This window comes from Vanellus vanellus (genome assembly GCF_965231255.1).
Source record: "Vanellus vanellus genome assembly, chromosome: 3".
In the NCBI taxonomy this organism is placed as follows: domain Eukaryota; kingdom Metazoa; phylum Chordata; class Aves; order Charadriiformes; family Charadriidae; genus Vanellus; species Vanellus vanellus.
The window spans coordinates 74,653,096-74,725,184 of NC_138907.1; the positions used below are offsets into that span (position 1 = coordinate 74,653,096).

Sequence of the window (72,089 nt, forward strand, 5' to 3'; positions counted from 1 at the left end):
TTACCGGTTTGCTGTGGGAGAAGAGGGCTCCACGCTCGCCTGCTGTTCCCAGAGCGCAGCCCAGCTGTTGTGTTGCTTTCCTGTTCTGAAGACGAAGTGAGAAATTCCCTCCACATGTGCTCCGGCACTTGGATACTCAGGTTTCACTCCCGATCCAGGAGCTGCCCGTAATGAGCTCTCAGTGGGGGACTGGAGAGGAGCTTCCAGCTGTGCCAAGAGTTGTTTCATTTTGTGCCAAAGAAGGAGGGGCAGAAGAAGTCCTGCAAAAAAGCTAAAATGTTGATGGTGCAAAAATTGATCTAAGGGTATTGCAACTGTGAAAAGCAAAAGCAAAGCAGAAGCAGAGGAAGGCACAAGGAAACAGGATGGGAAACTTTTGTCAGAAGCACTGTGCCTGTTTGGAGCCCTACCTCCAGTGCTTCTTCTCGAGGAGAGACGGTGAGCAGGATGAGAAAGTCGGCCAAGTCTTTGCCAACATTGCTGTGGTAAGGCATGACATCCAGGCAGGACAGAAAGACAGAGAGAGTAAGGTGAAAGGCAAACCTTTACCTCCGTTGCCTGGCCAGAATCTGGTGAATATTTGCAAATTTGTGGCACTCTTTGACTACGAGGCTCGCACTGAGGAGGACTTGAGCTTCCAAGCCGGGGATAAGCTTGAAGTGCTGGATGCATCCCACGAGGGCTGGTGGTACGCTAGGCTCCTCCTGCCAACAGGGTCAGTTTATCCTGGCCGCAAGCTCCAGGGCTACGTCCCCGCCAACTACATAGCTGCTGACCAGAGCATCGAAGCTGAGCCGTGAGTAACCCACGTGACGCACACCGCAGCCTCTTTTCTGTGGGGTTAAATGGGTTTGGGACAGGAGGTTACGGCCTTTTCTCTCGCTGTAGTGCCCTGCCACGCTCAACCTCCAGTGGTCCTGCTGGTGATAGTGCTAGTTGGTGTGTGCAAGGAAAAGACACAGTGGTTCCAAGAAAATCAATTACAAAAGGCAGAGTGTTGAGGGTTTGGTTCTGGTTTAAATAATTTCCCTCTCTGGTATACTCTAATCACGTGAGTAAGAAGCATCTAGGGATATCAGGTTGATTACCACTGTGATGGTTCGTTATTTTTATTTGTATAACAGTAAGCGTGTGTCAAGATGCTTCCCAGAGAGTGAGAAAATATGACCCCTGCGCCAAACAGGGTTCAGCTTAACCAGCTGCAAAGTTATAAATTAATCAGAGTTTCAGGACTCTATCTTTACATCTTCTTACAAATGATGGATGAGTTTCTGACAGATGATAGGTTTTTCATGGTTTCCTCTACATTATTTCTTTCTTCTTTAGAGGCAAATCTCTCCTCTCAGGACAAACTTAACTGAAGTACTGCAAAGGGCACAAGAGTGGATATAGCAACGGAATACAAATTGAATTTGTTAATCTTTCACAGAGTTTAATTATGCAGCCCATGCTTTTCTGCCCCTTCAAAACATGTCCAATCTTATTTAATATTCTGAACTAATGCAGAAATCGCACAAAATCAGTTCCTTGGCTCCCTAGTGAGGATGAGTAAGGTCTGAGTCAGCCTGGTATGTGGAGTTACTTATGTGTGTTGCAGTTAGAGGCAGCGTTTGCTGAGATAGGTCTGACTGCAGTTCCAGAGGTATGTTTTGACAAAAATTATCAGTGTGGAAAGAGGCAGCAGAAATGGCATTCATCTCAGAATTAATGATAACTTTAGAGGGATGATGTTGCAGCTTTTTGGTTAAATCTCATTTGGACCTGCAACATCATCTCCGATCTGATCTGCCCACTGTACTGCCAAGGGCTGGGAAAATTGGCTCAGATATGATTATGCCAGTCTTTTATCAGCTGTAGGATTTGTGCTTAGAGGCATCTTAGGGCAACTGTAAGATTCCTTTCTAACCTGAAGACCTTAATTTCCGGAGTCTGACCAGCTGTTTCTGTTTCTGTATTCAGGCAGACAACCCTTTCAATGGTCATGTTCAAAAGAGTTCTTCCAATTGCAGAAATTAATCTGCAGGGAAGGCATTTTCTGAACCGCTAGAGAAATGGTGGTAGTCTCTAATTCAGCTCAGCTTGGCCTTTGCTCTTGTTCAAGAACTAGTTTTATTACAAGTCATTACAAGTCATCTAAGATTTCTGCGTGCTGGTAATACTTTGGAAGTAATTTTGCTCAGTTATACAACAAAGTCTCAGCTCTTAAGGTCCCTTTTATCTTTCTATACCTTCAGCATCAAATGCAGAGTTAACTTTGCCAAAGTGCATTGTTGCATAACCTCTGTTTTTTTTTTTCTTCTTACAGAATCAATTTTATTTTACTTTTTATGTACTTTTCTTCCTTTATTAATAAAGATTAAATTTTTGCAAAAGATTTTTCTTTATAGATTGTTAGCAGAGGAGGAAATGGAGAGCTTTTGCAGCTCAGATGAAGTCATTCCTCCAAGATATTTGACAAACTTTTAGTTTCATACCAAAACTTACCTGGCTAACCATGTTGTGTTTCCTCAGATTTTCCCCCGAAGTCAGTTGGCTTCAGTGACCTTCAACAAAAAATAGGTATTCAAGGCTGCCTGCTGTCAGGCCACACAGATATGCTTTCCTATAACCACAGACTAACTCAGGTTGGAAAGGACCTCTGAAGGACCACTTGTCCCAACCCAAACATGGCCAAAAGAAAGTTATACCTGTTTGCTCAGGGCCATTTCCCATTAAGCTTTTCACCCTTGTGGTGAGGATTTTTTTCCGTTGTATCCAATTGGAATATTCCTTGCTACAGTTTCCTCCAAGACTTCCCTTTCACCCAACATCTACGTTTCACACCTCTGTTAATCAAAGTCAAACAATAAGAGCAACTGTAATGATGTTTTGAAGAACTTACCCTTGTTTTCCCTAAAGTAATAGAATGAGGGTGAAAAAAGTTATTTTAATATCTCTTTAATTAAAATTCAGGGCTTTAATCATATTCTCTGCCTGAACTTTAAATTTAACGTCTTTCATCTTTCAATTTTGATTTTAATTAGCTCTCTCCTTTGGTGTTGGCCAATTGCTCATGGCCATGACATAGACATTTGTGGAAATAGGAAAAGTTTTTATTGCATCCTTCCATCCTTTACACCAGTCCTTTATGATCCCAGCACAGAACTGACAAAGAACAGAAGGCTTACAACCTCTGCCACGTGTTCACCTGCCAAAATGCATATATACCATCCATTTGCAGCGTGTTGTTTATGCTTTGCCAGGCACAGTTGACCAACAGCCTTTGAACTAGTTAAAGGCACATTCCCTAGCACCAGCCAGCTTCCGTATGTCTACAGAGACAATGGGAATTTTAGCTTATTTCTGGACTGATCTCTGTCTTACTAGATCAAGACAAACTGTCTAAACTGTTCTGGGAAACGGACTCGATTCATGGCATGACTCTTAGGAAGCTTGGGAAGAAAACCAAACTGGCCATATTCTTTAGCAGCTGATTTCACCATGAATGTGTATATATATATATATTTTTTTTTTTAAATGACATTAATATGTAGGATGCTCCACAAATTAACTTAAATAAAGAGATAGAGGGACATAAAATATTCTATGCATCATGGAAAGACTTAGAGATGACAGGGCTGCTATGTAAGCTTAGCCAATATGTGCTTGAAAGCTGCATGCAGAGCACTGAAATTTCTTTTGCTAATCATTTGTTTTGCCTGTAGCCTTCAAGATTATTAACAACAAAATATATCTGGGCTTTTTTTTACCATTTTTTTGACATGGTCTGTATTGCAGAGCCAGTTAGAGATCAGTAAATCCATCTGGATCTGTGTTGTCTGTTCTGGCAGATGATAATGTCAAGTAATTGCTTTTTCTCTGCAAGTGCAGCGGCAGACCATTTTGTCTCCTCGCTGAAGTGGCTGTGAATTTTTTCAGGGAGAAAGGCTTTTTTGAACTTTTCCTTGGTAAGAACGAGAATGAAGGAAAGTAAGAAGGAAAGTGAGAAACTTTTCTTCCTTGTCCTCATTTAGATAACAGTTTTTCTTACTGAAAGTCTCTTCGACTCCATCTAGTATGACTGAGGTAGTGCTGATAAGGTGGATCAATAACTGGATGAAAGGGCAGGACGGATGCGCCACACCTCCAGTCTGCAGAAAACAAAAATTAAATACTATTTATAACAAAGGGAATTTTTGTGTATCCTTGGCTATCAGAATGTTCCAGCAGAACTGAGAAAGAATGAGATTTCTTTACTGTGTTGCTTTCCTCAGACCAAAGTTTATTGGTAGAAATGGTATGCTAAAATTGAAGAGAGACTTTGTTTATATTATATTTTGCTAATATATTTATATTATATCATATAACTAACTTATACCAAAAGTCAAATACTTCCTATTTGTGCATGATATCTCAAAAAAGATTTCTTTTCCTTCCTCATTTGGCTTGAGTGATCCCTTCCAGGGTGAATGACTTGGATGAAATCAGTAACATTCTCAGTGAATAGGCGAAGGGGAAAAAATGGTAAATCCATGGTTTGGGTTCTTCCTGCTGCAGCACTGCAGTCTAAATGCGTACCGCATGAGATGAAATATGTCCAAGAAAAGCACACCTGCTACCATGAAGGCTCTTTTGGACAGACTGAGGAAACAAGGACCTTCATTTTTATATTTACCAGTAAAGCATCTTCTCATTGCTGATCTTTTTTAATACCTGCAGTACTCCTTGTATAACAACAACCTGTCAGGGTGGAGGGATTGTGAAGGGATTGTGCCCAGTGTCTCTGGAGACAGGTGTGTTCTCCTGGCCCTTCCCGGGATAGGTGGAACAAGGCAGCCGGGGAGTAGAAGCATTCATCTAGCAAACCGTAGTCGTGCAGCAAACTTTTACTTCATGAGGAAATAAATTTGTTACTGCAAAAATGTTATTTTACTTAATATCTGACCAAAAGCAGACATGGACTATGGTAATGATAAATTAGCAACTGTAAGAACACTTGGTGCTTTTCTTCTCTCGGCATCACAGGTAGCAGTCAACACCACGAGCCAGACAGATTTTTCATTTCTAAGGAAGTTTGAATGAGGTTGTGTTTGCCGCATCCCATGACTTTGGAATGCTCTTCTTTCTGGGTTTAAACACATAAAATTTAGAAAAAGGAAAGCAAAAACTGCCATTTGAGGTATAGTCACATAATTTAACTTGCATGTTCAGCAAAGGGTGATCAGAAAGACAATTCAACTAACACCAAAATCTGAATGAAAAGATATAAATTTCCTTGGCAAGGAGTGTGACCTTCCTGCCTCTGTGCTCTTTCTGTGCCTGTTATTCCGCACTATAAACAGGAACCATAGTAACGAATTCACCTGCCCTTATTTTATTACTGTCAGTTGTTTTAACTAAACAAGGAAACCATGCAGTGCAAATTGTTATGGACAACAAATACAGCCCAGCTGTACAGTTAATTTTAATGAAGCAAAAATAAAAAAAAGCATCCCTCACTGTTGGAGTGACATGAATTCGTTTTTACTAGAGGAAAGGTGGAGTGTAGTTAAAGGGGGCTCTTTCCTGCCGTCCTGGTGGACCTGTTGGCTGTTTATTGGAAGTCAACTTCATTCCATATGTTCACACCAACATTATTGACACAAGACTGCTGTGCTAGGGGAAGTAAATCCACGCAAATTCCTAGTAGATTAGGTCAAAGAAGATCACAGAAATTACTTTTAACTTTTGCCAATTTCAGAAACATTCCTTATTTCAGAGGCATTTCTTATGTAGGTATTTCCCAGCTGGTGGAAACTGAGCCCCAGACCTAATCAATGATACCTCACCAGTCAATTCCACAATGTGCTTTTTAAACAACCCTTTGAAACCAGAAGTGACTTGTCGGTTATTTTTGTCAATCTCCATAATTCCTTCACCTTCTGTAACCTGACTCAGCTTTAACTATTTCATACATTGACTGAATCTGAGTTACTATATGTGAACAATAAAGTGTTCCCTGGGCTGACCTGTTTCAGACTTTCTGCAAAGTCAGGCTGATGGGATTTCTTTGGTTCATGTGGGTCATTTTTCAAAGTAGTATTCACAGCCAAAATGTCTAGAGGGTTTTTTTAAAGTGAAACCTCAGATTCTGCTGAACACCTCAGGAAACGGAATGTAATCCACTGCGGTTTCAGTGCGTGCTCTCTCTCTCTCTCATAATTCCTCTCTATTACGGTACAAACTCCTGCGGACATCACCAGAATCAGCAGTAACCCTTGTACCAAAATGAACTTGTAAAAACTGTTCATTGGTAACACAACTACACAAAGTAGTAGTAGGTTGTTCTCACATTCTTGGAACCTGTTATGTTAAGTATGAATGCTATTCTCATACAGATTTTGGTAGAAAAGGTTTTGTCACCAAAATAGATATTTATTATAAATCATTGAAAAGGCTGTATGTGAACTCATTTGAAATTCCATCTTTTCTTTCAACGAATATACTTTATGCATGTGCTTTCGTGTGTGCATGCACATGTACACACACACACAACATAAAGTTTATGACTGACACTCTTAAGACCATGTAAAACAGCCCTGTGAGACAAGGCGTGTATTGCAAAGCCAGAAGATTATGCTTCTGATGTTTTTTGACCTTGTGTTCATAGCATCTAAAGTACTCAAAGTTTGGAACTTCCATGCGTGTTTTGGAGTGCCTCTCTTGAATTGTAATGATTGAATAATACAAAAACACCAGGAATTTAGTCACTTAACTTCTTTAGTTGCGGCTGAGCGTTCCAGTGCTGTCTTCAAGCAAATCTCAAACTTTGTCTCCATTTCTGCTCATTTCTTAAATATGCAAAGATACACTGAACACAAATCGAGATGGTTTAGAGAACTGTGAAATGCCAGATTTTGTCAAGTGCCAGCAGTATTTGCACATCCGTGTGTATACCCATGTCCAGAAAATGTGTGTCTCCGCTCAGAAAGGTGGAAGGAATTATGGCTTTGTAGATGAGCAGTTCTTACAAACTTGTCTGATTCAGGTCACCTATTTTCTGGCAATGTAGTTTTCTAAATATACAACAATATCTCTTCAAATTCTGAGAAATGAAGAAATTTCTTCCTTCCTTGTCTTTATTTGAAATTAGTGTGTATGTTGTACATTATAATCATTATATACTAGTTGCCATTACCCTGTTGTGAAAGATTTGACAACGAATCATGTGAAGACCAGAAACGATATAGTTAAAACCTGCAAACATAGTCAGTTGTCTTTTCTTATGGCACTTTGAAACCCAGGTGGCCTTTACAGTGCCTTTTAGAAAAACAAAGACCGTATATTGGTCAGAATAACTCAGTAGTCCTGTCTGATGTTTTTTCTTTAGACTCAGTAGCGATAAGCGTTGTGCTTGCTAGCCTAGATTAGTTGGTTTTGAGCAACGTTGTTGGCAAAAGACATTTGCCAGGTATTGTACAACGGTTACTGTTTCCTCAAGAGTTTTCTTTGATGGCTCTCTGCGCAGCACAATACAGAGCTGTGCAGAGCTGAGTGATCTCTGAGCAGGTTTAGAACTGAAAAATAGTAACCAACAGTTCAGCCAGGCTAAGAAGTCCTAAAGCTGGGCTGATTTTAAACAAACTAGGTCAGGAATCTCTGTGAAGAATGATTTTGTAACATGTAAAAACCATTGTTGGTTATAGAAGACTTGGGGGCTCTCTTTGTGTAGGATCATATCTGTACTGAAGAGATTAAGTCATAAAAACATAAGAGACACCCTGCGAGGTCAAACCAATGGCCCCTCTAGCCCCGTTATTCTGTTTCAGAAAGGATTTTATGAAAAGTGCACAGGCCCATCCACTTTCTTTGATCTATTCGCTTTGTACTTCACCAGAGGCTGGAACTGTTGTATAAGCAATGTCAGAGGGTACATCACTGCCATGTCTAATTACGGACCTATTGTCAAGTCTGTTTAGCAAAAGCATAGGTGTTGACACTGCACAATTCTTTATTTCTGTCTGTAGGCAAAGACCAAGCTATTAGGAAAAAAAAGTAAACCAACCCCCCCCAAAAACCCTTTCATCTCTGCAAAAAGTTTTATATCCTTAAACAAGTGTTTGGCTTTTTTATTTTTTTTCCCCGTTTGGTGATTGCTTAGTCATAAGTGACTCAAAAAAACCCATGCTCAAAATAAATAGGCACAAATGGAAATGTTAGTGCTGCACAGGTCCCTATGAAATTCAGGGACGGCTCCTTTACCCACCACACCTATCTTCCCCATCTACCCTAATGCACCCGAGTTAGCCTGGGCTGCAGACCTCAGTGACTTTACCCTCACAGATTTATCCATCAATTCATTTTGCTTCCTACCAAAGATGCAGACTAAACCCAGGATGTGTCCTGTTATTATCGTAGAGACATTACCTTCTAACATAATGCTATAGCAGAGATGCTTTGTGCAAACACTGTAATAAGGATGTAGCTTTCCAGTAGCCTAATTTAGATAACACAAAATTTACCTGCAATTTGATTTTAAAACAGATTAGTAGAGAAAATATGATTAATCAGATTCAGATATTTTTCTGTAATAAAATGTTTTGTTCGTTTTCAAGTTATGCATAACAAAGAAAGAATGTAATTTATTAGGCAATATTTAAAAAAACGAAAAAATATTATCACATATGTACTACTACATGTAAGAGGAAAAAACAATTTTCTGTGATTTTTCAGTAGTACTGTATGGGAAATATTTGAAGACCTTTTTTGTGCTAGAACTTGAAAAATGAGAGATTAAACTTCTTTAGTTAAGAAACTTATTCTTCATCGGAGTTTTCTTAAATGTTGACATTCAGGTTTCCACCCCATAACTGCATAAAAAAACCCATAAGAGTTAAAAGAAATTAAAATGGAAATCTACATCTTTGCAGTTTTCAATTCTCCAGACATGCATAGAATTCATCTGGAAATAGCTTTTCAGAAGTTCAAACAAAATATTGGTCATGAATACATTCCTTTTCTTTATCACTTAAACCAAATAGAAATGCATACCTTTTTTTTTTTTTTTTTGTGCTGATACACTGATCTTAATCAATGAAAACTGGAAAAACAAAGCAGTGAATTAAATAATAAGTGATGGTTTCCTAACGGATTGCACTAATTGGCATTTTCATTGCTTCTATGCAGACTACTCTATTATCTATAATATTTTACATTATAAATTTATCTGCGGTAATGTTGGTATATATTTTCCCTTAGCTTTTTCTCACTAAAGCAGTTATATTTCTAGTTTAATTAATATTTTTTTCTGTATTTATAGCACAAAAGATTTTGCAGCACACCTTTTCAAACCTCCCTGCAAAAGGAGAGAAAAAAAGAAATCTGAGACTCACATGCAGGAATGAATATATACCATGATTTTCAGAAATTATGGGAACTCACAAACCTCAATCTTCCTTTTGAAACTACTGCTCTTTTCAGTTATTGGGAGTCTCTGTAGTCACAGAATCGTAGAATGATTTAAGTTGGAAGGGACCTTAAAGATCATCGAGTTCCAACCCCCTTGCCATGGCCAGGGACACCTCCCACTAGACCAGGTTGCTCAAAGTCCCATCCAGCCTGGCCTTGAACACTTCCAGGGATGGGGCATCCACAACTTCTTTGGGCAATCTGTTCTAGTGCCCCACCACCCTCAGAGTGAAGAATTTCTTCCTGATATTTAATCTAAATCTACCCTCTTCCAGTTTAAAGCCATTACCCCTTCTTCTATCACTACATACCCTTGTAAAAAGTCCCTCCACAGCTTTCTTGCAGGCCCCCTTCAGACACGGGAAGGAAGGATACTATGAGGTCTCCCCAGAGCTTTCTCTTCTCCGGGCTCAACAACCCCAACTCTCTCAGCCTATCTTCATAGGAGAAATGCTCGAGCCCTCTTGTCATATTTGAAGCCCTCCTCTGGACCCTCTCCAACAGGTCCATGTCCTTCTTGTGCTGAGGACTCCAAAGCTGGATGCAGTATTCCAGGTGGAGTCTCACAAGAGAGGGATAGAGGGGCAGAATCACCTCCCTTGACCTGCAGGCCACACTTCTTCTGATGCAGCCCAGGATGCGGTTGGCCTTCTGGGCTGCAAGCATGTGTTGCCGGCTCATGTTGCGCTTCTCAACATGAATATGGAAGGAAATATGGAGGAAGTCTCTGCTCCTCTAAGGGAATGTGGTGAAAGGAGTCATGCACAAGAACATGCAGAGTCAAACCTAAGGGACACATGAGAAGGGAGGTGGTGATGAGGACAAGCCTGCTCAGTTGCACTCACCGATAAGGGAATGCAGGGTATGGGAATGTTTCTTTTTCAGGAAGTATCTGAGGACTTTGTCAATAAGGAAGAGGAGGGAGGCAAACACACAGAGACACCGAACCTGACCGATTAATGCTAACAAAGATGATAATCAGAAATAAACCTTGTCAGCCATACTAATTGATGGGCTATCAAGAAACGACAGGTAAAGTCAGATTTTGCAACTGATAAGGATGCAAACCTGGGGTTCAGGGTGTTGGAGGAAGGTCTGCGGGACTAAATTGTAGAATCATAGAATGGTTTAGGTTGGAAAGGACCTTGAAGATCATTGAGTTCCAACCACCCTGCCATAGGCAGGGACACCTCCCACTAGACCAGGTTGCCCAAGACCACGTCCAGCCTGGCCTTGAACACCTCCAGGGATGAGGCCTCAACAACCTCTCTGGGCAACCTGTTCCAGTGTCTTACCACCCTCAAAGTAAAAAAATTCTTCCTAATGTTTAATCTGAACCTGGCCTGTTCCAGTTTAAAGCTATTCCACCTCGTCCTATTGCTACATGCCCTAGTAAAAAGTCCTTCCCAGCTCTCCTGTAGGCCCCCTTTAGGTACTGGAAGGCCGCAATAAGATCTCCCTGGAGCCTTCTCTTCTCCAGGCTGAAGAGCCCCAACTCTCTCAGCCTCTCCTCATGAGAGGTGCTCTAGCCCTCAGATCATTCTCGTGGGCCTCCTCTGGACATGCTCCAGCAGGTCCATGTCCTTCTTATGCTGGGGACTCCAGAGCTGGATACAGTACTCCAGGTGGGGTCTCACGAGAGTGGAGTAGAGGGGCAGAATCACCTCCTTTGACCTGCTGGTCACACTCCTTCTGATGCAGCCCAGAATACAGAAAAATAAACATATTCTTTGAAGGCACAGGAACAGGTTGCCCAGAGAGGTTGTTGAGGCCCCATCCCTGGAGGTGTTCAAGGCCAGGCTGGATGTGGCCTTGGGCAACCTGGTCTAGTGGGAGGTGTCCCTGCCTATGGCAGGGTGGTTGGAACTCAATGATCTTCAAGGTCCTTTCCAACCTAAACCATTCTATGATTCTATGATTCTATGATTTACTGCTGCTTGAACCTGCAAATAGGAAAGCGGCAGTGACATCCCTCAGCATGGGCAGAGACCCTGTGTCCCCGGGCTGGGCTCCAGCAGCTGAGCAGGAGGTCCCTGGGCCGCAGCAGAGGGAGGAGGCGGCCGCTCCTAAATCCCCCTTAGTGGTGTCCTTTACCTCTACTTCAAAAAGAGAGTCGTGGGTTTCTGTTCCTTTTATTGTATGCTTTTCCCAAACTCCTACAGATTTATGAATGTTTAGAACTGTGTATGTATTCTCAGCCACTGACAAGGTTGAATCGGTATCATTTTTATCCATAGAAAGTCACCTGATGTTTCTTGCTCTTCCAGAATGCCAAATTGATTAGCTTGGAAAGATAATTATTAGGTTTCTGAATACATGCAAGGAAAGAAAAGACAAAATGAGATCTTGTTCTTATTACAGAGCTAAAATGTTTGAAAAATCACCCAGAAACTTCCTTTGATGCTGACACACCTTTCTGATGGGGTGTTGTGATCTCTTAGAAAATAAACCGTGTGTGTGGGTCTTGGACTGATAATACACACACTGATAGGGAGTTTGATGTGCTCCAGCTCTACTTCTGAAAGCCAAAGGTGTCTTTAGTGTGTCACCCTTCCCATCTGTCACCCCGAAAAGGTTACCCTGCAAACCGGAAAACCATTTGGTTAAGAAACTTGTGCCCATGTGAAAGAACCATTCTGTCCTTCAGCTCAGGGTTAGATTGTGCAGTTTCTTTCCAAGTACCCCTGGGGACAGAGTCACCACTGAAAGTTGGCCTGAGAGAGGGCACGAGTCTGCTCAGAGTGCGGCAACAGGCTGAGGAGGTATGCGTCCAAGTGAACGTCCAAGAGACAGCTCTGCACAAAATGGATGGAGAGATCTGCTCTGCCACCACTATCCTGTGCAGGCAAGGGAGGCTTTTTGTTTCCAATTCTATTGTATTACTTCTGTACTGAGGTGAGTTTCCCTGTGAGAAAAGAAAATAATTTCTCAGGAATGATTTTCTCAAGAAAATCAATTGAGTGCTTTTGGAAGCTGTAATGGTTTAAGTGAATGTATGATTGAACATTTTCTTGTCCCTTTGAATTTCCCTTAATGTTAAATCAATTGATGTTATTAGTGTTCTCTGTACCATGTTAACATTAAGGCTACCTCAAGGTTTCAACTTTGTTCCTCGGTTGTTATGAATAGCAGAATTATTGCTATTTTTAGAGTATATTATGGCAGTATATCAGTACTTTTGTTCATGTATGTGTTAACAAATGCATACAGGTACCAGCACTGATGCAAGATTTTGCAACACTGTTTGGAAGACTCTGTACAGCAGAAATAGGTTCTGAGGAACACATTTTAAGTTTTTTTTTTTTTTTTTTTTTTTTTTAAAGAGGTGATTATATGGCTATATTTCTCACACAACATCCCAAAGCAATGCCCATTAAAGCCAATGGTAGCCTTTCATTGACTCCAAAGACAAGTTGTTTTAGAACAAGTTTTAAAGGCAATGAGGTACTTATACAGGTACAAAACCACTACTGGGAACAAACTTTGATGATTGACTTTATTTTCTTGAATTGGAGAAATATCAGGGACTTCTGTAACTAAAACACCACAGAAAAAGTGATATGGTATCACTTTCATCTGCCATTTTTTTTCTCTTCTAGAAGAACTTCAGAGCAGATTAAGTAAAGCAGCATGCAGATAGACAATATTGTGGACAATGAATGGAAATGTTGAAATTAATTATGCAATAGTGAAGTGGGGGCTCATAGGATAATGTTTACTTATGGAGATTTCCTCAAATTAACTCAGACTGTGATTTGCTTACTGGTGTACTATCTTTTATTGCTATTGTGCAGCGAAACTAGTATAGGGTGAGCGATGCTAATTTACTGGGCTTTTGCACTTGGCCTTGTAATATGGTCCCTACAGGAGAAATAGTCACCTCCCAGTCATTACAGAGTGCAAGAGTAGGCAAAAGTGCAATGTTTTGTCATCCTGAAGCAGACTCACAGCAAACTCATTTCCATGTTTCCAGCACAGTCAACTGCTATTATCAACTACTGAAAAATTAATGTGGTGTTATGCATAATCCCTTACAACAGAATCACACAACAGTACAGTTATGGCCTACTGAAGTACTTACTAAAAAGGTTTATACACGACGTGTCATGGATTTTTTAAACTAATGCCCAAGTAATCTATGTGTTTACATTTACAAGGCAGTAAATTTGTTCTAGACTGTAAGAGGAAATGCCTACCTCTGCAGTGGGTTTTACCCACTTTACTTACTCACTATTGAACGTTACCTTATCCAAACAATCCCACCCAGTTACTTACTGTAAAAGTCCCTTTCTTTAGGGCACAGCTTATTATTTCTAACAAAAACAATGGGGTAACACAAAACAAACATATTTCTTAGACCAAAACAGACTTTAGAGGCTCAGAGTCCTTTTTGACACCTCTGCTGCCCTCTTCTCACGAGCTAATAATCTGCTGCAGTTTCCTCAGCTGGGCTCCCCCAGTGGTGTGTTAGTGCAGCCTGGGGCTCCTTCTGGGTCCCAGGTCCATCTGCCTGGGTAGGTGGGTCTTTCACACGTTTGCTACGGTTACATTGCAGTCATTGGGATTGTGCGGAGTAAAGCTACTATTCAGCATTAGAATCAATTTTTCAGCGAGTAGTAAAATTAAAACCTTTTTTTAAAAAGACACTATGCAATACAAGTGTGGCAAATCTGGTCCTTGAGTCTACAGGTATAAAGTTTTGGGGTTTTTTTGGCAATAACCTGCAATTTCGATCTCGCTAAAAAGAAATGGTAGCAAAGGTTCTGCCTAATTTTACTGGTAGCTCATGTATGTTCAGTCCCAGACGAATTTCCTCTGTTGTAACAGCGGTATGTATGTTCTTCAAATTGCTGTATGTAAACACCTATGCCCGATGTATATTCCAGCAAAATAGTGATTATGGTATGTTAGAGACATAGGTTTAAATTACCGCATTTTAAATAAAGTTCCCCTGTTTTGTGGATGAATCTATCACCTATGTCGTAGTGCTCACATTCATGATCAAATAAGTATGGGAAGAGAGAAAGGAAAAGTGGCTCCCTTTTCCTGGAAGAAAGAAGCAGAAACGTTTCTCGAGAGGCCTTCATTTTAGTTTTATGTAAAATCAAAATATTTAACGTGGCCTGAAACAAAATGAAGGGTATTGCTTGGATGTATTTTGTTTTCAGATAACTTAATCTTTTCTGAAGAAAATTAAAAGAAAAAAATGCTTATATTTTGATGGAAACCCCATTCGAAAACAGAAATTAAAATCACCTTTACATTTGAAAATTTTTCATATTGACTACCTCCACAAGTTAAGCTATAATATTAGTTTAGAAAATATACTGAGAAGTGTAACCTAATTTTCTTTCCCTTTTTTTTTGCTTCTATGTCTCTTCCATTATCAACTCTTACATTCTGCCATCTCACCAATAAAACTCTCTCAAGTCTAACATAAATTGAGTATTTATGGAAAAACGCGAACCAGTCAGCTATAATCTGTTGACAAGAACATTAGCAAAGTGTTACCCAAAAGCCAAGAGCAAAATCGGATCTGTTATTTTCCAAAACTGTGTTTCGCATTGTAATGGCTATTTAAAGAAAAACCACACTGTTGATCTGAAATGTGGAAAACACAGTGGAAATTAGAATGTGTTGCTACAGTCAGACTGTCACTTTCAAACATACAGGCAGAATTCTACACACATACATAACATAAACTAATGTTCCTCTGTCGTTTTGATACATCTCTGCTGTTTATATAGTGTAGAAACGAGCCTTTAGTTTTTCACAACTATCCACGTTTTCTGTGTTTTCCCCCATGGAAAGAAAACCAAACTTATTCCACCCACTGTCACTGCAGAAAGAGTCAGAAGGTCCACACCAATGCATGTGGCTAGTCTTCATTTTAGTTTGTGATAAGTTATTCAACAACAAGGATGCGAGCAATACTCATGACTCAGATCTTTACATATGAAGCAAGTTCATGGTGGTTGCGAAAGGTTGTGTGCTGACCTACATAACCACCTCTGAAAACCTGAATTTCTAGTTTCACTTGGAGGAAACTAGTTTCTGATTATGGTAAATAAGTAATCAGAACTGAGCTGTGTCACTATACACGTACATTTTAAATTATTTTTTGTTTCAAATATTGTCCAAGTCAGGTACTTTCTGCCGTGTGTTAAGATTTTAACTGATCTTAACTGATTGTCTGACTCACTTGTAGCTGATGGTAGGTGATGAGCGAGGTTTAAACCAGCACATTTAGTGGTGACCTCTAGTCAATAAACATATGATGCAAATGAATGTTAAAGAATGTTCTCTTGGCAAGCACAAACATAAGCGGTGTGATGAACTAAGAAAGGGAAAGGGAAAAGACCTGTAGAGGGCAATCCTCACAGTGAGATTTAGTCTGTGAAACTGGTTGAAGAGATATTCTGTGAAATTGTTTCCCCAAGTAGGACTGAAATCACTGCCAAAGACACATGCCCTGCGGGAGCAGCATAAGCTGGAAACCAGCGTTTGCTGAGCAGGTGCAGCAGCAGGTTATAGCCCTTGGGCAATAAATGCAGTCCTCAGTTTTGTCTCATCTTTATTTTCTCTTCATCACTGCCTGTTAGCTCTGACTTTCTCCCTTCTCCATCCGCTTCATAACATTCTACGGCCCTCTCTGCTTTGAATTTTTACTGTCCTGTTTTCTCCCTCCCTCCTGCAGTGTCCTATGCATTTCTTTATCATTAGCTTTAAATTCCTCCCTCTTAAATTTTGTCCTTGTCCCGTGCATCATTCAGTATCTGATAATAAATGGCAACGAGAGATATACAGCATTAAAAACAATCCCAGGCAAGCCTGTAGAAGGAAGTAAAGAGGAAGGGCTCTGTTTCCAAAGCACCTGAAACCCAATCTTAGGTTTTCCAGCCTCTGCACAGGGAAAGTCTGCAAGCCCTAGAGTAATCCGTGACATTTGACTATGTAGATTCTTGTGCCATGTTTGGGAAGCCTTGTGTTTTCGAAAACGCTTATGAAATGAATATTTTGCAAGTTTTCATCTTCATGGTTTAGCCTGAGTAGAGATTTTTCGTTTTTTTTGTTTTTTGTTTTTTTTTTTTTTTTTAAAGCCATCACCGAGTTCACTGTAGACTATAAAGGGAAAATTGAAGCAGCCAGTGCTCATCTCCCACGCTCTCCTTCATGCACGCAGTTCATCATTTGTAAAGCACATCTGTTTCTTAACTATGTTATATCTGGAAGGCTTTCATCTTTGCAGTGATATTTCCTCATTTCTTGAAATGTCAGCCCTCAGAGAAATGGTATTACTTCATTAGTCTTATAATTAAGGCAACCTAATATTTTCTATCAGAAGAGCTTATTTAGTTGCTAGTAATTTTTCCAGGCTTTGCGTGATTGGATGTGAATTTCCCAGAGTTGATACCAGGCACAGGCTGCCTCTTTCTCTCCCTAAAAGCAAAACACGTGGCTCAGAACAAGATGAGAAATCCTTTGTGTGTGTACTTTGGAGTAAGGGCTTGATATTTGGTAGGGGAGATTGCTATATTAAAAGTGTGTGCTTTTTTGCTCTCTCAGAAAAATTTGCTTTAAACTAACCAGGGCTATGAAAAGAAAATTGCACTTTATATGTGGTAACTGAACAGATTCATTAGAATGTGACAGCTGCATTCTGTATTTTTGATATTTTGGGAAAACCCAGCAAGTGCTTGGAGCCTTCCTCTCAGCGCCGAGAGGACACGCCGGTGGCGCCCTTGGTAAACTTCTGTCACCGCTTCCGCCCTGATGTTTACCCACAGCGGACTGCAGACCTGGCATGGACTAAAAGCTGGCTCAGCAGCCCTCTTTGTCCCGCATGGATGACGGCAGTGAAGAGTGGCGCACGCAAGCCTGGTCAGGTTTCCCCGTGCTGAGTAAGGGCAGCGATCACAGGGTGGTCATATGATGAAAGCAATTAAATAAGACCCTGGAGGGTCTCTCTGTCTCTCTTCCTCTGTCTCTTTAGCTTTCCGTGCATCCCTCCTTGTCTTCTGTGACGCAGAAGTTAGCAGCTATTGCTCTCTGAATAAACTACTACATACGCTATGATGCTAAATTCCCTGAAAGGTAGGCCCTAGGTGTTTCATATCGGACACCCCAAATTAGTAGAAAATGCTTATAATGATGTCTTACTGCCTTAGTCCCTTTCTGTGGTGTTTCTCCGCTGTAAAAAATATTGTACAAGCAAAAGTGCCACAAAAAGAAATTAATGAATGTTTGTAAAGCATTCGGATATTGTAGTCATGAACACTGTAATAGAAGCTGCTAGCAAATTAGCCATTCATGTAATTTTATAACTTGTATTGAGACCAGAGGCTAAACAATGTACGGTAAATAAACTCTATTTATGCAATGACAAAACAAAATAGAGGGTAACTATTCAGTGAGCAGCATTCATATTAACACTGTAGGAAGCAGTGGATATGGCCATGTAATTAAAGATGGTATCATACTGGATTTTCCTGAAAAAGGCTGAGTGGATGCCATGAAAGCGATACTAATATTGCCATCTCCTAGCTTTGGGGTTCTTGACTTTGCAGTTACAGGTTTCCATGACCGTAGATTTTGAGGCATTCAAAATGTAGAATTTACATACTGTTGAAGCTTTTCTCTATTTGTTTTAGCTATTGCACAAGCTTTCTGCATTCTAGAAGAAACTGGGATATATTTGGTTTCAATTACCTATTTTTCTTTGTCTTCACCCAAGACTTGTGCCCTAATTGCAGTAATTCTTTGCTCTTCTTAGTGTAAAAAATCTTCTGTTCTCCTCATAGCCTAGCACTACAGACACAGTTAACACAATCCAGTTAATCTACTAGAGGGCCAGCTGACCTGTTTGCCATCATAATTTCTTCCTTCATGGAGAGTTCTAGTTGAGAACCACAGGAATCGCAACAAACCCTTGCAGCTGCTGAGTTTTAGTGGTCTCATGATATTTACCCTAACATGAGAAGGTAAATCCCAGTTGCAAGCACTTAAGAAAAATGAGAAGTGAGACGCCCTCATCTTTGGCAGAGGCCAGCCCATGCCTAGGGTTAGGATTAAGAGAGACATGAATCCTAGAGCTCCAGTGTGACTATGGCTGCTGAGGGACTGCCCAAGGAAGATCAAAGCTGCAGAAAGCCTTGTCCTTTAAGTTTTTCACGTGGCCTATGGCTGAGGGGTCTCTGGGTGAGGCTCAAACCAGGTCTACAGTTAGCATCAGGGCTTGGATTAGTTTTAGGGTTAGGAGGGTGACAAACACTAGAGCTCCAGTTTGAATACAGCTGCAAGGGTCAGCCCAAGAAAACTTGAGTCTACAGAAAGACATGACTGCCAAGAAGTGTTTTGTCTAGCCCATGACTGGGGTGGCTTTGACTAAGGCTCAGCATACACCGTGCTTTAGAACTAGGAGTTAGTGTGTTTGGGACTTAGGAGAGTTGAAGCATAAAGCTCCAGTGTAAGATGGGAGCGGGGGGCTGTAAAAGGGCTCCCCAAAGAATGGTAGGCTGACAAAAAATGTTCTCCCTTTGAGCTTTTTGGCTGGGAATCCTTTTGTTTGGTTTAATGGGAGGGAACAGAATGGAAGGGAAGAAAACTTATTTTGCATACTCTTTTTTGGATGGGGATATTTGTGTTTTGTTTTGTTTTTGTTTTTTCTTTTCTGCTGGGGTTTTATCTTCTTCTAGGCATGTTGCCAAGCACTGGAAACTTTGCCAGTGGTATAGCATTGCAGAACTTTGCCTCCCTATCTTTCTTTGGTTTAGTGGTTCTGTCAGCAGCTATGTGGCATGCGATACCTTTGGTCCATCTCTTCCACGTTCCAGATTGTAGTTCCTGCCATATCTTCCTGCTATAATAAAAATAAATGAAGAAGTAGAACTATTTTTATTTTAGTGGATTTTTCTGTAGCAAAGCACAGGGAGACACAAAGCAGAGCCCCGTAAATGGGCCTTTGACATTTAAATGGGCCTTTGACTGATCAGCAGTGCATTACAACCTGGAGGACAGGATTTCTAAGCAAAGGCTCTGATGGAGCCAAGTGACACCATCCACTTCTGTTGAGTTTATGAGTCCGTTTTGATTCAAGCTGGACTGAATGGGGAGGCAGGGGTGAGCATAGGTGACATGATCTCTGTTTCTTAAAAGATTTGCCCTTCAAGAGTAACCACCAGTGTTCGCATTGGTAGATATAACCTTTCCTTTGCTAGAAGAAAGGGATCATACAGTAGGAGTAAAGGTCTTAGCAATGATACTGTCACAGTCAGGGCATATCTCATGCCAAAGCCTGCTATGATACTTGTGTCTGTCAGCTGTTGATCCTGTGGTCAAAAACCTGCCAGTGGAATTGATGACCAACAGAGATGGGAACACTATACTCTGAATAACCGCCACAAACATCACTGGTACTCACCTGCACCTGTAAGGACTGTGTTTGTTACAGACCTACACGAAGGTCATCTTTTCTGTCCCCCAAATCCTCCTCTATATGGTGGCCAGAAGTGACCTGGAAGTAGTGTGGAATCTTTAATGATGGGGTTCCTGAGAGCTTTGAATGATGGTGGAAACAAGGGGTTTTGAGGAAGCTGCTAGAAACAATCCCCCAAAACCAGATCTGTCATCCTACACTGAAGAGGAAGAAAGAATGGGGTGTTGGACGCAGTGCTGGCCAAAAAAGCATGTTCCTGGGTCTCACTGTGCCAAGAGCACTACTGCAGTGCTAAACAGACAGCTCCTGCTAGAAATGGAAACTTCTGCCCAAGTCTGAATGCGCTCGTTTGTGCTGTACATGGTAATCTGCTAATCCGGCACTGATAATTGTGACCCCAAGTGATCTGGCTGTGAGCTGAAGCTTAGAGTGAAACTGTGTATGAATTGTTAATTCAACCTTGTCCTGAACTGTATAGTGCCAATATAGCACACTGAAGTCAGAGAAAAGTTAAGTAATTTAGGCAATGGATGGTGCTTGATGTTTTAGTCCTGTTTTTCCAAGTGTGCTGTTTCAAAACTTCCATCTAACTCAGAGCTATAAAACCCAAATAGATTTACGAAGGACTGGGTGTTGTTTTGGTCTGACCTTCCTATCCCACAGAATAACATCTCATGGTGAGCAATTACTTTGATTCATTATTACTCTTTAAAGTACTTTTTCCTCTAAAATACACACTTTTGGATGAAGTAAATTATTAAGCCTTTTGAAGCGTAAGTTCAATCACTGGAAACTGAAATAAGCCCTTCACGCTTTATAAAATGAATTTGAATTTCCATTTATAATGGAAATAGTACTGTAAATTCAGATGTGCTTTTGTTAAAAAAAGTGAATAACAAATTAAATTATTTGCTTTGAGGTTAAGGGGTTATTTTTTCACAACCGGTATTGCTTTTGGTACCGTATGATTATTATTGCAAACCCAATGAACTAAGAATCCCATATCAAATGCTATTAAAAGTAATCTTCATTATATTTTCCTGAAACATTTTAATCAGATTATATGAAGTCAGGCAAATAAGGTAATATACAATATGTGTCGACTTTTCACTCTGCGTAATAACTGCTGCAGTTACACTTACCTTCTCATATATTGTTGCTCTAATTATCTTATTTTGCAAGTCAGGATCTTTCTAACTGCTAAGTTTATCTGGAGTCAGAACCTACATTTACATATCCTCCATATAAACTTCAATGGTAAATTCATATGGATTTAAATGACGTTTTTCCAACCAAAGAAAAATAAACATATTCTTTGAAGGCACAGGAACAGGTTGCCCAGAGAGGTTGTTGAGGCCCCATCCCTGGAGGTGTTCAAGGCCAGGCTGGATGTGGCCTTGGGCAACCTGGTCTAGTGGGAGGTGTCCCTGCCTATGGCAGGGGGGTTGGGACTCGATGATCTTCAAAGTCCTTTCCAACCTAAACCATTCTATGATTCTATGAAATATTTTGAAGTCAAAGGAACAGATACATATGCCTAAATACAATATGCACTTATGTCAGGTTTTTTTTCTGAAATCATATCCTGTATTGTAGACATGATCTTACATACCCAAGTGTAATACTTGTTTAAATCGTATTTCCTATATCAACCATCAGTTTCCTCTTGTTGCATACATTGTTTTACGGCTCATTTTTTCAGCTTTAGCAATATGAGCTACCAGCAATGTATACTGGGTCATGTAAAGACTATACTTTTGACTATCTGGAACATAAAATTCAACCTTGTTAATTGGAAGCTCTTTTGGCTTTGGTACAAAACAAAATCCTTTCTTAACCCATGAAGAAAGGAGGCACAAAATTAAACACCTTTTTCTATACACTCCTATGAGAATCAGTCACTTTGTAAGTGATATCTTACAATTCAAGGAGAAAAATATCAGGTTTTTTTTTTTTTAATCATACAGTTTATTAGTTTTCAGATGTTATTCTCAGAGCAGTTGTATTTAGAAATTTCAGAAAGGTTCTTATTTAGTTTTTAGGATAGACAAATTTTCTTTGGGACTTGAATAGAGTTGATCTCGTACTCTGGCCTCTCATTCCTTTGATGAGAACCTCAGTCAAGGATTTGAACATTTATTGATTACTTAGTTTTCTACAGTCTAATTAATGAATTAATTTGATTAATTAGTTGAATTAACATGTTTAACTACTTAAAATTATTACTAACAAATTCCAGCTTTCTAATGAGATTCCTTTTCTTGCCAAATATGTATTAAGGCTTATTTTATCCAAATCATCTTCAAGTCAGAGGACAGCAATGCAGTCTAGAATATCTAATTCATTTTCTTTTGTTACCAAAGCATGGTCAGAGTAAGTTAGTGCCGTCTGTATTTGCCTCTTTTTATTTCCTCTTTATTCATACAAAACCATTCTTCATTCCTCGTGCTTGCTCAGCCGAAGTGTCATCCAATGTTCTCATTTATTTCCTCCATTCCTCCTGGTGATTTCAAGCCTTACAGATACAGAAGTAGTTTGTTGATGACTCCTTCTGTACTTTTCACTCGTAATTGACGGATCAGGTCGTTAGCTGAATAAGCAACTTACTTGTGGTGCAATACCGCCATTGATTTCTCTTAAAAGTTTGCATAATAGGTTTAGCTGTGATTAATTTAAAAGGAGTTCTCCTATGAGTATATGGCACATTTCTGATAACTATTTATCACCATTTGCTTCAAATGAAGGGTGGAGCTAATCTTGGAAAGAGCTTTGTATGTTTGTTGGATGGAAGTTGAATGCCGCCCCAGCTGAAAATGCTGACTCATCTCAGTTTTATTTCCATTTAATTTACACTCAGCACAAAGGAGCAAAAGAGCTAAATAGTACCCTCAGGGGGGCAAAGTGAAACTATTGCTTGAAAAAGTCCTTGTAAACTACAGGGTTTAGTGAGAGAGGAAAAATATGTTTTAAAAGGCATAGAAGGGAGTAGATTGTTACAGAACAGTGATGTGGAGATGTTTGCAGTGACTTGAGGGACATACTGGTTTTGTTTGTCTGACAGCAGCAGAGCTGAAAAATTGTCAGTAACTCATTTGAGATACCGACATGGCAGTGGAATGGGGAAGGCTGCGGGGTGGTTTACCTCTTGGAACCTGAGAGCCCTTCTGCTTTTTTGGGGATCTTTCACTTTTAAGATGTCAGGGTGTTACCACATACCTGCACTTCTACATATTTCAAGTGGCATCGATGAGCTTGGCAACAATTTCTGCCACAGCAGCCTTGGTAAAATTTCTTGGTGAATTTTTCCTGGGACAAGGCCAGTCTGTCACTTCTGAACTCTTGTTCTCTAGAAAACAGTAGGACTTCCCATCAGCAGTAAAATCCAGATTTCACTCAAATGTGTAAGCAATATTTTCTAGTAATAAATTTGTTGTGTAGTTCTTGTTGGCTTTTTCTCCCCATGCTATTGGAATTTAATTAGCATAGCACCAATTATCTTTTAGTAAATATGCAGCATGTTTATAAAAAGCTAAATTGTCTTCCTGCTATGTTTCACTGACTGGTAAAATTAATGTTTTTTATTTGTTCAGATGGTTTTTTGGCCCAGTCAAACGAGCAGATGCCGAGAGACAACTGTCATACCCTGGAAACCAGGCAGGAGCCTTCCTAATTCGAGAAAGCGAAAGCCTAAAAGGCGAATACTCACTTTCAGGTACTTTCTAGTTTTTCATCTCAAGCAATGTTTTAAAAATTTCTCAGGTGATCTGGACTATTTCATTTTTGAGAATGATAAAATATGGGCATGAAAATGAAATTAAGTTCATGATAATATTTATTTCCCAGGAGATGTATAAAGAAAACTTGGCAAGAGTCACCTGGGTTTTTACTAACATCTATTTTGTAGGCTTTGTTTATTAATATGCTCAAAACAGAAATTAACTTTCTTACACTTAGTACTTCTAGTGCGCCAGCTGCCTTAAAATAGGAACTATTTTCACAATTAAAATGCAAAAAAATACATTACAGTTGTACACTACTGTTCTGATTGGTACACAAAATAAAAATTAAACCTTGATGGCAGATATATGCAGTTTAAGAAAATGAGATTTCTGCTAGAGCACACCCTTAGGTTTATATTTATTTGTTTTCAGGGGCAAAATGATGGGAAGACTGTCAAAGCTCTATTTAGAATCAGTCGTATTTCATTGGAATGTCAGTTGTAAACATCAGTAAAAAGTTAGATCTATGATGACGGTAGGTTTTGAAATGTATTTAGTGTCTTTTATTTGATCTCAAATACTCTCAAATAAGGACAATTATTTGATAATAATTTTACTTACTCACATATATGTACAGGTCATCTTTTTCATGTCAGAGATATTTGCCGTGTCAGATAATAAATGTGATTGTTTATTGCTTTTTTTTCCGTGAACATTTTCTATCAAACTTGTCATACAAGTGTGAGTCAAGAGTATAAGGTCCCTGAGACAACAGGGCTGTACACCCAAACTTCCTAATGTGCTCTACCCATACAGTTCCATACGCCGGTGAAGCCTCTTGATGTTTGTGAATAAACCGTAAGTTGTCACGTGCAGAATTATGCCTGTAAAAGGAGAGGCGTCTTGTGCTTAACCGGATTCTTTCATATTGACTCCTCTTCTGCCTGGATGTTTATGTGTCAGTCATCCTCTGAGCATTACACAGAAACACATTAAGCAGTTTAATGAACTTTTGACGCATTCTTGGTTTCTTTTTCCAAATCATAAGGAAAGGATATGTACCTGCACCGTCTCGTGGTAATGGGAAGGTTACTTCTTATTGCCAAGACAAAGAAATATGTGTTGCCTGTGGAGTGAAATACAGGGAAGTCTATAAAAGAAATACAGTATTTACAGTTCCGGGAGAGTTCATTCCATAGTCTTCAGTTTGCCCTCAAGGAAGTTCGGTCTTGCCAAGAAGCTCTGATAAGAAAACTAAGATCAGCAAGGAATTAGACTGCTCCCAAACTGTGACTGAACTGACCCCTGCGTGTGCACCCTTTTGTCCAAAGGCCCTATTATAACCGCGAACCTTTCAAAATGCTTTCCCTCTGTATGCCAACTTGTCCCTGTCTTACATCGTTTCAGCTTCCTTCAAGTGTTCTTCGTCAGTGAACTGATTTCATCCAAGGACTGGGCGAGACCGATAACAGTGTGGTGTTGTGCAGGGAACCGTAGATAGGCCTGTATTATCTGCTTAATGCCGGCACTTGAATACATGACGCCTTACTAAAAATCAATGAAAAACCTTGTGCTTGTGCACCTAGGTGTGGAAATACAATTTCTTTTTGTTATTCTCCAGCTGTAGCCTTCTAGGAAAGATTCAAAATCTTAATTCTTCACCCTGCATCCTGAATACTTCTCTACCAGGAAGGCAGCAGGACCTTGTTTAAACTATGAAGTACCGCAGAGAAAAATCCAAGAAAATGAAAATAAATATTAGGCCAGCATTTGTGGTAGGATGAGATCATCCTTTGATGCTGCTGTTTGGTTTTTTGCTTACAAATTGTGGATAGAAACTATTCTATCTGATTTAGTATATTTGATTCAATTATAAAAGCTTGTGGTAGACATTTTTCAGGTTTCTGTACAAGCTTATTTGGGAACAGGAGATTTGATGATGACTGATAACAGCAAGATGTGAAACCATCAGTGTGGATTTCTTCCACGCTGGTTTGTTTGATGAAGGAAGGGAAGAGTGGGGTTGAAGAACACAATACATGTTCCTCCAGCTGCAGGAGCCAGCCTCCTTCAAGCACAAACATGGGTTGTCCTCTGAGCGTGTATATGTGTGTCATCTCAGATTTATGAAACATTTGTGCTCTTTTAGGCAAAACAAGAGAATAAACTCTGAAGCAGTCTGTAGGCAGTGAGTCTTAATGACATGATTTACCGCCGCTGCTACATCTTTTAGCAGCTTCCCAGACTTGAACGTACTTTAGCAACAACATGCTACTTCGTCCTGAAGAATAGTATTTATTTGCTGCTTACTGAATAAGCTTGACTGAATGGTGTCTGTTTGTGTTGTGCAAGCTTTTTTTGCTTCCACCCTAACAGTATACATAATGGTCCAGGCATTCTATGTCCATAATCTCATTACTTATGTCTACTTTTGGGAGAGCTGGTGCATTCTAAAGCAAGTGATGGAGTGGCTTGTACTGTGGGGAGAATTAATTGGAAGGAAAGTTGTTTAGTCCACCAAATGCTATGAAGACAGCAGATTTCCCGACTCTCTCCTCTTTGTTCCATCAGGAGTTATGAGACACTCAAAGCTGAGGCAGAAAAGCAGTGTTTTCTTGAGGAATAGTGATTCAGGAGTATTTCTTTTAGGAGGTCTTGGAGGGCTTCTATTTCCATGGTAGCTGATACACTGATGGGTAGAAGTCACAACCTGATATTTTGGAATATACCCCTCATTTCTGTTTCCAATTTTTTCAGTGCAGAAAGAATAGGCCCCCAAACTCCCACACTCTGTAGAACTAGTTGGGTTTGCTCTACCTGCTATTGCTGCTTTGGTTTTACTCCAGGGTAGATGATAATGACTAGGAGAGTGACAACTGACTTTAAGAATTAAGGTCTTTAAGAAAATACTGTAACTCTCTGCCCACCCTAACATTTAAGTATAATAAAGCTAAAAAGGAAAAGAAGTAGAAAAGGAAGAGAGGTTTTTACCCAAGCACTCATAAACTGATTTTATGACTTTCATGCTTGATTTCGTACTCATATGGGCAATCTATAAGAGACTTAATGATAATGAGGGAGACAAATGGATTTTCTTAGGAGAAAAAAAAAAAAAAGAAAAAGAAATAAACCCTTCCTTTCATTAAAATGACACTTTACACTTCTAACTTGTCTTGATGGGAAAACTAACAATTTTTAAGGTTTAGATGATAAATGACTATTTAAATTAAAACCAAAAAGTCATATTCAGAAAGGTTTTTCTCAACTGTGAATGGTTAAATGGAAAGCACATCAAACCAGATAGGCCACTGAGATGGTTGCTATAATTTTAAAGTGTTTGACATTTTAAAAATAGATTTTCCCATTTTGAAAATGCACATGTTGTCGACAGATTTTTATGTTGATGACTCCAGCATCTGGTGTGAAACGTATTAAATTTTAAACATGTTGGTGCCATCTTAGACATTGCCTCTTTTTAATTAAAAGCCATAATTTAGATGTGCTCAGCTTAATTGAGTGTCATTGCCAATGATAGCAGGAGGCTCTCTACTTCCCCCCTCACTGAATAATGGTATCTGAAAGACTGATTGCATTAAATGACAATGTAAATGGTTTGTGTTTTCTTCCATTTTTTTTCCCCTGCTCCTAAAAAAGATTGTGTGGTTTGCTCTAGGCAAGATGGGCTTTCAGCATAGGAAAAAATAGGTAATAGTTTAAGGCAGCAGACTGATAGGAGTGGCAAAATGATGGCCGTAGCAGGAGAACAATTTTGGAGCAGCCCCTGCACCCATTCTGTGTTGGTGAGGGGGAGCTCTTAATCCACCCTCCTCCCACGCCCACCGTGGGCATGGAGACCAAGCACAGCTCCTGCCAGCAGCACTGCGCTCTCCGTGCTGGGGGAGGACTGCTCATAGGAGACATGTTGGGACACTGGCGGTAATGGCACCTAAGTGTCTCCATGATTCATTTGGTGAAGCTATCGACCCTGTTGATGCCACCATAAGTGGCATCACATCATTTTAGAAGTGGTGGTGTTTTTATCAGGGTAGGTTAATGGTTGGACTTGATGATCTTAAAGGTCCCTTCCAACCTCACTAATTCTATTATTCTATGATTCTATAAAATCGAACTTTGCTGCCCTGGGAAAAGAGTAGTAAATTATTTTGTTCTCATCCTTGGGGTGGCGAAATCTACTCCTGCATGGCCCAGCCTTATGAAGATGGGAAGGAGGGACAGAGGAATGCTTCTGCTAAAGAGAATCTTTGAAGAAATCTAATGGAGAGCGCTGATTCTTTTGGGAGGGGCAAGTCAAGGAGAAAACCACCGCAGTCTTCACCCCTAGTTGCTGTCAAACTGCGTGAAGCTGAAGCCGTGATCCTGTACTGTTAAACAGTCTGGCGTGGTTGTAGGGATGGCTGGACGCACCGAGGAGGTTATGGCTAGCTCCTCCCTGAGTGACACGTGCCCTGTGTTGTGCTGGGCAGAGGAGCCGCACGGTGCTGCAGCTCTGTGAGTGTGTGGTCCAGGACTCCTGCAGCCAGACTCAGCCCTGGGATACAGGGAAACATCCCCCTGTCAGTTACTGCACGAACATCACAAGCAAAGACGGTACCAGTGGAGAAATTTTGTCCAGATTCTCCCCAGGCATCACCCCCTGACCTGTATGCTGCCAATCATAAGGCTTCATACAAGGCTCATTGAAGAAATTATGGCACATTCTTCAAACCAACTCTCACATTAACATTAGCTGCTTCACAAGTAATAATTGTAATGCTGCTAATAAATAAAGCAGGTAGTCAAACTACTATCGCTTGTGATATACAACTGAGACTGGATTAACACAGTCATGCTGTTGGCCTTTTATTCATCATAAATAACAATTCATTTCACCAGATGCACTTTACTGTAAGCTTTGGAAAATTCTTCGCATTTCTAGTCTGTTGTTATTGAATCACTCTTTCCGTCATTTTGCTTCAGCCCCATTTCCAAATGATACATCACAAAAATATATATGCATTTTATAATTAAAAAATACTAATTATGAGGTGTTAAATTAAAAAGAAATGGCATTTGAAAAGTGTGATGTATTTATCTTTATACTGTGGAGTTATATTTACAAGTATTCTTATTTGTGGTCCTCATGCAGAATTTTAAGTTGGTAAATCAGCTCTCAATTATGTATTACCTGTGGCAAATACAAAATCTCCTGTTTTTTTCAGCAGCTCCTATATGCCCTCTGGTGGCCTGGGACGACAATCGCACAGTACAGCAGAAAAATATTCGATCATACTTGATAGTACTTAAGGAAGGAGAGATTTTTCTTTTTAACTTATTCACTTAAATAGGGAGAGAAACTATAATTTATATCAGATTCGTTAGTCGCATGCAACTCACAATTTTCTATATTTTTTTCTACATACAATATGTATTCTTCTGTTAGTGTAACAAAAGTGATTGCCAAAATTCATGCAGTGTTACAATATCAAGGATGTATCAGCTATAATATCTCCGGGGGGAGCAATAAGACTTTTTGAGATAATTAGATTTTCTAATGTAACAGACAGGCTGCTTCTAAGATTGAAAAATGTTTCCTTTAAATTATTTAATTAAGAGTAGCCACTAGTCAACACGACTAAATTGAATATGTTCACTTGAATTGTGGCTACTAAAAGGTATGGTGGGGGTAAACAGAAGAAGGCCTTTCCCCTATGCTTCCCTTTTGCTTTTCAGACTTTCATCTCGTGCAAGGGCCCCGAGAATGGCACAGTAATGGTAATCTCCCAAATTGATGGGTGTGGAAGGAGCCCCTTGGCCTACTGGAAAGGTGTAATGTTGGGTGATGAGGACCAGGATGGCAACTGGACCATTCCTCTCCCCTTGAGAGCTCTCTCCTCGCTCACTGTGGAAAAGCACTGTGTTGTTTCATTAACTGCAGAGTGGGATATCACTCTGATATGAGCTAAATCTGTTACCCTTCATTATGGAACATAGGCTCTCCATTGCCCATTGGAAATGCACAGTGATGTCTCAGTCATGGAGTGTCATGTTAAATGACACCCTACATGAAAGACTACATCCTTTTTCAGCTCTTCAGAACTGCCCTCTCTGCTGACGCTCAGCCCACCATTGCTACTGCTGATATTCCTTCATAGAAGAGATCTCTAAGCCAGTGGTCTCCAAACCTTTTTGATTGTGCACCTCTACCAGTAAAAAGATTTTTGAGTCTTCACCCCGATATATGTTTATTTATTTATTTATTTGTTAATTATATACGTGTACTACTGTACTGATAGATTATATACAGTATAGAACATACCCCAAAAGAAGAAATTTAAAAAGGATGAGATAAAGATGAAATAAACAGTATTTTTAAAATATTTATTTTATTTTATTTATTAATGGTAAAAAAATTACATTTTTTCCCATGACCCAAGGGATCATCTTGCACTCTCCCTGGGTTGCATAATCTCTGCTTGGTAGACCACTACTCTTAAAGTCAGATATGACTGAGGTCCATCAGAAATGTCAATTACAAGCCTAATATTCCTTAGATAACATACTAGGTGAGTGTCAGTGCATTTTTTTGTTCCCCTCTGGCCTGCTGCTGGTCCAGGTCTAGCTCCAGCATGCAGTGGCCCAGCCTTCTTTCTGACACCTCCAAAGAGTGCTCTGATGGGCACAAATAAAGACGCTTTGGGTGTCATTACATGCAGGTAAATAACCTACAGGAGGTGAGGGGGGAAAGGTCTTGTTGACTGGGAAAGAATAGATGAGAATAAAACCCATTTCAATGGAAAAGGAGTCATCAGCTACTCAAACCAGAGCATTATTGGCCTGATTTTTACATATTCCAAAGACGCACAAAACTCAATAAAACCCATGGAAGATGTGATCACTTTCCAGAGAAAGGAAGATATCTGGGATATACCTGGGGTATGTCAGAGGGTATATCTGTTTGCTCTAAAATGCCTGCCAGCCCAGCAGCTGCTATTTGGAACATTGATAAATGAAATATTAAAAACTGATTAAATGATTACTGTGAATTAGATGCTCCTGGCTGGTTTTGGTGTCTTAAAAGATTGAAAATATGAGCTGCCTCACAGATGTCTTTATGTGTTTTTGTGTCAGTTCTTATGGTGCAAGCAAGAATCTCTGAACCTGAATGGTTAAAGACCAATAGATTATAAATGTTAAGCTGTCTAAACAGTGGGCTTTGGTTGAAAGAGATTTTGTATAGTTGTAACCTTTGAAATGAAAAGAATTTATTTTAAGGTCCTCATAAATACATTTAGGAAAATTATGACAGTTTGGCTGTAAGCTATGTTGTGTCATTGCTGTAATTCTTGGAAACTTAACATATTTAAACCTTCTCAGTTTTTGATGGCGTATCTGTGAAGCACTACAGGATCAGAAAGCTGGATGCAGGAGGCTTTTTCCTAAGCAGAAGGAAAACTTTCAAAACTCTGCATGAGTTTGTTGACTATTACAGTAAGAACAGTGATGGCCTCTGCGTGGTGCTCGGAAAGCCATGCCTAAAGGTAAGAGTGGATGCTACGTTGTGCAACGTATTTTTTGTAAGTTAACTCATCAGATATCAGTCAGAAGGTGTTAACCCCATATCTGCTCCTATCATTTAAAGATGTTGATGATCTGCTTATTTTCAGGAAGTTCTGGGTAGTGCTACAATTTCATTCTTGAAGCTGACGTGTTAATAGTAAAATGCCATGCAATTTTTAACAAATCATTATGTGGCTGGAGGAGAAAATATGCCAAATCATGATTTATGAATACCTTTTTATAAATGTATATGGAGATAAAATCTCCAGCTTCATAACTCTAGCTGTCCATAAATAATTACTGAGACAATACCACAAGGTTCAGGCAAGCAATGCATCACTGTTCAAAAAGCTTGCTAGAGGGATGATTTCTAATTTTTACTTTTAATGGCAGGTTATTTTCTTTAGTGTATTTCTCATTTCTAACAGAAAGTACCCAGGATGTGGGCTGTAATTTATGTTACAGCTTACTTTATCATGTGTATGTATGCTAAGGAAGCATTATTTATATCAGTTGCGACTTTACATGACATAGTTAACAGACTTGTATATACTGTTGAAAAAATATCAGAAGTTTCAATTACAGTATTATTTATTTTCTTTTACCAGGTACAAATTCCTACTACTTTTGATTTGTCGTATAAAACGGTCGATCAGTGGGAGATAGACCGACAATCTCTGAAATTGTTGAAAAAATTAGGATCTGGTCAGTTTGGTGAGGTATGGGAAGGACTGTGGAATAATACCACCCCTGTGGCAATCAAAACATTAAAACCAGGTATGTGAATTACTCTTAAATGCTAATAACGTGAAATGTTAGCAAGGGTGCTCCTTTACTTTTTAAATGCTACTGAAAAGAGAGCCATTCTTAAAATCCATGCATTTAAACATGAAAGTCAGTAAAGCTCAAGGTCCAGATAGTCTTTGGCGTTTTGAATTACAATTTTATGCAGTTTTCTGTTTCTGTTATGAGCTGAACTCATTCAACATCTGTATTACATAAAAAGTCAACACTACCAAGGCCATCTCTTTTGTACGATATTGCTTGTATGGAATTGAATGACTACATTTCATCTATAGGTGAAGTAATCAATTTACTACTGGTTAGTCATCTGTAGAATTTCTTCTAGTGATTAGATGCTATATTATAACGATTCCTTTGGTAATATAGAATATGTACTATGTTAAGTTTGTATTTAAGAAGTGGTTTAATCTTAATATTGATTAAATACAATTTCTCAAAGTTTTTGATACACAACATTAATATCCAATATTTGCATATAATATAGGCTTATTACTAATACAGCCTTTAACATTTTTCTTAATTATTTCTCATTAACTTTAAATAATTTGTGCTTTTTAAATTGATAGCATAAAATATCTGCCAGCAGATGGCAAGAACCACATAGATAAGAAAGGTAGCTTGGATGATGATATACATGTTTTTTAAAAAGAGATAACAATATAATGAGTTGGCATTAATTGAAAAAGATTGTGTTGGGCATTAATGATCATGTTTCAGGAAGCAGAACATATTCTGATCTTTGATTCAGAAGAACAACTAAATGTGCTTGATCTCTGCTTGAATGGCCTCCTGAACAGAGAGGAATTTAAGCATGTATTTGAGGGCTATCTTGTATCAGGATATTGGTTGTGTTTTGGGACTTGCAAATTGAAAGCAAATAAGCACCTTTTTTTTTCTCTGCTTAACTGAAATTAGAAAAACTGCTTAGACTAAAGGCCTTCTATAATTCATGTGAAAGACAACATACTTTTTTTCAGAGAACTGATGCATCTCCCTAGTGACCCAGTAAACACAGAAATCATCTTGAAATCTCTTTGTCCGTTTCTCTTTCCTAAGACAGTATCCACTAAGCCTATACCTTTTGTGATAGGGATCCATATGCTTATTTTTATTGACTTCTGAAACTACAAGTCTCAAACCAGTCTTCTTCTCCTGGTGTCTGACCTGAATCATTCTGCATTACCTCTTGTCTTATACATCATGCCTAAAGAGTACCTATTATTTTCTTCCTCGTCACAGCAGTGATGTAAATACTGGAAAACTATTATCAACTTCATCTTTGATATCTTCTTTAGGTTAAACAGCTGAACCATATTCTTCGTGTAGCTCAGATGTTTTAGATGTCCCATTGTTTTCAGAATATCTTTACTGGGCTGTTTGAGGTGGTACCCATATTTTTTTCCAAGTATAATGCTAAAAGGAAGAACAAGTCTAGGTGTGTAAAGAGAGGGATTTGCTTCACATTTCTGATGTGCTCGATCTCTGTTTAAACAGTCCGGTATGATGCTTGCCTTTCTTCATACGACAAGAACCTGGTATTTCCATCTGTGTTTACTATCCTTTAGTGATTTGATGCGATATCTGGACAAGTCTGTTCTATTGCAGAAGACTGAAGGGTTATTCCTAAAGTGTGAAATCTCTTAAACAATATTTAAAGAAAGAAACTAATGAAACTGAAATGAAGAACGAGAGTGAGCTATCTTAAATTTTTGTGACGTTAGATTTGCTTTTAGTAATTGTCTTTCCTCTTTAAGAAAATACATGGCAATTAGCACTCTAGGAAAAGATTTGTTTCTTGTCAGACAAAATAATTAGAATTTGAACAAATTGCAGTGCAGCATTTCTACTTGTTTTCTTTAGTGGGAAAGTGAAGCTGACATTTATCTCGTGTTCCATATGCAAAAATGGGAAGGTATCTTAATCATTATTGCATCTTCTTCTCTTAATAACCCATTTCAAAACTCGAATTCAGCTTTTCCTTCTGTATAATGGGAACAGTATATATTATCAGTTCCCTATGAAACAAACTTCTATTTTAATAATGGATTCAGCTAGACCTGACAAGACGACGCAGAAATACATGAAACGCTAGTGGCAATTTCCAGCTGAAACTTACCTTCTTTTTTTTTTTTCTTTTCTCTTTTTTTTTTTTTTTTTTTCTTTTTGATGCTGGTCAGTTGAATGACTGCTACTAATACTCTACCTGAAGAAAGGGAAGAGTTAATTAATTTTATATTGTTAAAGTTTTATATCTGAATCAGATTTTAATATGTTTAAGGCCAAACTGATCTGTGGAGATCCATTCTTTGAGTGCTGTTCAATTCATTATCCTTTTAATGTTTTGCTGGTAAAACATATGGAGAACATAATACTTCTAGAGCAACAGGAGCAGGAAAAGAGGATTTTTTTTTGTTTCTATGGGTGTCCTAAGAATGCACTTACAGAAGAATATAAAACAATAAAAAATGATCACATAAACTTCTTCAATAGGTTAGTTAGCTAAAAATTAAATCTTACACTGAAATAAACATAATATTCACCGCAAATCTGTTATTACATATGGACTAGCACAGTGCAGAGGAAGAAACACCTTCACCTGTGATACTTTTTGTAGTATCATAGTTCAGCTGGGAAAAAGGCCTTGATTAATCAATATTTTTTCCATCTCTGTCTTTTTCCACTCTACTCTGCCTCCTGTTGAGGTCAACAGTAGTAGTCTCATTGATTTCACAGTGGGTTATATTGAGTTAGGGCAGACAGAAGCCCCACCTGGATGTGATGCCTGGACAGTGGAGAATTTGTGATCTAATACTGTGATAGAGAAGTCGTGCATTGTACTTAGTGATGCTCAGAATGAAGACTTTGACTCTCAGTCTTGATAAATGAGATAGATAGGTAATACTGGATCTCTTATCAATGTGCTTTGTGAACTATCTCATTCTACAAAAACAGTTCAAACAGTCTCAAATGGAAGCATTTAACCTTGTAGTATACTTCTCTAGGGAATTATCCTCTTCCACACAATGTTTTTCACCACTTGGAGTGCCTTCATTTAACCAATTAGCACATTGGTTTTCCATAGCTTGTTCTCATCGTTACTCATGAGGACTAACATTTCAATAATTAAAGAAAAACCCCAATACTCTTGCCCTAATCTGAGTAATAAAATCTTTGCATGGTACTAATAAAATTATAGAAAAGGCTAGGTCTGGTAATTTCATTCATTGTAATATAAAAATGATAAATGAATGGAAAACAGTAGTTCACGAATAATCAAGAAATGCATCGTGTTATATGTTGATGATTGAAGCTTCCGATATTCACATAGGCAATATTTCAGGCTTCAGGTGTGACATATTTAAAACCATCTTCTCCTGTTGCTTGGCTCAAATATCTAAATCAGTTGTCTTTACGTTGGGGGAGTGGGGTGTATTTTAAAGCAAAGTCTTTTTGCTAAGCTACTTTACACTGTAGACCCACTGGAAAAGAAAGTCATCAGAACAACAGAAGAGTGTGTTAACCTGTAAGTGATCTGGCAAATATAGGGGACTGAGATAGAGAGGGTTCTGTTAAAATGGCTTTACCGCCAGAGAAATTGTGACATGGAACCATGCTCTCATTTCCAAGCAGAAGCAGGTTAATCAAGCAAAGTAATCACATAATAAACAATACAGAAGAACATAATGCAATCAGTACGTCATAGATTTATTGGCCTGAAGGCCAGAAGGGATTTCTGCTAGTTTGAGTTTTTCTGTTGAGCGTTATTTTGCAGTGAACATCTGTCCTAGTACATGTATAGTCTGAACACTTTGCTGTTAAACACCACTACATTTCACTCCTCTGCTGAGATAGAGTATTTATATTTAATCAAAACACAGCTTGTTCTTCACTAGGTCATAACTAGAAGTCTTCTAGTCCTGAGATGGAGGCACAGAGAGAAGTTGCCTCTGCTATTTTTGACAGTTTTATCAATAGTATCTCACTACGCCTGTAAGAATTTGAGCCTAATTTCTCATCTGGATTTACCTGATGTCTTTTCTTTAACTCTTGTTATGTCTTCTTGTAATAAAATGAAAGCCTTCTCTTATGCATCATTTTTTCTTTCCGTCCTGGAGGTAGATACAGAGCAAAGTAAACCAATTTTCTATTGTCTTTAGAAAGGCTAAATATAATTTCTTGTTATATGGTACTCTTCTCATTTCTCAAATAGTTTTTCTGGATTTACACTAATTTCTAGCTATTGCTGCTAAAAGGCTTAAAATGATTGTTTTTAGGTAGATGACCTTCCAACCTGTAGGAAAAATGAAACTCCCAGAATTCTGGTGAGATGGCAGCGATGGATATTTCCCAGAGCCAATTCTCACTCGATGCAAATGTGTGATTCCTGACTTGTGAATAATTAGGGTGTTCAGAAATCTGTTTCCATTCCAATTTGCAGCAAGACCCAATTTTTCAGATATTGCACGCAAACTGGAAATTTCACAAGTGTTTCTTTCAGAAACATTGATGCGTAGCATACTAGCTACATCTTTCCTATTTTTAGGCATCTAACATCTCAGATGTATCAGGCTTTTTTATTAATTAGTAGGAAGAAATAGGCACTTACAAGTCAGATAAATCATACTATAGATTAGAAATGTACATTACAATGAGAGAATAACATGCTATTAAAGCATGTTTCTTTCCCTTGATTGCAAAGTTTGGACAACTAACTCAGATCTAGGTGCCTGAATAATTGCCTGAATAACAGTTGGCACCTGCTAGGTGCCTGAATAACAGTTGGAGGAGGTGAATGCAGCTACCAGCAGTGTTCTGTAATCCCACAGAAATTACAACAGTTACAAAACTGAGGAAAATGTCAAGTGGTGGAGCCTCTGAGGTCTTGAACTGGTTAGCCTGGGAGCCCTCTGATCAAGAACTGTAGAGGGATTGGGGTTCCTGAGGAGGCTATGCTCCTATGTCCCTCTTCTGATGAACCTTGTGGGGTGTCATTTCACCCCCTGCGTTTATGGTTGCGGAGTATCTAGCTTGACCAGCTTCAGAGTTTGGGGGTTGCAACCACTGGCTATGGACAACAGGGCTCAACACACAGCCCTTATGGACCATAAGGGAGATTTTGCAGGAAAAAGAACTCAACCAGAGGTGTTTTCAGATTTAATAATCCATCCTTTGTCAATGAATTCCTGTTTCTGCTGGCAGTTTGTTGTCCATCTCCAAACATCAGAAGATGAAATCTATTGATCCAGAACCACTTTTCCCCTGACTCTTTAGAGACTTTTTCAGAGGCAGTGGTGGATTATGAAGACCTTCAAAATGTCAGAATGAGTAGTCTGGGATCTTTATATTTATATAAGATTTCTATTAACCTTGCAGGAAGAGTCACAAGACATAATTAAACTACAGTCTTTTGGTAAAAGTAGTACCAAGTATTATCTTTAATATCTTTCATTAATAAAGCAATATTTAGAACTTTTTGTTATCCTAAACTTTATTTGCAAGTGCAAGACAGGCAGTCATTATGTGAAAAATCATAAATCTTGATCCTTTAATTAATAACAGCTTTCTGTGTCATCTCAGTACTTCCTGGTGTTATATATTTAGAGATTGCACTGTAGTATTTTGTCCCCCTGCACAGTACCCTCCATTGCAGAGAATACAGATGGTTGTCATGTTCATCCATCTCCTACTCTTGTTTCCCTTTTCCCTTCTCTCTCCTTCATCTGTTCTCCTTCTCCCCTCATTATTTCTGGCAATTTTAGTTCACCCTCTTATTGTTCCTCCCACAAATATCCAGGGGATAAGGGCACAGGAAGGGGAGACCCCAGCACTGGTAAGACAGCCTATCAATCAGCCACGGTTGCTGCTACATCCTCTCTTCAATAATCATAAATGTCCGAAGATTTGAGTTTCCTTCTTCCTTGATCTTCTATTCAATTGTTCATACTGTGCTTCCTGCCACCTCCAAAGTAGTACCTGGTCGAGATGAAAACTGTCAGTGTCGTGGTTTGGGCTGGACCAGCCACTGAGATGAACGACAGATGCTCCCCCCACATCTCTCTCCAAGAAGAGCGGGGAGAGAGAGGAAGATACTTATGAATTTAGAAGGAGCTAAACTACTTTAATGCAAATGTTAATAATAAAAATAAAAATAAAATAATGAAATATATACAAAACTGTATCAAGCTCCCAGGATGACGATCATGTCACTGGCTGGCAGGGGAGAAGTCCCAGACCGGACGAGAACTGGATTTCAGATCTGGATTCAGGAATGCAGGGATCAGGATCAAAGGCAGACAAACAGACAGGGTCCTCCTCGGTCAACCATCAAAAGGCTGACCCTATGATCCCTCAGCTTTTATACTGAGCATGAGGCAGATGGGATGGAATACCCCCTTGGTCAGTTTTGGGTCACCTGTCCTGTCCACTCTTCCCCACAGGTGGGACCCCGCTACACTTTTCCACTTCTGACCCTCCTATGGGGCAAGTAACAAAGTTCACTGCCCGTGGCTGTTATAGCAATAAGTATAAGCAGGAGCTTCTCTGCATACTGTCCCTTGGCATCAGCTATAAACATAGGTCTTATCACTCTGTTAATTTCAGTAGTTAGAAGAGGCTTAGCTGCAAAGTAAAATTGCTGAACAGAAAATTGGTTCTGTTTTACCTCAAACAGGACAGTCAGTGGAGAAGGAGGTTCTTTTTTCCTTTTTTTTTTTCTTTATGCTGCAAAAAAGCTGTAGAGTTCCTGCTTCCCTACTTTGTCTGTTTGGTGCTCCCCAGGATGTCCAGGATGGATTTCCTTCTCTACTTGCCCTCTGATTATGAAGCCTTTTTTTAATACTCTCCTATTTGCTATCCCAAATTAATGTTTACATTAAAAATAGTACTCCTTCAGAGGAGAATCCCATGACTGCATTTTCAGATGTCTATAAAACCTCTTGTCTTGTGCAGTGACCCTAATATCAAAGGAAACATAAGTTCCTAACTTTATAGGGGCATGACTGAGTACACAATTACTTTAGGCATCAAGTCATAAAATTGAGCAGTGTGGGTTTGTTACTGTGTCCACTGCTCTACAAAGCCCAAAATTCCATGGGGAATATACAGGTGCGTAAACACGAACCATCCATCCTGTGTTGAAGAATGGATGCCGTTGCTTCATTGCGTGAACCAATGGCAGGCTTCTTCAAGCTTCTGGCAGTGAGTTGCTAAAATGTTTCAGCAGTGCATGAAAGACATTCCAGCTGGGTTTAAAAGTTGGGTGTACATTAGTATTTCTAAGCCACAGTGATTAAAATGTATGGCTCCTAGGCTAGAAGGCAGAGGAAGAACTATAGATTTTGTTGAAACTATCTGTTGATCACTGTGACTATAAACAAAAAGCAATAGTAATGCAATGCCTTCATTCAGGTAATCCTCTTATTTGTGCACTGGTGTTTTAGTCCACTTTGGAGACATCTGTGACATTTTACCAGCCAAAAAAATAGTGATGGATGTGTGAATGAAAAAACAATACACAAGAACATCTTTGCCTTAAGGAACATCTCTGACTTTAGAGTTGTTGACCCACAATCATCAAAGAGGTGTAGGAATCAGATAAGAAAATGGTCTAGAAGCCAGCAATTGCTGTTTCTGTTCTTGGTCTTGCTATAGGTCCCTGAACATGTCATTTAACATTTCTATTTTTATTTTCTCACTGAGGCATTGTTTTTTTCTATTTAAGTGGAAATCATTGCAGCAGGGATTTGCACTTTGTCCTATGCTGAGTGTGATGGATTCTCTAGAACCTATTGTCTGGGCTAGCTTGCTTCTCCAACTGTCAGCATGCAAAGCAGACATCTATCATCACCAATTAATTGTATCTGAAAAAGTTCCTTATGCCTGTTCAAGTTGACAGATGCATTTGTCATTATCACATTGTAAAGCATCTCTCAAGCTTCTCTCTTTGCAGGGAAGCTGCACAAGCATGATTTTTTTTTAGGAGGCTTTCTCAAAATAATTTCTGGGTTGGTACTGTCAGCAGAGGTTTTAATAATATTTTCAGTTCTTCAATATGTCATCTCTTTAGTGCATATGCAGTGTGAAAAGCTTTGCACTCAGGAAATTCTCCCAATTTCCCTCAACAAAGAAATTCTTTTATTCTATTTAGTTCAATACATAACCTTACACAAACTTGTAAGTTCACTTTTGTATGGTGAGGAGCTGCTTGAGGATTGTCACATACCTATGTCATTCTCCTCTTGCTGTGAATAGTTTACACTCAGTCTCTTGTGTTACCAAGAACTTGTACTTTTTAATGTTATTTCTTTATTACGTATAAACTTTTTCAAAATATCACAGTATATGCTCAATGTACTCTGTACATAAGTTCATTTTGTCTAAATTTATTCAGAAGACAACGTTGCTGTGAAGTACAAGGTTGCTTTGAAGTCATTTGGGAAGGCTCATTGCAAGTGGCAAACAAAAGGTCTCTGGAGGGGCTTATCAAATATTTAAGGACCATTTACATTTGGGCCAGTGGAAACTCCATAAAAATAACTGACCTTTCTCTTTAACTCATTTCCAAATTGCCAGTGTTTATCTTACAATGTGAAGCTTCCTCAATTCTAGAACAAAATGTTTTCAGAAAGAAAGTAACAGAACTGATATACCCGCTTTAAGCAGGATTAAATTAGTGGTGATTTCTGGCAAAGCAGTACATCACAGAACACATCAAAGGAACATATTCCAAAGTTTTGTTCTTAATAAGGACTTTGACATTTACAAAAACATTTGTCATTCAAAAACCAAAACTTATCAAACCCATAATTTTTTCAGGTACTGATCAATCTACTCCCAAACTGGTGTCTTACACAAGGGGTACTTGTTTCAGTGAAGGCTTCTGTTAACTAGCTGGTTTTTTGATCAAGTGGTTTCTAGTTACAGTACTGTGCTCTTCATACTGTGTTTACCACTTATAGCTGAAAACATACTTCATTAAAAACACATGGAATTCAATTAGAAACTGAAAAAAACCCACACTTGTTTGCAACTCCATGTGGCATATATTTTTATATTTCGTTTCTATAAACTTTCTCAAAGAAACGTACTGTAACTGCCACTATTGTGGCAGGCTTTATCTAATTTGTAACAAGTATGTTCACTTGCTTTTAGAGGCAGTTTTTACTTTGCTTACGTAGTTGCTAAAACCTAATGTTAGACAAAATGCTGATAAACACACATTTTAATTTTTTTAGTTAGCATCCAATCCACTTATTAACCACACTGTAAGAGCTACGGGGCTCTGGGGTGTTTTGGTCACTATCTGCTACTTGTGCTATTTTAAGATATAAACTAAATAAAACTGAAGGTTACTTATGCTCTTTAAAATATGCAGGAAATACTTATTGATCTTTGTCACTGGTTTGTTATCATTATTATTAATTACTTTTACAGTGTAAAGGAGTAATTGCTGCTATTCAGCTAATAGAATACTTGCCTCCTGATCAATTTATTGGAAGTTGTCGTATGTGAAAAACATGTTGTTTGGTTTCAGTTTGTTGGAAGAAGTTTATAGCATGATTAAACTGAGAGATTCCTTGTAGGCAAACTTTGATGATGGGAACAAATCAGACTGTCATTTTCTATGGTGTGAAGAAATCCTGTATAATGATCCATAGAGGGCAGGTGATTTGGTAGACCCCAAGTTAGCAAATACTTTATACTTTTTAGGATCAACATGTCAAATTTTGGCACTGATGTTAAATCACTAGTCATGCTTATGCATTTACCTTTGAAAGCAGAATACCTCACACCATGCAGCTTCTCTGTAGACTGTAGTATGATTTCCACGACAAATAAGTATATCTTGAAAAGAATAAGCAAATAGACCATAAAATTAAGTCAGTATCAAAGTGAGTCCAAACCATTTAAAGATACCCCTAGGCTTTTTTTTTTTTTTTTTAATTTGAGATTGGTGGAAAGTTCAAATAAAGTTGTGAAGATTGTGCTGTTCTAAACAGGAAAAGGACATAGAGTTAGCATTACAGATATTTGTTTTTTTCCACCTGACTGTCATAATATCTGCTTTATCCAGACCAAGTATGAGTCATTTACTTTTCATGCAGGCCCCCGCTTTCCTCTGACAGTGACAAAAGGAAATGGGTATAGCCTGTACCTGTTGAGATGTATTATTGGCTGCTATCCATTTATTGATGGCATGGAAATCCATTGCCTTTCACCATCGCTCCTAATGGCATTGTATAAAATATTGTAAAATTGGGCCCTGTGGGATTGCCAAGGAAGGTATGAGGACTCCGAAGAGAGATGTACCTGTCCCTTGCAATAGTCTTTGCTCTCAGAAGTTGCAATTTCAAGTGGCTGTTTTTTCATAAAGTCTACATCAGAAGCATTTCTGAGTCATTCCTCTCGCATTGATGTACTCATTGCTGTGTTTTGGGAAATAGGTTGGAGCACTTCTCAAGAGCAGCATTCAAGGCAGGTGTAGAACAGATTTTCTGATGGAGTTTTATTGCTGAGCCATTTAGCATCCTCCCAGCATTTCACTTCATTTAAACAACCATGTTTGGAACAGAGCCAAACTCCCAAATGAACCTCGTTGGTTACCTAAATGTTAAAAAACCATAAAATAAAGACTTTTATTCTTGCAGCCTTAGCTTCTCAAATGACTCAGTCTGCTTACACTAAGAAAAGAGTTTTTTTTTAAACATGGCGTAGAGCAGACTAGACTTGGGTAGATTTTTTCCTCCCCAGCCTTCACTGTAATCTTTTCTTAGTGAAACTATTCTGATTTGGGAGGCAGGAAACATTTGAGTAGGCGGATAATTTCACATTTGTAACAAGTATTGTGTAGTAGATGTTATTCACCATCTTCCTCAAACATCTGAGAATATCTGAACACTACTGGATCATCCACAGACAAAGCTTTTCTTCCTTATTTGTGCATGTATTTTTCTAATCAGTCCCCTATTCAGAATGTATGAGCTCTAATCTTAAATTTGCCACTGACTTTAGCTCCCTGTGCCATTTCTGTATTGTTTCTTTGACATGGTTTATGCATTGACTCACTGTGTATACGAATAGGACTAGAGGTGTTATGACCCTATGCAACACTTAAAAAGTTGGGATCATTAGCTGTTAAGATACTTCTACATTTAAGAGAGTGCAAAATTACTGTTACATCTGTGCATACATTGGTATTTCTAATAAGGTTGTTCCAGATCACTATGATAATATTTGTGTATATATATTTGTATGTTATGTGAACGTTAGAAATAGTTATTTGTATTTATGTATATAAAATGCACACATCTACTCCTTACGTGCTAAAGTGATTTCAATGCTTTCAGACTTTGATTGCTGAAGCAGAAAAAAGAGCACAACAAATTCTAATTGCAGTGCTATTTTTCTGTCCAAAGTTTTATGTTCATTACCTAGGCCCTCTTACCTCAGTTCCTGGCCATTTCATTAACCAGTCGTAACATAATTGTTTGCTTAAATTATATCAGTTAAAATTCTAGCTTCAATTTTTTCTACTGGGGGGGGGGGGGGGGGGGGGGGCTGCAGGAGGTTAATTTTAGCCTTTATATTTCTGGTGGCTGGAACACATATGTTCTCTGTCCCCGCACAACTGGCATATTTCGCTCATTAACTGTTTATTTCAGCTGCACTGTCTGTTTTCTGTGGGAACAGTGAAGATTTGAGATGCTAATGTACTTTGAAAGACAGAAAACAATCTCAGTTATTCCCTTAAGACTGCCAGGCTGGTAGGAAGGCCTTTAATAACCTGAGCTTATGTTTTGTTATACGCTGTTGTTTCAGGTTCAATGGATCCAAAGGACTTTCTGAGGGAAGCACAAATAATGAAGAACTTGAGACATCCAAAGCTTATACAGCTTTATGCTGTCTGTACTTTGGAGGACCCAATTTATATTATTACTGAGCTGATGAGATATGGAAGTCTTCTAGAATACCTTCAAAGTAAGCAAATGACTATAAACTAATTTCAAGGGGTGCCACAGCTGTCAGTTTAGTAAATACACTAACATAAAAGATAGAAGAAAAACACTCTGGTTTAATATAAAAGCTACATTATTTTTCACATGTAGGGATGAGAAAAGAGGAAAGAAAGAGGTATATGAATTTTTGACATGCCGAAGTCTTTGAGAAGCGGGAGAGAATAACATTCACAGTTTGATTCTTGCCTTATAATGACCCACATTTTTCCACACATTTCTATGAGTAGATGGGAACGTACACCGACAGAATAAAAATACAAGCATGCAGAAGGATAGGTCATCACATTTGACATGAAATAGAGGCACTTCCACAAAATGTACTTAACAGCTTTGAAATCTATTACCAAGCAGGGATAGCCTTTCACTGTGAATTTGTCCCTTGCCTATCGCATCAGGGCTTTTATCTCAGCAGCACTTCAAAGTGCTCTTTTGAAGGCAAATAATAATTAAAAATAAAGTTGTACAGCCTGGAACAGACTAGCATAATGATTGCACTTTCAGTTCACCCCTGCTATAGAGAAATGCTTGATTCTAGTGTTGTTACCTATTTTCAGTTTAGCAGATGTCTCGGAGATGCTAAATGTCTCCAAAGCTGTAATGATCTCTTGAAGACAAAACATTTGCTGTGATTGTCTTGCTAAATCTCTTCTCTGTATCCAGTCCTTAAGGCAAAGCCCTGTGAAACAACACAGACAGCATTTACCATGACACACGCCTTCCCCCATCTTCTCTGTGGAACCATTTTTTATGTGAGGCTCAGTCAAGGGATGATTACAGCTGAAGAAATCTCTGGTAGAGGGACAGCTCCACCAGGCACCACCCAGAGAGATACTGCAAGACCCTTGGGCCAGATCATCTAAAGTTCTGCAGGCATTTAGTGGCCAGAGCTAGGGAGGCACAAATTTCCTTTAAATTCTCATCTTTGGTGCCTTTGTGTGCCAATTGCTGCTTATCTGATTGAAAGATCCTGGCGCATCGGGCAATGGTTGCCATGCATGGAAACATTTATTGCACCGGAGAAGCAGCTCTGACAAAGCCGGGGTGAGTCCCAGCTACTGCAGAGGTGAAAACTGGCCTCTTTGTGCACGGAGTACAACACATCCAGGACACAGCAGTGTGCCAGCACACGCACAGCAGCTGCCCTTCCCAGGCAGCCCATGTGTGCAGCCTGATCTTTCCCTAAGCACTCGTTCCTGTAGCCCTGCATCGAGGAGGCGGCGGAAAGTCGGTTGTTTTCCAGGCAGCCGTCAAGATAACCATACAAATGGCCAGTTGGAACCCAGCCTAGCGGTATCTCTCCTTGTCTGATGGCCTATGCACAGGGGCATAAACAGAACTAAGAGGCGGAAGGCAGAGATCCAGGTGCTTTGATAGGTATTGGTCAGAGAAAAGTCATTGCTGACAGTGTAATAAGAAAAGAGGTCTGAAGCTTGTGTAGGGCTCTGTGACTGGAAGTGATCTCTATCGGCTGGCGGCCACTGCACAGCTCCTGATAAGCATTCTTGAGACACAGCCACTGCACGAACACGGTAAATATTTCCAAAAGGCTGCTGCCTCTGTGTGCACTATGGGCAAATATGGCAAACTAGAACAGAGGGAAAGTCCAGAGGTTTCTTTGTTTAAATTTCCCCTCCTAGAAATGCATGGTATGCTTTTCCAGCTTTAAAAGTCCCTAATTTTTCATGCATAGTGACTATCGCATTCCGCCATAACAACAGCTACTTAATAATGATGGGCACGTGAATTCCCTGTGCACCCTGTGAATGTACTTTGGGATACTTCTTGATGAACACTGGTATGCAGAGTTATTGAGCTGCCACCGGTATGAGAAAAATGCAACTGAAAACTTCTCTTTGTTATTGGATATGAATGAAATTGTCGTAAATGTATGAGTGTTTTTATCAATTCTGATAGACCTGTGGCTTGTTCTGGCAGGGACGCACTCTTGAAGTTCGGTGAATTATTACGGAGGCAATGCTCTCAACTGGGGAAAGCGCTGATTATTTATTTATTTATTTATTTATTGTCAAGCATCTGTCAATGAGAATATTTGGCTGTCTTTCCTATATGAGGTATCATGATTGATTGCTTAGAACAAGGTGCAGACCCTAAGCCTTCTGTAATATTTTTTCTAATAAATTTTTCATATAAGGGTGATAGTATTGTCAAAAAATATTAGTAAAAAAGGACATGGAGGTGCTACATTTTCTTTATAGGATTAAAAAAAAATCCATGGGAAGTTTTTATAAATTCACCAGTAGTGCTTGGTTTTGAGTGTGGAAGTTATATTAACTTTGGCTTTTTGTTGTAGTTTTTCCTTCTTTAAAAGACTTTAAAACAAACTAAAGCACAGGTATACCCATCTGAATACAGATGGAAACTCTTCTGACCTGCTCTCAACCAGCCAGATGGGAGCTGGCTCTGGTCTGGAAACCGTAGTTGTACTAATGCAGTATTGTGCTTGAACTTGCATGATTTGGCTGGCCCAACCTGGGATTTTGGAGTTAGAGTCATAAATCTTTATGAGACAACCATACATGATTTTCACGTCAGATCCCAAAGAGACTCATGCTGCTTCTTGGTGCACAGTTTGCGGCTCCTGATCAGCTCAGGCTCCTCCTTAGATCTTTCCTTTCTTTAGCTCCAGAACAGCAGCAGTGCAGAACCAGCCCCCAGAGAGAAACCCTCCAAGAAATACTGCAGCAGCCAGGGCAATGGTGGCCTCTTCCCCTCCCTCAGCCCACATGCGAAAGCCAGTAGGTCAGCCTGGTCTGGGGTCCCAAACAGGACCCAGACTGGAAGAAACAGTCTTTGGGCTGCACCTCCACCATTAGATGTGGATCTCATCCTTGTCCTTCAACACAATGTACCTGTGTGTCCAGCAGGGAATAAGGCAAGGGAGGGTTTAGCAGCTCTAACTCCGGTTCTGCACTGAAGCAGCTCTTTAAACACAAGGCTTATGAGTCATGCTTTCTTGCCATGACATTGCTGTGTTCTGCCTCTTGGAGCAAGCTTGTTTCAGGCCAGCCCGGAGCATGGGCAGAACAATGACAAACCTGTGCTCAAGTCTGTCTGTTTTCACCAGGAGGTAGTTCACAGCCTGTGCCGATGAAAGAGCAGTGTGAAAGGGAACATGGAGAGAGGGATTTTAAACTGAGTCACACAAGCTAGTTTCCAAACCCCAAGTACTCATGCAAGGTACTTGTATGTATTTAGTTATTTTCTGATTGAATACAACAGAAGCATTGTTTCCGGATTTATATCTTTATCCAGCAAACTGAATAATAAATGTTGATGTCAGACAGTTATCAGAACTGCAAAACTTCAGAGTGTTATATTATTCTGTGGCCTGATGATGGATTTTCTTGATAGTTAGGCCATAGATTTTCATATAGCCTGATTTTTCTCCCTCTCTTTTAAAGGTCAAGGCAGCTACTAAACATATGTGTGGGAGAGGAAAAGGCCTTCCGAGTCAACAATAGAAGTAAATAATCTTAGTGCCTGATTATCATGACAATGAGTTTAGCCTCAAAAAAGGAAGTAGGACAATACACATACGGGCAAATGTAATCATTTAAAATTCATTTCTTTTACCAATTCATCTCAGAACATTCAGATGAGCAGGAAATTCAAGGCCTGGAGATTGCAGAATAGATTATTAAACAAAGGAATTTCACGCTCTTCATAAGGAGTGATTGCTAGGTTAGGTCAGATAAAAGGCCAGAACTGGAGCAAGCTATGCAAAACAATGCTAGGACACACTTTCAGTACAAGTAAATTCAAATTAGGCAACAGAAGACTTCTAGCTACACGTTTTATTTCTTCAACACAGAAGCAGTAAGGAAAAGTCACAATCCTCAGTGAGAGGGGAGAACTACCAATAAACGTAGCAGCAAACACTCAGCTTTTTGATACTGTTAAGATTCTGAAATAGAAAATTGAAACTGTTTTGAGTATTAGGGGCTGCAGAGGTAGACGGTATGCTTCAGTGCTGAGGTGTTTGGGTCTGGGTGACAGTGATGCTTGAATATAACACTGATTTGGTTTACCTAGATTACCTTGGGGTGTATATTTTTGCTATGAGGTGTCAGCTGTCCCCCAAATGCCACAAAGACCCTGAATTTGAATTTTAATGGGTGATATCCCAATGACTTTTTTTGGGGGGCACCTGTCTTACTATTTTTGCCTGCGTTTTTTTCATGGCCTAAGGCTCTTTCCTTGATTTGTGAAGGCAAGTTGCTCTGCTCAAAGTTCTTCTACTACTTTGTTTGAACAGCCGGTCTTTGATTGCCAAATCTCTATTTCTGGGACTTGCTGATCTTACAGTGGGGGAATGGCACGCACATTGCTTCAGAAAGTTCTACAAGAGAAGCAGGCAGCTTGAAAGCAGCTCAAGGAGTCCTGCTGTGGACTAGCAGCAACAGAGATAACAGCGTGAAGCAGTCAAGTGGACTGGAAAGTGAAAATGAGAGTTACACTTGACAGCAGATGGTATATTTCCTAGTAAGAATCATTGCAGAGCAGGCAACGAGGCTAATTTTGTGCTTTTCCATCTTTAGTCAGCTTTGGCTACACCCAGTGAGTACTGACATTAACTCTTAGTCACAGTTTAGAACGGGTTATGGACTTGTCAGAAAGGCAAACATCTGCATCGCTATTAGTAGATACATGCTGTTTTCCTTGGACTTTGTCAGCAGCTCCTTCCAGGCCTAGATCAGCTGCTGCATTTATAGTCCACTCTTTTAGAGGAGATGGGACAGGCATTGTTACTCAGTTGTCGTGAAATTGGCTGTATGACTTTAAGTAGCGTCATTCTCTAACCTCTTTAGTCAGGCTGTTACTTTATTGGATTGCACGGTTTTGTTGATTTGTGGTGGCTATTTGAACCAGTCAGCTGTTACGTAATTTATGTCTGAACGCCGTAAATATTATGTTATCCTTGTCGTCTTCTTTTTAAACAGAAGATGCAGGCTCCCAAATCTTCCTGCAACATCAAGTAGACATGGCTGCTCAGGTGGCTTCTGGGATGGCTTACCTCGAATCCCAGAACTATATTCATCGGGATCTGGCAGCCAGGAATGTTCTTGTTGGTGAACACAGCGTTTACAAAGTGGCAGACTTCGGACTTGCCAGAGTTTTTAAGGTGGGTTGTGAGAGGGTGAATTGGCTCTACTTTAATTCTGGGGAGCAAGGTAGAGGAGGTCAACTAAAGGACAAACTGTAGTCTCTGAATTGCTGGGTTCAGGCAAAAGACATGCCCAGGGAGAGAAGGACCCCTAACATGTATCCTCTGCCTGCATTGTCCCAGGCAAGGTTAGAAGCTGGTCTGTGCCTTTGCGTCAGCCTGAAGACAGCATCCCAGTGTCTGCCTCCCACTCAGCCACCGAGGAAGGAGCCCGGCAAGCAATACCCTCTGCTGCACAACCTTTATCCGCCACACTAGTGTCTGCCACATGGAGAGAGATCACAGGCATGATGGCAAAATTATATTTCTGATCCTGTAAGGGGAGGCATATAAAAATGTATCGACAGCTATTTTCTCCTTGCTTGCTTCCCCACTGCCTCCATGATGTTTGTGAGTGCAGGTAGTAATCATAAAAGGACCTTATTCCTCTCCCCGACTAACAGCAGAGTTCATAAAGTGAGCTCTCAGAGCTTTAAATCTGATGCAGTTTCAAAAGTCCTTTGCCATTGCACTGTTCTTTTGTTTTTCTCTTGCCCTTGAGGATGTGGAATGCCGAGTAATGCTGACCAAGATCACCCTAGGAAAGAGCTGTGGTTTAGAAATGAGATTTCCTACCTCTGAAAATGATTTGATCAGAGTTGGAAAGATTTGATTTGCCATATTTTATAGATTTCAATATGTAATCCACAATTTCTGAGGTTTTACTATTGTTTTTATTGATTTATGGTCTTGCACTGAGAAGGAAAAACAGAGAAAAAAGCCCTCTGCTTCTCGTTTGTTTTTCTCCATTCAAGCAGCAGAAATTGAAGATCATAACAGAGTCGGATTTATTACACACTGAAATACAGAATAATGGCTTGACAATGGCATCAAGAGACTTGGAAGTGCTTTTTGCTTAATTTTGATTCTTCTAGTTATGCATAAATTCAGATTGCACATTTTTTAACATGAAAAAAATATATTTTTAAATGAACAATGCTTACAATGGATATTTCTCCTCTGTCCTCACTAGAGAGGGTAATAATTTACAGCTGTTGACATTTCTTGTTAAAACTGAACTTTACTAAAATACTCTGTCATAGAGTCATCTTGGCAGATGTTCTTAGGAATATTCTGTCTCTTAAGCCAAAGCAGCAACACGTTCACATGCAGAGATCCCAGAGGAGTAGGTGTGAGAAATGAAATCTGTATTTCTATATGTGTTAATTAGCATAGTGAAATCATTTTTTGTTTCTAGAAATGAGTATTATGGTCAAGACGCCAACTGTATCAGTATGTAGATACAAAACACTATCAACCAGTCTTTTCAAAACTATAGGGCATTACAGCTGGGAACCGTACATTCTGTATTAAAAACAATCAAACATACAAAATCTTGTACACATTTGCCTGGATTTGCATGTGAAAAACCTGACCGAGGCTTAGATGTGACTGTTGTACATTAAATTGCATTTAGGAATTAAAGAGAGGATGAATGTTCACAAAGTTTAGATGTCTGTGCTATAAAACTGTAAGGACGCAATTCTACAAATTTGCAAGTAAATGATTTTTCTTTTTCTATGTGTCTTTCATCTTCACTTTACATGAATTAATAGGACCCACTGTAAGCTAATACGTTAATTTGAATCACTTGGAGTTTGTGCTTTGGTCCCTGAAACCTGCATAAGTGATTGTTATCAAAGTCAATGGCTCTTCAACACCGCAATAAATCACAGAAGAAAGGTTCCGAAATTCATTAGGTCTTGCTCTCGCCTGCTCTGTTTACTGAAGACCAAGCGTGGAGCCGTTTGGTCTCTAGCGTCAGCAGGATGCTTACACTGCCACTCCTGACAGACTTTTGAAATCTTGCATGCCAGGTCCAGAATTCACAGTAGCAGGTCATAATTAATCATGAGCCACTCCAACACTGCGTGCTCACTTGAAATGATAAATGCTTTAGAACAGCCTCCGATGAACAGTAGCATTTCTCAACGGTGAAGTCCAATTCAACAATAGACTTCAGAAAGCGCGTGCTTTAATACCATGAAAGGCAAGTGCTTGGCTAAAAGAGGATAAGATTAAGCACATGCTTAACTTAGGTGCTAAAGTGCTTTGCTGAAGCAGATCTGAAATCAGGCTTGCTTTGTTTTTCACCCATGACAGGTAGAAAACGAAAACATATATGAAGCTAGGTATGAAACAAAACTCCCAGTGAAATGGACAGCCCCAGAGGCAATCCGCTACAACAAATTCAGCGTTAAGTCAGATGTCTGGTCATTCGGAATACTCATGTTTGAAATAATCACCTATGGGAAGATGCCTTACGCTGGTAAGTGCTTTTACCTAAAGAAGATTTCTAATGTTTTCTTGCTTTAAGAAAGACACAACAAAAAAGTTGATTGCCTGTATAATGGGCACGTTAAAGGGTTAAAACTGTAAATACAGAAAGAAGGCTGTTCAGAAGAGGTCCATTTAGTGGCTCAGACCTTCTGGCTGCCCCAGGCTCCCTGGAAGCTTTCCAAAGGCCGTGATTAGCAGCCATTCAAGCTTCCTCTCGCTGGAGTCAACCCGCATTGCACAGACACCTAAGCCAACTGGCTGTTGCGCTCCAGCATCAGATCAATGATGCCAATTCTTGGAATGTGGAAAAAAGGGAAGGTTTTTCTGTCCCCCATCCTGCTCTTGTTTTTTTTTTTTTTTTAATTTATTTTTATTTTTAAAATTTTTGTTTTGAGCATATCTCGTGGAAGAACAGATTATTATGTGTGAATTGCTGCACAGGCACTTCAGGAAGAAGGTGTCTGAAAAATGAATCAGGGTGTTTTTACCCTGTTCTCTCATATTTGACTATTGCAGCGGAAAGTCTTCATAAAGAGAAGGATCACAAGAATTACTAATAAAATATCACCAACCTCAAAAGTAGATTTAATGGTATGAGAGCAGCTATTATTCCTAGCACTGTGAGAAATGCTCGAGGAACTTTGGCTCCAATAATGCAAGATATCAGTGAGATGATTGACTGTGATTCATTTTGTGCTGGTGAGGAGAACACAAGGAAAGGACTAAAGCAAAAAAAAAAGTTTTGCTGCATCCGTACAGGCCTGAGGGATGGTGTGTTCTCCATAAACTACATTTCACAGGGTCCCAAACTGGTATTTCCTGTAAAAGGAAAAATTGATTTTGCTTTTTGATTCCCCCCCTCACCTCCAGTGAAAACGCTCTGAAAAAAAAACCCACAAAGAACACCAAAGCCAAAAATCCTCAGCTCTTTCTAAAATAAACTATAGGTGTGTGCATATGCACACCTCCTTCCCCCCCCCCCCCCAATCAACTATTCAAGTATAAGTAACACCGTGATTCTCAGTATTGTCTGCAAATACGTTCAGCGTTATCCCTTTGCAAAGGCACAGTTTACCTGTAACTTTACAGTAGAAAATGTCCTTTTGCCATGGCTATTTGCTTACTTGGTATTTCTTTCAGCAGTTTGTCCTCAGTAATCAGCTAGGAGAAGAGGTTATGTTGATACATGGTGGCAGTGGGTAACGTACAGAGAAAACACCATTTGGAGATCTAGGGCAAAAAAGTAAAGATTATGCAATTCAGGATTTAATTTGAAGAGCAGAAAATGAAAAGGGAATGGGACGATAGTCTTAATATATAAAGGCACAGAAAAGGTAGGGGAATGGTTTCTTCTCCGTGACTCGTGGTGGCAGATAGGCGGGATGCCATCCCACAGCTGCACCAGAAGAAACTTAGGGCTGACATTAGGGAAAACTTTCTAAATGTGAGGAAAATTCAGCAGCAGGACAGATTTTCTTAGGAGATTTTGGAGTCAGCAAGACTAGAGGGATTTAGGAACAATTTAAGTGAAACAGATGTCAGAAAAATTTCGGCAAAGCCCAGGTGGCGGAGGAAAAGCCTCGCACCTAGACGAACCCATTTGCTGTGGCTCTCAGGTGGGGTGAGGGCCTGGGAACTGCTGGAGGTGGGTTTTAACTGCTGGTTTGGGATCCTCCAGTGACTCCTGTTGCAGTGGAAGGGGACATGTTGAGGTCAGCCCTGTCCTCGTGTGCCTCACGGGGAGACATCCCGTTGCCTTGCCTGGTTAAGAGAAAGGGACATGCAGCATCACTAAGTAGCTCCTGAGTAGTCTGACGAACTCCTTCCTTTCGGCTTGTTTGCAGGTATTGCAGGGCACCAGGTGATCCAGATGCTGGACAATGGATACAGGCTTCCTCAGCCGGACACCTGCCCAGCGCCGTTCTACCAGCTGATGCTGCAGTGCTGGAACGCGGAGGCAGGCGGGCGGCCCACCTTCGAGGCCCTCTGTGAGCAGCTGGAGTGCTACTTTGAGATCAACTCCACTTCCTATGCCCCGGCTCTGCATGTGGTGAAATGAACCCCCACAGCAGGGGCTGAGAGACAGGCAGCAGCCAACATGGCTGAAGGCGAGGGGGCTGTGAAATCAGGCTAACCTCCCACGTGGAGATTATTAGGGGGTGCTGAGGGATTCTGGTACATTTTCATCCCCGTGCTGGTACTCAAAGACACCTAAAATTTTTGCTGCTGGCAAGTGTCTTGCAAGACTAAGCATCAGGAAAGCTGGAGGGGTGTGGGCATCTAAAAAAATAAAACGTATTTTATTTATTTTTTAAATAGCAAATTGCAAGAATGAACAAATGGAATGGGTGTTGCTCAATAACCATTGTAACATTTTGCCATTTCTTTATGGGAATAATTATTTGCTGTTCCTTAGATTTTTGATTCCTACCAGGTTCTTCTCATGAAGGAATGTGATGGCTCTGCACAGCAGGATCTGTGCTTCGAGAGCCCTCTCATTGTAAAAAAAAAAATAATAAAATAATCCCATGACTGTGATGATGGCAGAATCCAGATTAATTGCCTTGCTTAGACTTGAAGTACATGTGCTTTTGCTATATCAGAAAATAAAACAGATGTTCATGGGAGAAAATGAATTATTTTGTTTTGTGGATGCAAAGAGTGATCTTTTTAGTTTGTCTACTGTTCCTCTTTTACAAGAATAAACACAATTATTATTATTAATTCTTGAAGCTGTTTGTTCTTAATATTGTTAAATAGTGCTATGGAACCGATGGGTTATTGTCCATTGAAGTGTAAGAATTTGTTTTGTAGTTCTTCATTTTAGGAATACTGGAGGAAAAGATATTTTAACATGAACTCAAGACTTCCTTAGCCATTTAGAGTGACACGTCCTCCTATTCTGCTGGACCCTTTCCACGGACCCTCTCCAACCACGACCCTCTCCAACAGGACAAGGCCCAGGGTAGGTATTTTGCAGAGGAACATGTTTCCATCTTGTCCAGATGTAACTTAATACAGGAGATTTAAATAATAGATTATCCTTTTTTTTTTCTGTTGTTCCATAAGGAAAAAGATCCCAGGTGCTTCTGCTAGCAGTCTCTACAGCTACAGATTTTAGATTTTTTTTCCATTTTGTCTAATTAACTACAATATCAGTTCTGCTAAAACCTGATATCGCTGTGACAGTTTTATGTTCTCAGTTGTGAAGCTTAGAGAACCAAGTTTCAATTATTTACCTATGATTCTTCAGTTAATTATTTAGCAACATAAATCAGGAATTAAGACCTGTACTGTGTTAACATAATGTGAGCTCAGTACAAGTCTGCTACTCTTTTCCTCTAATATCAAAAAGGGTATAAATAAATGAAAAGATTCATTACTTTAAAGGCTGGGCAGCTTTTATTACATCTTTTTCATTTTCTTCTCTTCATACTTCAGATCCATTCATCTCAGTGCCTTGCTTCTAATTTTTAATTTCCTTTTCTCCTCCTCTACTTTTGGAAGGCAGTACACCTTTTTTTTTTTTTTTCTTTTGTACACATCTCTTATGTACTCACTATTTGACACTCCTTTCCTTATTTATTGTTTTTCTCCTCTTTCTGTCTCACTAAGACTCTTTCTAGTGTTCTGTCTCTGTTCACCTTAATTTTCTGTGCCGTGTTTCTCCCTACTAACTCCCTTTATACTAATTACATTTGCAAAGCACAATACAGCGATAATTAATTAGCTGTCATAGCATCCATGTGATTTTGGAAAGTAATCATCCACTCTGAAAGAAGAAGAGGTTAAAAGGCTTTACCAAACCCAACCTGATAAGAATTGGCATGGAAGGAACTGGGAGACTCCTGGGCAGAGTCTTGTGCTGTAAAGCCATCCCTGTTTGTTTTGAGAGTCACGCTGGCTACTGGCTCATGGCCCCAACAAGATGTTATTTATGATTATCAAACCTCCATCAATCTATGCGTCTCTCATCTGGCTCAGAGCTGTGTTTTACACTGCCACACTGTGAGGTTAGCAAATCCCACAGAGTAGGTTTATGTAATAAGAATGGGAATGCTGTTATTCAGAAAGATCTCTGCGTCAAGCACTATTTCTAAGATGATTTTTCAGACCAAAAACATTAAGAATGTTGCAAATAAACGTTCAGTTTGCCTAACTCAAAAGAACTGTTGATAAAAGACATACAATCTTAAAAAGCACGCAGTTCACAAGAGTCTATGTTTCCCCCCACCCCCCCAAAGATGGGTTACCAGGAAAAAGAAATTGACAGCAGGGAAATAGCAAAGTTTTCAGAATTCCAGATTATACCACCTCTTCAAAGCTGCTTTGTGCTGGCCTCTGCCCTCAGGTGGAAGTCAGCTGGATCTCGTAGGGCTCCTCTGAAGTGACACCAGTAATTCTGAAGAAAGCAGAGCTGTACAATAACTTTCTAGAACAACATATAAGAAATAGAAGGTCTGTTCATCCAGCTAATTTGGATACCTTGTCTCTTTAATTTCTCTTATAGTCAAAGGAGAGAGAGAAGCTCCTTGAGATGGTTAGAGTGCACCAAAATTGCATTTCTCCTCTGAAGCACCCCTGACGGGCTGCTTTCTGTTGGCTGCTGGTATCCAGAAGAGACGAGACTCTAGGCTGAGGGCTGTGTGTAATAACCCACAGGTTGTAAACTGAAATTAGCTGTTTCAAGCTCCCTCTACCAAGTGTGGCCTCATGAACCACCTTTAGCTGAAAGAAGCAGAAGCTGCAAGTGAGCTGCGCCCTGCTGAGCTGTGTGAGGAGCCTCCAGGTGATGCGGCCTGGCACACTGGGCTGCTGCCAGCAGGCATGTTCCCCTGCTGCTGCACCCTGCCATTTTATCTCCTGTGCTTTCTCTTTGCATGCTTGCACAGCCGCAGCTGGTTAATGGAGGTTGGATCCATCTCCTGCCTCTAGCGTGTGCTGGCCCAGGGTGGGAGACAAGCAGCAGCACTGGCTGAAAGCAGGAGGTAGGTTCACTTTGGTGCATCTCATCATAGGCGCTGCATCAAATAAATCAGTTTATTTTGTGTTCATCTTTGAGCCAGCCTGTGCATATTTGGCCTCCCCAAGGCGATGTACTGTAGGTGAAGAGGTGCAGTCAAGTCTTTGTCTTCCAAGCCTGAGCACCCCATTGGTGTGTCTCCTGTGACCAGTGCACCCTCTTTTCTTAGCAGAAGTGGAAAGCAAGGCGAAGAAGGAAGACAGGTACGTTATGGGGCCAGGACATTCATTTTTTTCTTGCACTGGGTTGCTCTGAGAAAGTTTGGTGCCTGATAGAATGCCTTTGCTACCATAACCATCCAGCTGAGGCCGATCTTGGAAACCACAGATCACAGAATCTCCTAGATTGGAAAAGACCTGTAAGATCATCTAGTCCAATCATTAACCTAACAAAGTGACAAGCCCACCACTAAACCATGTCCATGAGCACTATATCTACATGACCCTTAAATACCTCCAGGACTGGGGACTACGCCACTGCCCTGAGTAACACGTTCCAATGCCTGATGACCCTCTCAGTAAATAATTTCTTCCTAATAGCCAATCTAAACTTCCCTTGTCACAACTTGAAGCCATTTCCTCTTGTTCTATCACCTGTTACTTGACAGAACAGGTCGACCCCCACCTCTCTGCAACCTTCGTTCAAATAGTTGTAGACATTGATAAGGTCTCCCCTGAGCCTCTTTTCCTCCAGGCTAAACAACCCCAGTTCCCTCAGCCGTTCCTCATAAGACATGTGCTCCAGACCCCTCACCGGTTTTGTTGCCCTGTGCTGCTATGAGATCCAGTGATTCCTCTTTCTGGCTTAAATCCATGTATTTGCACTTGCCACCTTATTTTGCCTGTCTGTAAACTGCTGTTATACTAGGGAAATGCTGCCACTCTAATATGAGCTCTAATTTTGGATCTCTTTTTCCCTGGGCTGGCAGGGGAACAAAGGAGAGAAAAATCAGCGATGCAATGGAGTCAGCAAAGCTCTGCAAATAAAGAGTAAAGTGGAAAATTAATCATTTGTTTTCAGCTCTTTCTCTCCATGTTTTTGCAGTCAAATGGATCTATTACTGAGAAGGACTGGAGGAAGAAGGCAGCAAAGGGTGATAAACCTTCACAGAGTTCAATTTTCTTACAGGCAATGCAACAAGTAAAAATATACCTTTCCAAGTCCAATTCCATTTTATAATAATTTTCTTTCTATGACAGATAACAATTATAGTCAGAAGTGTTTGCTATGACTTGATTTAAATTAAACATCAAGGTTATCATTTCCAGTTATAGTGCACCGCTAGATGGATTTAACTTATCTCTTTCTGTTCTTGAGGCCTTTTATGTTCAAGGTTCTGCTAAAGCTATCTATTGCACTTGTTTTTACCTGATAGATCACGGAGGGAAAATAATGGATTCAGTTATGAGAAACAGTAATAGATTTTTTTGAACTGACATAAATTTCTATGTTTAGATAGAATAAAAGGATCAGGAAGAGATAAGTTGAATTTTCTACAATAGACCGATCCTTGTGAGATTCACTTCACATAAATTGTACTGAGACATCTTTTATGTAATGTTTTATTTATGTAATTCAGTTATTCTTTGAGAACTAAATCATTTTATGTGGTCTTACAAAAGATAACTTAAAAAAGTCCAACCAGAAAGAAAGAACCTCTATTTTTCTTAAACTCTCCATTCTTCAGGAAGTTAAGGAGCAATGCAATTATTTTGAACTGTAAGTATTAGGGAGTCCCTAGTGTTTATTTTTGACTCCTGTTGGAGAACCTTTGCTCACTTTATCTGCATTCAAGAACATTTGCAGGGATACTAAACGTGATAAGGCAACAGGGAACCTTGTATGACTTGTTCTGCTTTCTTTTTTTTTGTTTATTGTATCTCATACACACTCTCTGAATGACTTGACTACAAGCAGCAATTTTCTTTGTGTGGATTTGTTACTTATAGCATGCAAGAAACGTAACCAGCAGAGTGCATAATTTTATTGTGGTTCAGACTCAACAAACTGTCAGTGCATAGAAATGGAGTACTTGACTCATTCAAATGATTGCTCCTTATGCTCTCTTATGTGCTTCTGTTTCACTCCTTTAAAAAGTGCTGTAGTATCATATCCACTCAGTGCTCCCATGGTCACTGCAAACTCACTGGTCAGAGATTTGTAGTGTATGGATTTTGGAGCAGATAAAAATGCTGCATGTAAGAGTCGTGCCACAGTGATCAAAGAGATACAGATACATATTTCTGTGGAAAGCTCTGTGGCTTCCATCCTGTTCCATCAACATCTGGGGCAGATGTGTTCTCCAGCATGTGACAGAAACCTGTCTCAGACCCCTGTTGGAAAAGTTTGCCCAGAAGAACTTGGCATGTACTCGAACAAAATACTGAACTGGGATCTATGAAAAAGACTTCTTTCTATCCACGCTTACTATTAGCAGGTCCATGTAATTTATTTTTTTCAGTCTCAGGTTTCTCAGGAATGACTTAATACAAAAGAAAAAAATCAATATGAGAAATGACACGTATAAGCAAGCTGGGGCAATCACTGAAAAGTACTTTGGCATTTTAATCTTCACAGCTACATTGTGCTGAAGAATTCAGTCCTGTCTGAAGACATTTGAAGAGTTCAGTATCCCAGAAATGAATTTTAGCCAATTCCTGGATCTAAATATCACTAGAATTGAAAGACATGATAAAAAATTGTACCTTAGTTCCCACCACTATTTTCAACAAAATAAACGCTGCTAAAATCAGGTGGATAAGTGACAAGGCAGGTATACAACAACTTATTTATTTCTTTACCAATATTGTTACAGGAGGATTAGAACCCCCACAGAGTAAAAAGACTTTTTAGTTAAGCTGAGAGATAAAAGTTTTTTCTGTTCCTTTTCTAAGGTTAAAAAAAAAAGTCGAGACTTGATGATTATTCCTAAAGCTACCCTTAAAAAAAAAAAAAAAGAAGAAGAATTGGAGGAAGTGTTTATCATACTTTTACAATTGTTCGTGTCTTTAGAAAAGGCAATGGTAAAATATTTCAGAGCAAACAGAAAGTTGCTGCTGAATTTGAAAAAACACACTTTGGAATAGCTGGTTGTACTATTTACACTATTAAAGAAAAGAAAAGCATATTGCATTGAATTCTTTTCTCTAATTACTTTGACATAAATATCTGAGTATACTGATTGGATGTCTGTGTTTTAATATACTAGAGAATTCAAGTATATATACAGCAATATCAAAGAAGTTTTATTTTTATTTCCCGTCTCTGTAGCTGGATAGTTATATCTCTCTGCTTAGAAGAATGTCTAAACATGGTAAAGTTTTTGTTGGTGGTCATGCATGGTTTTCAGCATTGTTTTTTCTTTCACTATTTTTTTCTATTCTTGATATTTAAAAAAAAAATACTCAGCTATTTTTATACTGTGATTAGTGTACTTACATTTGCAAATAGAAAAACCTGTTCTTATTCCAAAGTGCTCCATTACACTGCCAAATATTTAAAATGATCAAAAATAGAACACAGTGCATTCGGTGTTTTTTTTCTATGAGGCAGCTACTTAAAAATAACTGTCCTCTCAGTGCCATCACCAGTGTGTCAGTTCCACATCTCTCTCAGAAGCCAAAAGAATGAAAACTGAACTTGCATGTTCTTTTAGAACTCCTTGGCTCTGGATTACTTTGCACCAGAATCAAAAGTTTCAAAAATGTATATTTCACCGTTCCTTTTACCTCATCTTCTAAATGTAGGCACCAGTTCTCCAAAGTCAGCAATGTCATCTGAAGCCACATTCTTATCACAATACTTCGATAATAACAGTCTCTCCCCTCCAGTTGTTCCACCATCAGTGTTGCCTGTCTCCTTAGCGAGCTGGCTCTCATCCATACTCTCATCCCTGCCAGATACCAGATCAGTTATGGAAAGGGAGACAGACATTAACAAGTTAGAAGCCCCACAGGTCTTCTCTGATTTATTTAACTGTTGCTCTGCCACGCACACATACACTGAATTAAGATAATAAGATAGACTCCTATTGCAGTTGACACACCACTTTTGGAGCTAATGAAAAATGACTCATTACAATCTTTGGGACCCCTCAACTATGAATGAATAACATTACTATAGTCAGATTAATAAGGTACTGGAATTTGGAAGAAACGAGGTATGAGAGCTGCTACATCACAAACTTCACAACAACCTTCCTTGAAAGAGAAACACAGTCCTCTTTCTGGTGGAAGGGGTGGTGGAAAGAGACATTCATTGATGGTAGAGCACAAGAGGTTGTGGTGCTTCCCTAAAGTCCTGACATCAGGGACTTAATATTGATCTGTCATTTTCCTGTGAGACTAGAAACAGAAAATGGACCAGACTTTTAGTGGAGGAAAAATCAGTGATACAGGGCATGTCTGTAGTGTAAGGTGTTAGCAAAGTATAAATCTGCAACCGTGGCTGGGTCAGAAGACAGGCTGTTATGTTCTTTTTCTACATATGGTGTGACTACATGAGGGCCTGGCCCCTGGGAAATCTGCCTCAAAAAACAAACACACATTGGAGACCAAAACTGAGAGGAAATCTCATCACTGTCAGTTGTCTTCAAGAAAACCTCTGCCTTTGCTTACAATCCTGGAAAGCAAACATTGGTGGCAAAATTTAAGTATTTGTTTGTACACTATGGATGTGGGTAGGAACACCCCAAGCAGCGTCAGGCTGTCCCGCTGTGGTGGCTGCTGTCGTCTGGCTAGGGGCGTTTGAAAACAGCAGTTCCTAATTGGGATCATTCTGACTTTTGATTTGGAGGAGACCTCTGATTTCTGAAATGCCACTGGTGTGCATTGGAGCTCACACACAACCAAGGCAATGTTCTTGCCTTGGAAATTCTGCAGGGAGAGGCTTTGTTTCAGCAAGTGTTTATACCCTGCTCAGCTCTTTTCTTGTGATTTGAGAGATTTTGGAAGACTTCAGGTTGCAGTAGCAGAAGGCCCATAGACTTTCTACATTAGCGGAAGTAGATGAAGGACTTCAGTAAGTTAACACAATTTCTCAGGAGAGTATAACTAAGAGATGAGGAATGAAGCAGAGAATTCAGAACAATAAACTTTTTTTTTGGTTTTGATCAATTATTCATTTACATTTTTAGGTTTGTATGGGTGTTTCATTTTACCTTTTCCATTTTGGAGTTTATTAAACTTTTTGGCCTCACAGGAAAACCGCATCCTAACCCAAGCCATCTTGCTAATTTTAATTTAGCTTGGAAAGGGTAAATTTTAGTGTCAAACAGACTGAATTAGCCAAAAGTTGGAAGCATTCCTATGTCAAACTCATTTCTCATCATGCTTGTAGCCTTAGCCCTTTATAGCCCTCTAAGACTACAGATTGCTATGTAGGGTCAGTGGTAGGATGAAACAGCTTCAGGTTGACCCGATAGCTCTCCCGATCCTGGCACCACAGTGGTACATGGTCATATCACTGCATGCCTGACTCCTGAAAACACTTCAGGAGCATGCAATGTAGCTGTGATTTCCCTCTAATCAATTCTCACGCTAATAAAAGGAGTGTATTTGCTAATCCCTGCCTTATACAGTGATAAGAGATTTCACTATACTTGTGGTTTCTGGAGGTCTGATAAGTGAATATCACATCCTCTTATAGGTCCCAAAACTCTAAAATCATTTTGTGAAGATTTTATTATTCACTCTTGAGATAAGAGATGTGGCTCCAGCAATCATCACGTGAAATGATTCTTAAGGACAGAGATAAAACATCCAGAGTATTAGAAAATAACCATAATTTCTTTCTTTAATTCTTCATATAACTAAATTATGAGTTATAATGAGATATTACCCAAGATTTATTTAGGATGGATTTTTGAACTTTATGGCAGGAAACATACTTACAGTTATACATTGGCCCTTCTTTAGCCTGATCTGTGGAATAACTGTATTCTCAACAGTGAATTCTTAATGTACTTTACAGCAATATAATTTAAATATAGTGCAAGTGTCAAATATTGATTTGGAGTTAACTTATGACTGATATCTAAATCATAATGATGCTGTTTCTTAAGCCTAAAAACATCTGACCCCTTAATTTATTATCTTTTATATTTTATGAGTAAAATTAATCTTCAGTCTTTCTAAAATTAAAATTTACAATTGCATACTCTCAACGTGCATACATTTCTGTGGGTATGAAGGCAGTAAAAAAAACCTTCCGGTACTTCACATAGCCTTTTTCAAATTAGGAAGTAGCAATTTTCTTTATGGTATTTCCACACTTCAGAAAGGTGTGACTTCAGTCTGCGTGAATGTAACAGAGAAAGCTTTACATTACAAGATAACTTGGGTGCCACTATCAAATAGTTGTAGGAAACCAGAATCTATTACCAGCCTCATGGAGAAAGCTGCAGAAACATAGCATGGAGCTAGTCTCTGCAGTTTCGTGACGTTTTGGCCTCACTGTTAGCAACCCCTGAACTAACTGGCAAAGATATATCAGGTAGGCTGGCATAAGTTTCGACAACTGCAATGAAGATATCTCCGCTGTACTTTTGAGAAACTGATAAGGAAAAGGCTAAATCACCTAGTCGTGCAAGTTCAGTATTTTGGTTTCCAAAGAGAAAGATGAAAGTTTAATAAACAGCCTCCTGAGTGGCATTTTGGGCTAGCTTTTAAGATGCCATTGTTTCTTAGCCACCATAAGTAACTCAGAGTTCTGTACCTCACAAATGTTCAGCTGAAAGCTTTTGCCCTGTGTGCCTGCAGATGCACTGTTCCTGGGCTCAGTTAAGAGATTAGGAATGGCTTGTAGAGACTTCAGGCTCACTTTTGACTTGCAGCGGAAAGCACTGAAAATTATTTGTCTGTCTTAAGTGGATGAAGGTGAGATAAAAAGACAGGGAGGGAGAGGGAGAATGCCTATGGGGATAAAGTGTTCTGGTCTAAAGACCAGCACTGCAGTCAAGAAGTTATGACAGCTAAAGACCTGGAGTCGTCCTCTGGATGTTTCCAAGACAACAAGGCCAAAAGGTTGAGTCTTCTTGTGACACCATGTGAGTCCAGTAGAATTTAGACGTCATTTGTTGATCTAGAAAAAAATAATTCAAAGAAACCCACCAAGCTTGTTTTCAAAGAAACAAATGCCTTTGGCTGTTTGACTACATTTCCTTGTACGGCATAGGAGATAGTGGTACTGGTATAAACTTTACAAAAGGCTTTTTTAAAGTTTGCGTGGTGAATGAGGTCAGCAAGGCTTAGGTTCACCAGTCTCTGTAGTGAGTGAAGTGATGTGCCCTGTGTGACATTAGAAACAGCCGCCTCTGTCTCCCCATTTTGAACAACCAGACCAGACCCCCTGGCACAGGGCAGAGCTGGGGGGCAGACCCGTATCTCTGGGCACCTAATAGCTTATGCTGACCACTTGGTTTCTACCACAACGAATAGGAAGCTACAAATTAGTACAATTCAAGGTTTCATACCTACATTTGGAAAATGTGATGAAGCAGCTCATTCCTTTAGAGTAGTTGGTCATAAACCCAAAATGCCAAGATCAGATGGCTTGTCCTCTGTACACACCAATGGCAGGCCTGCAGAAACGCCGGGCAGAAGCAGGACAGCTACTGGGAACTGCGGCCTTTGCACGGAGGGTTGGCTGGTCTGGGCAAATCCCTCCGAGGGAGGCATTTGCTTTCTAGGGAGGGCTGGTAGTTGGAGGAGGGCACAGTTTCCCCGTCAGTGGCCGCTGCCAGGGGGTTTACAGCCCGACCCCCACCCCTGGGCCTCCCCTGCACTTTTCTATTGCTCTGTGTTTCAGCTTAAAGAAGGGACACTCCATCATCCAGCAGTCCTGCAGCCTTTCCTGGTTATATTTTATTTTCTTTTTGGGGGGTGGGGGTGGGGTGGGGTGGTGGTGGTAGTGTTTTTTGTATGTGTGTGGTTTGGTTTTGTTTTTAAATTTGCTTCAGCAAAGCTGTAAATGGTTTAAGTTAGAGAACAGCCTGGGAGGCAATGTAAGACCCTGGGTGGAGACCCCTGCGTGGTAAAACTCCCTCTTCACCCCATATTTCACTAAAACATCTTTCAGTTATGATGCTAAGCACCATATTGACAAGCAGGTGTTTGCTCAACCTGATTTTACCTGCTGTGATCCTTGTAGCTGTTATTGGAAAGCCCTGCTATTCTTGAACTTGAATTCAACCTTTAACATTTCTGAGAGAATTTCCTTTCCCATCTTTCCAGACAGGGCCAGGGGTGGATGATGGAGGATGAATACTGGATGCAAAGGCAGATACTTGCTAACATTTGCTTATTTGATTCCTCCTCCCTCTCTTTCATGGAAGCTTACCGAAGTCCAAGAAAAAAGTAGAGCAGAAACACACTGGCATAAATTATTCAAGGACGTTTCTGTTTCTACAAAGAAGCCATGAGGAGTCTGCCTATAAAACATTAACATGACATTTTTGAATTGTGATGGGTGGGTTGGGAGAAGAAAGCTTAAGAATGAGCAGAACACTGTTCTAAGGAAACAGAGACATTATTTAAAACTACAAACAAGCCTGCTTTATCACTGAGTTACACACGGGCTTCCAGTGATTATGAGTTTGGGAAAAAGGGAGATGGGGGTGGAGGAAGGAATATTAAAATCTTAGAGAGTCTTGCCAATAGGTTGCAACAGATCTGTTCGGTGCTGCTATGGGAAATCAGAAAGAGGGACAGAGTCTGGCTGGGTTTCTTTTCTATTCCACTCCTTTGGTTAAAACTGGGGAGTGATCCTCTTGCACTACTTAAAATGTTGAAAACCCCTTTTGCTTCCAATTGACAATTTGGAATCTTAACTCAGTTGTGATCTGCATGATTTCCCTGGAGACTCCGAAGTACAAAAGGTGCAAAGAAGGTATAATTTTTTATTTAACTTCAGTAGAGAGTAACAATACAATGACACCAAATTCTATCATTTGATAGAGCATTTTTTGAATTGGGAAGCCCTACGGCAATGTCAGATGCCCTCTGTTTAATGACATCCCTGTATCTTAGAACTAAAATACTATTTCGGACAGATTGAAGACAGGTTTCTAGGTGAATAAAACATCTCCCAGGACTAGAGACAGCGAACAATGTCTTACGTTGAATGGAGCAACTATGTAGAATTTATGAATTTGTTACTGTATTTTTTGGCTTTGTACCTTTAGTTCAATGTTTCAAATCTTTGACTCCTATGATTTAGCCCTGTGGCCTTTCTCTTTTTCCCCATAGGTGATATAAGTTTTCTTTTCCTAATGCATGGTTTTCTGCAAAAGCAAGGTCTGCTACCTATATAGAAGCTAAGGATAAAAGTGATGCTCACAAAAGGCTACCCTACAGAAGTAGATTTTCTTCTTCTCTTTTTCTTTCTATATATAATTTGTATATAGCACTATTTCATTTCCCAGCTGAATTTCTTTCTTAACTGTTTTTTTCTCTCTTGGGTTGATTTCTTTTCTCCTCTCTGTCCTGCAGCATATGATTTTCTTTTTGTCTGCTTACGCTCCTTTTTCTCCAGATATACAATGTCAATAATATCTGAGTCAAATTTTTAACAAACAAATACATTTGAAATGAAGCAAATTTATCCTGCCCACTTTGCCTAGGTAGCACAGGCAAATGACACTATTGCATAGATAGCCAAACGTAAGAGTCAGAACTACGTCCTTGATTGAGTTTTCATCAAGTAGAAGCCTCTAAAATAGAAATACCGTGTATGATGTAGATCTGTTTTATAGAATCATAGAATGGTTTAGGTTGGAAGGGACCTTCAGGATCATCTAGTTCCAACCCATCTGCCATGGCCAAGGACACCTCCCACTAGACCAGGTTGCTCAAAGCCCCATCCAACCTGGTCTTGAACACTTCCAGGCATGGGGCATCCACAACTTCTCTGGGCAACCTGTTCCAGTTTCTCACCACCCTCATAGTGAAAAGTTTCTTCCTGATGTCTATTCTAAATCTGCCCTCTTCTAGTTTGAAGTTATTACCCCTTGTTATATCACTACATGCCCTTGTAAAAAGTCCCTCTCCGGCCTTCTTGTAGGCCCCCTTCAGACACTGGAAAGCTGCTATAAGGTCTCCCCAGAGTCTTCTCTTCTCCAGGCTGAACAGCCCCAACTCTCTCAGCCTCTCCTCATGAGAGGTGCTCCAGCCCTCTGATCATCTTTGTGGCCCTCCTCTGGGCTCGCTCCAACAGGTCGATGTCCTTCTTGTGTTGGGGGCTCCACAGCTTGATGCAATATTCCAGGTGGAGTCTCACAAGAGAGGGGTAGTGGGGCAAAATCATGTGCCTTGACCTGCTGGCCACACTTCTTCTGATGCAGCCCAGGATGCAGCTGGCCTTCTGTAAGCACACATTGCTGGTTCATGTTGAGCTTCTCATCAACCAAAACCCCAAAGTCTTTAATCTCTTGTTATCAAATGTGTGGCAGAAACGCCTGGGTTATGCGTTAAAAAAATCCCCCCAAAGGAGACTTTTGACTTCCAGACCTGCTCACAGTATGAAGGGGTAAATTTGGGCCACTGAATGTCATTCCTGAGAAGGAAGGTCAGGCAGTCCCCTGCGGACAGGACCCCATTCCCACTTAGGTAGGCCCATGATCTCCTGTAAAAACAGATATCCTTGTTTGGGGACCATGGGTTATTAATTCAAAGGAATCCAAGGACTCTATCTACCAGCCCACATAATTTTGAGCAGAGAAATATTCTCTGGTGTTTACTGCTTGTGTTTGTAACAGATTAGAAGATACTGTTCAGGCTATGTGTTTTTTTTTCAATGCGGTTTTGTTTCTTTCATATCCTCCAAGGTATCGGCTTCTGCAGCCATCCACACATGCAGGTGATGGCTGAAAGCACCGCTCAGCAGGTCACGCTGGCACGGTGTAGCATTTGCTGTGCAGCTTCGTGCCAAAACTCTGTTGCCAGAGCACTCCAACTGTTCACTCTCCATTTTTGTCTTGGCTTAAGGAACAGCCACCTCCTGCCACGTCTGCTACTACAGAGCAGAAACTGGATTCTCACCACTGTCACAGTTCACCAGCCAACTCCTACTACTTCTACCAACTGCAGAACGGGCATGAGCAATCACATTTATTCAGTGTGCTTGCTTCCCACATGTTAGCCCAGACGTGCCTTTGGCTTGCCAATCACTTGCTCCTGTGCCATTAGAATAATATATGTAACACTCCTCTGCCTTTTGGATGGAGGCGAGGCTGACTAGATCTCACCTGTAAACCACGTGCTTGGCTTGACAAGCCAGAAAGCTTCATTCTCTGAATTAAAAATTCAAAGTCAAAGTGCTAAGACAAAATCCCCTTTGTACACTAAGTTTGGCGTGATGCTTGGAGCTGGTGGGCTGAGTAGCCATGTGGGAAATCTGTGAGAGGCTTCAGGCGTTTCCTTCCCCAAGGACTGGATGCGAAAGAAATCGCAGCTCTAATGTGCTGAGTCTTTGGCATGAGCGAGCCAGGCAAAGCAGCGAATGATTCTTCACTCCCAGCTGCTGGTTGATTGATGGGAACTGAATTGGTGATAACTCTGGAGGGAGATGTTTGCCCTGTCTTCCATCTGGAGCTGCTGTGTTATGACTCGCGGAGACGGCTATTGAACAGGCTGGGCTGGCAGACCTACTCCGGCAAGTCAGACTGGAGGCTGGGGAAATAAGCGAGTTATACAGGGGTGCTTGGAGCCAATGGAGTTTGATGTATCTAATGCTGATAGCTTTCATAAAAACACAAAGTGCTGGCAAATTGTGGAGAGTAAAGGGAAAACAGAGTGTCTCTCTGTCTTTAAGACAAGGAAACTATTGCAGATGGCATCTTGCATTTCTCAAAACTGCTGCCTCCTCAGGGCCATGTTCTGCCCTTGGATCTGCTTGATGCATCGCTGTAAAATGCTTTAATTTAGCATGTAAGGGGGTGCCAGCTGCCACAGTTTAAATTACAGCCAGATACTATCTTGTCTTTCCTTGAGCCCAGTGTCCTTCTGTGCCTGAGTCTTACTGTAAGGTTCTGAACCAAATGGGTCATTGCAACACAATGGGCAAGACAAATGGTGATGTGCTGCTACCAGAACAGGAAATTCTTAAAACTGCTTTCATTAATGGGTATTAAGTAGTGTTTCTTCACCTGCAGCAGGTGCAATATTAATAACTTGCTTCATTTTTTGTAGCCCAGGAAAAACATAAAACTCTCCAGAAAATTCAGGAGAAAAGAAAGTATAGGCATACATTGTGCTATATGGTACAATGAAAAGGGATATCACATGCCAAAAATTATAACTGAGGGGTGATATCTGGGGCAAATATGCATGTTGCAAAGTATTTGGAAAACATCATTCAGTTTCTATGGCTTTCTAACTATACTGCAAAAAAAAAAAAAAAGTGTTTCCAGATCATAATATTGAAGAAAATATTAGGAAAGTTGCCCAGAGCATGGCACCTTTATGCTTAAAAGATACTGAAACTGGTCTATGTACAAAATTTCTACTGCAGTTCTGGGTAGAAAAATGGAGAAAAAAAGTCTTTTAACTCTATTCACAGAGACAAATCCCCACATACAGATGACTGGAGGTGAGAGGATAGTTGTTAGTCAGAGCTAGTCAGTTGCTTCAGTTCTGAGCAAATTATCCATCCATAAAATATTTAAAAAAAGTAACAATTTAATGCCTGGTTTTGGCTATTTTAGCCAAAAGTGGGGTTTGTTGGTTTGTTTGTGGGGTTTTGTTTTGATTTCTTTTTTTTTTTTGGGGGGGTGGTGTTTAGTTTTGGTTTATTTTACTTTGTAACCTACAAATGAATGTCTGAAGAATAACAATTTTCACAAAGTTTTCTATGTGTTAAAGTAATTTCACTTTCTGTAATGATTGCTTTTACTGTTTAATAGGTTCAATAGATACCTATATAGCACTGGAAAAACAATGTTCCTTTTAAAATTTTCTATAATCCTTTAATTATTTCTTCTGTTTAACTCAATCTTTAATTTCAAACTCTCATTTTACTGCCTATTATTTTTTTCTTTTTTTCACCTACAATTTAGAATGTGGTTTAAATATGTAATTATATGTAGTCATTCAAACCAGACAAATACATGCAAGTTCACTCCTTTTGTACCCAATTTTCTTTGTAACACTTTGTATGAGTTACCTTTTTTGTGAAAAAAGAAAAAAAAAAAAGAAAAAAAAAAGATATCTTCCTGGAAAAACACTTGCACTGTAACTAATTTTCATTTCATAGAATAGAATGTCCTTTAAAAATAAAAATAAATGAAAGGCCACATGTTGGAGGCAAAGGAAGTACTTAATTGAAAGCTCTTCTAATCGAAAGGTTTATAACCTTTGGTATCTATCCAGAAGTCCCACCTCTAAGCTCTTTTGCATTCAAAGCAAAGTGCCTAGCGCACAGAGAAGTAACACGCTGGGGGAAATGATTGCTGCTCATTTCTTGTCTCTTTAATGTTGTTGGAATTCCTCAACTGGCTGTGAAGTATTCTGTCCTTCGTGGTGCCCTTGAATAAACATAAAAAGACATTTTCTCATCTATGGTAGGCATAAGTTTGCTGAGCAGGTTGTAGATAAACCTGAAGAGTTTAGTAGGCTTTTCAAGTTGAGAATCTCTCAAGTGACTTTTTCCTTCCTCCAGTTGCAGCTTTCCTGGACTGGAAAACTGTAACACCAATAGGATTTAATATATCTTAATTACCCTCCATCAAATTTTGAAGACATTTTCTGTATAATCTGAAGAAGTGATCTGTGGAATTTTTTTAACAGGTATATTAGGGTAAATAGGAATTCTAAACATCCTTCTGTTCCAAATGGTTAAGATAGAAAAGCTATTGCCACTGAAAAGACTCCCTATGCAAAGAAAGCAATGTGTGTCCTTGTCCAGTGTAAAAAGACGATCTTAGATGCTGTTCGTACCTAATAGTTAGGTAACAGAGCTGTGCAAAATTTCTTGACACATACAAAAATTTGAAATGTATGTTACTACAAAAAAGACAGCAGAAAATGTTGGTTCTGATATTTTTCCTTTTTTTTTTTTTATTAATCTAATCAGAGGAATTTTAAAAATGTGCATCCAAATAAAAATATTTTGTCTTGAAATGTCACTATGATTCGTTAACAATATAGTGAAATACTGATTCTAAATTCTCTTCAGATGTTAAAATGTTTTCTTTCACTAGAAATAGAAACACCTTTCACTTCTTGTTATGTTAACTATTTTAGACTTTGCTCTGCAATAAAGAGAGCACTTCTGCTTTTCATTTTAATTATAGGCCAACTGGAAAAACTTAAAGTCTTTATAGAAAAAGAATGCCATTTTCCTTTAAACAACTTGATTCACACAGCTACTGTCTAAGAGATTTTCTGACTCCCCTAAAGAAACTAGAACAGTGAAGAGAATGTTTAGACACCTAAAAATCACATTTTCATATTATTGGAATCTGACACTGTTTGGCATTGTGGTCAAATTAATTATCTCTAACCCCTGAACAACCAAATATTATATTACTTTAGATTCATGAATAATCACTGGGTTTATGGAATTTAAGATGGCATTCCAATTAATTCTGTTCTTAAAACATAATGCCATTCGAACTGCAATTAAGGATTTAGGAATTGTTCGACAAAACTGGATAGTTAACATGAAAATACATCAATAATAACAGATAAATTGCACATTAACTTGCAGTGAAAACCTGTTGAAAATTTTATTTAAGTAAAACAAAAAAGAAACTGTGTAGCGTTTCACTTATCCCAAAATAAAATAAAATGTCTTATTTGTCAACTTTAAAGACTGTAAAAGAAAAATACTGAAATCAATATTGAAATGAAGCACTGTGCAACACAAAAGAGGAAAGATATGATCTTTGACAGAAAGTGTGAAATTTATTGACTTTTAACTATAATTCATTTTCTATTTAAAAACAATATAATCAAGCAATAAACTGAAATGGGCACACATTTAGAAAATATGTTGCTGAACATGTATTTATAGTTTGATCCTTACTTTTCAGGCAAGAATACTTATGAACAAGCTAGGATATCACTTGGACTTAATCACATCTTTAGTCATCCAATTTGGAAGGAAAATTCACTGTTTATAAGTTGTTTGCAGTCATACTTTCAATGTATCATGTTGGAAAGTAAAATTATTTTGTCCAGACTCTGTGAGTATTTTGGCAACAATGCACCCAAGGTAGTGAATTTGGTACGTCTTTAACTGTTTGGCTTTGAAGTACTGTGGGAACTTTCTCAAGTAGTTTTACAAGGATATAAAGATACACCTACAGTTTGTTTTGGGGTTTTGTTATTAGCTGTAGATCAAAGTGCATGGGCAAAACAGGATAAAATCTGTGGGTGCAGATAATGCTTTTTATTATACCAGCTAATATACATTGGAAAAGATAGACAGAAATTGGATTTCGAGACCTTGTAATGGCTTGAGAAAAGGCTTCTGTGCTTTGTCTATTTTCGTACAGCTATGATAATTCTAATTACTCCATCAATAAACCTTTATTTCCCCATGTCTAAACACTACTTGTTCCAGAGTTGTCAAAACCCACTACAGCTGGACTAGCACTAAACAACCCCAA

At 39.5% G+C, this 72,089-nt stretch overlaps 1 protein-coding gene across 1 annotated transcript; it reads left to right on the top strand.

Moving 5' to 3' along the window:
- Positions 1-365: 365 nt before the first annotated feature.
- On the top strand, positions 366-53,518 carry FRK (fyn related Src family tyrosine kinase; the record flags this gene model as incomplete). Its single annotated transcript, XM_082481636.1, has 8 exons — positions 366-796; positions 23,452-23,573; positions 30,955-31,118; positions 31,746-31,914; positions 43,759-43,917; positions 48,917-49,098; positions 51,283-51,448; positions 53,304-53,518. 8 exons carry the CDS (start codon positions 366-368, stop codon positions 53,516-53,518), a joined length of 1,608 nt encoding a protein of 535 aa, XP_082337762.1.
- Between the last annotated feature and the right edge of the window lie 18,571 nt (positions 53,519-72,089).